Genomic DNA, 72,089 nt, shown 5'->3' with positions numbered 1-72,089 from the left:
TGGTCTCAGAGTCCTGGGTTGGAGCCCCGCATCGGGCTCTCTGCTCAGCAGGGAGCCTGGTTCCCCCCCACTCTCTGCCTGCCTCTCTACCTACTTGTGATCTCTGTCAAATAAATAAATAAAATCTTTTGAAAAAAAATTACATAAGATAATATAGAGAGTGCAAAACATGATCTTAGGATACTGTTAAATTAAAGGTTAAGAAGAGAGCAGAAGCACCTGGCTAGCTCAGTTGACAAAGTGTGAGACTCTTGATCTTGGGGTTGTAAGTTCCAGCCTTCATGTTGGATACAGAAATTACTGAAAAATAAAAATCTTCAAAAATAAAAGAATTCTTTTAAAGAATAGAGTAATAAAAATGTTCATCTGTGAGTCTGAAAGGGTTTATAGGGTGCCTGGGTGGCTCAGTTGTTGGCCATCTGCCTTCAGCTCAGGTCATGATCCCAGGGTCCTGGGACGGAACCCCACATCGGGCTACCTGCTCAGTGGGAAGCTTGCTTCTCTCTCTCCCACTCCCCCTGCTTGTGTTCCCTCTCTCGCTATCTCTCTCTCTGTCAAATAAAGGAATAAAATCTTAAAAAAAAAAAAAAAAAAAGAAAGAAACTGGATTTATAGTTTGTAATGTTTAAATGTTAATCCTGTTTGATACATAAAATAGTACATCTTAAATATCTACATTGTTTTATTTTTTTTAAGTCCTTATCAAAGATATACATCAAAGTAGTTAGAAAGTGAAATGGAAAAAAAAAAAAAGAAAGCAAGTGAAATGACATGTGTCTGGGACTTGCTTTAAAATATGCCAGTCTCCCAAGTCCTATGCCAAATGAACAAAAAAATATAGAGGCAGCTGAAGCTGGGTGATACATACAGAGAGAATCACCATACTATTTGACTTCTGTGCATACTTGAAATTTTCCATATTAGAAAGTTTTATGTTTTAAAACCCAACAAGAACAGGGGCACCTGGCTGGCTCAGTCATTAAGCATCTGCCTTTGGCTCAGGTCATGATCCTAGGGTCCCAGGATCAAGCCTCTGCAAGGAGCTCCCTGCTCAATGGGGAGCCTGCTTCTCCCTCTCTTCCCCACTCTTGCTCTCTCTCGCTATCTGTCTCCCTCTCAAATAAATAAAATCTTAAGTAAATATGTTAAAAAAAATAAAATCTAGCAAAAACAGATTTTTTAAAAAGCCCTAAGAAAAACTGCACATCATTAATAAATTCCTCCCAAGAAAACAATGTCTCCATCCAAACTTCTAAACACATGATAATACCAGTCATTTCAGTCAAAAATACGTAAGTATTTTAAAATTACTCTCAACATAAAACGTGTTTTATTCTGGGGTGCCTGGGTGGCTCAGTCATTAAGGGTCTACCTTCAGGTCAGGTCATGATCTCAGCGTCCTGAGATCGAGCCCTGCATCAGGCTCCCTGCTTGGTGGGAAGCCTGCTTCTCTCTCCCACTCCTCCTGCTTGTGTTCCCTCTCTTGCTGTCTCTGTGTCAATAAATAAATCTTTAAAAAAAAAAAAAAAAAAAGGCATGTCTTATCTCTTAATACATTAACTACTAACTACATAGCAGTACTTTCTCTTTCTTTGGTATTATTATTCCTCCACCTGCTAAAATAGCCCAGGATATATTTTTCCTTTTTCCCCTTTATGGATTCTATTTATTTATTTTTAAAGATTTTATTTATTTGACAGTGAGAGAGCATGAGCAGGGTGAGCAGCTGGCAGAGGGAGAAGCAGGCTCCCTGGTGAGCAGGGAGCCCTACGAAGGGCTCCATCCCAGGACCCTGGAATCATGACCTGAGCCGCTTAACCGAGTGAGCCACTCGGGTGCCCAGACCTTTATACATTCTTGTTATATTTTTTATGACTAGCACTACTTCTAGTTTTCTATGTATATACATGTGTGTAACCTGACATACATGTACACATGTATATACACAACACATGTAACACGCACATGTAACCAGGTCTACTATCCCATCATTACTACTATTATATCTACTATTTAACAGTGGACCCACTGGGTATACTTGACCTTTTAAAAAGCATGACTCATCTGAAAGGGTTCAAAAAAAAAATCCCTCTCATGACACACAACCTCCAAAATAGCACCCAAAGTGTCTGAGGGAAAGCTGTGAACTATAGTCCATGTTCAGGTTTACTGTAGTTACAGATTTTAATTTGTTGGCATATGATATGATACGTCAGACAAACTGAAATTATCAGTTGTAATTATTTAAAGGTAGCCATAAATACCTTCAAATAAAGTTTCTAAGTGAACTACTACATAACTTTGAGCACTACAGTAGAGACAATCTTAAAATATTTGAGCTCAAGACTTAATCTAGGGGCGCCTGGGTGGCTCAGTGGGTTAAGCCACTGCCTTCAGCTCAGGTCATGATCTCGGGGTCCTGGGATGGAGCCCCGCATCGGGCTCTCTGCTCAGCAGGGAGCCTGCTTCTCTCTCTCTCTCTATCTCTCTGCCTTCCTCTCCATCTACTTGTGATCTCTCTCTGTCAAATAAATAAATAAAATCTTAAAAAAAAAAAAAAGAAGTGTGTAAAAAAAAAAAAAAAAAAGACTTAATCTAACACGGGGAACCTGGGTGGCTCAGTTGCCTCAGCATCTGCCTTAGGCTCGGATTGTGATCCTGGGGTCCTGGGATCGAGCCCTGAATGGGGCTCTCTGCTCGGCGGGGAGCCTGCTTCTCCCTCTCCCACTGTCTGCTGCTCACTCTTCTCGTGCTCTCTCTCTCTGTGTCAAATAAACAAAATCTTTAAAACAAAACAAAAAAAATAAATAAACCTTAAAAAAAAAAAGACTTAACCTAACACTATATACCCCACGTTGTTTCAAAATAAAGATGTTTACTACCATTTAAACACTCACATGCTTTGCCTCTCCATAATTCTAATAGCAAGTACACAGAGAACAGCCTTCTCCAAATTAGTATCCAAAGGGATAAAGAAGGAAACAAAAAAACAAAGAAAACCCAAAGGGATATAGAAGCAGATTATATCAAAGTCCCTATCAAACAGTACTACTTACCAAAAAACAAATGCAAAACATGTTCCATAATTTCACTTTAAATGTGCTGAGGCAGTTTCTTTCTTTAATTCAGGTATGTTCTTTCAAACACATAAATCAGATTTAACTAATTCTCAAACTAAGTGGATTTAAATGTTCTTTTGCTGTCTTTAGAGAAAAAAAAGTTTAAAAACAGCTCCACTTGGGGCACCTGGGTGACTCAGATGGTTAAGCATCTGCCTTAGCTCAGGTCATGATCCCAGGGTCCTGAGATCAAGCCCCGCATAGGGCTCCCTGCTCAGCGTGAAGCCTGCTTCTCCTTCTTCCACTCCCCCTGCTTGTGTTCCCTCTCTCACTGTATCTCTCTCTGTATATATCAAATAAATAAATAAAATATTAAAAAACAAACAAACAAACAAAAACAGCTCCACCTCCAGAAGCTTGGTAGGCTCAGTCCCTACAGCATGCAACTCTTGACTTGAGGGTTGCGAGTTCAAGCCCCCATTGGGTATGGAGCCCACTTACAAATTTAAAAAAAAAGAAAGAAAATAAAATAGTTCCACCTCCCGAAGACTATACACAGTAGTTCATGGTACTCTTTTTTCAACTTTTATGTATATAAAATTAGAGGAAAATTAACTAAACTGTAAATTTGGAAAGCTCTGGTCCCCAAAATACCCCCCACCTCCAATTTACATAATACGTTTTCTTCCTGTGGAGTATAAAACTGACTTCATTAGTATATTTATCCTCAATCTGTTGGCAATATTTATTGAGTCTCAGTACTCAATTAGGTACTCTGGAAAGTTACAAAGGAAATATAGGACCTAGTAACTATGTTCAAAGAATTTAAACACCCATCTCCATAAAGGAGAAAAAAATGTAGTTACTGAAACAGTATCCTTGCTGAGAATCTTACAATCAAATGTGGAGCAGGGACTCCATTTTCAAGCCAGTTTCCTTGCACTAAGTAATCCAAGACAGTACCCACAAAATTAAACAGACTCCAAAAGTGATCAAATCTGTTATTTATGGATTACATATGCTGCTACACACTTCTACTGCATGACAAAGGAAGCCTGCTTCTGTAAGTGGAGGTTTCCAAATGTTCCTAAGCACACAAAGAGACATGTACTCCGAGCATGGGCCACTTTTTGCCACTTTGCCTAATAACATCCTACTTCTGCCACAAACCACTAACAAAGTGTTTGATCACCAATATTAGGGTCTTACTCTGAGGGAACATCGATTATATATCCTCAAATACCAAATAGAAAATTCCAAAAAGCCTGACAGTTAAGAATCTCAGCTGTATCTACTAGAGAAGTAGCTGAAAAATAAAGAGTAACAGTGAATCCTCCTAGTCTCTCAAACTGTAGATGAGAAGTCATCTGCGGTCCCACATTTCTGTTGGCTCAGGAAATTTCCTTTCTGTCTTCAGATTCTGTATGTCTCTTCCCCTTGTGAATTCTCTGTATAGAATACTAGAGCAGGCATCACAGTGGATGGGAGGGCGAGTGGAGTGGGGGAAATATTGCCAAGACTAGCAATTTTCTACAAACCAGTGATCTTCCCATGGTCATGAACATCTTAGGCAATCCTGATGATACAATTTCCCAAACAAAACTGTATCAAGCAGCAGTTTCATTCTATTTGTTAACCTTTAGGTCTAATTCTATACACCTAACCTTAAACAAACAAACAAAACAAACAAAAAAACCCCACAACCCTACCAGAGTTGCTCCCAAACTTTGAGAATTGTCAATTAAGTCCGCAGCATTAAATCTAGAGAAGACATGTCAGTTAACTGACTCACATTATAGAATATCAAATCTAGATTTCATTAAAAGGTACTACTAAAATCATATTCAGACGTCAGAAAGGCAAGATCCCACAACCCAATCACAAATACTGTATAGGTATTACAGCTTCGACTGCTGTCCCAACTTTTCAAGCTTTGGGACTCTATTTACTTGGGGTAATAGCTTGAGATTCACTACGAACTGATCAAAATAAATGAAGGGGGGGGAGGACATATATCAGTTTCAACACCGTATTTGATAATAGGAATTTGCTAAATTACAAAAGAACGGGGTAGAGACGGTGAATTCGGTATTGACTACAATACACATCAGAACAGAACCTGAGTTACCTAAACAAACGTTATCTACTGCCAATAAACAGATCATTTCTTAACAGCTTAAGTACGCCAACCATTTTTTCATGTTTAAAAGGGCTGCTACGAACTGTCCAAGTCGAAACAAATAACCAAATTCTAAGCAGGTCTTCGGCGAGGAGCCACTGTGCTTAGAGCATCACACAAAAGACCGGAGCAAACATAAACACGCTCTGGGCCTTCGCAGACAGCGGCCAGGAGCCAGGGTCTGAATCCCAGACCCCCGCACCAAGGAGGGAAGGAGGGGGGTGGGGTGGGGTCCTCTTCTCGGAATGCGCTGGGGAGCTAGTTAGAAACGGGGAGGGAACGAGCGAGCGCAGTACAGAGGAAGAGAGAGAAGCAGCGGACCGGCGTCAGCGGCTTCCAAGGCCGGCAACACCCTCCGGCCCGCACCAGGCCTGGCCCTCCCGGCCCCGTCCCGCCTCCTCACCTCCCTCACGTCCTGCAGGCACTCGAGCACCGCCAGGTTGTTGCTCCAGGTGTGCTTGGGGCACACACGGGTCACGTCCTCCCTGCACGACTCTTCCTCTGCCAGCTTCCAGCCCCCGCCAGCCCCGCCGGGCCCCGCTCCGCCCCGCCGGGCCGGAGGCCCACCCGCCGGGAAAGGCGGCTGCGGCGGCTGAGGCGGTTGCTGCGGCTGCTGCTGCTGGTGCTGGAGCTGAGATGACTGAGGCAGCTGGAGCAGCGGCTGACCTGCCGGCCCGCCGCCTCCATTCTGCCCTACAAAGGACGGAAAGTTGGCCCCGGGGCCCTGGCCCTGGCTGTGGCCGCCCTGGCCCGGGACTTTCTGGGCCCCGGCCGCCGCGAGCAGCAGCAGCTGCAGCGCCGCCGACAAGCGGAACATCCTCCGTACACGTCCACACGCCGCCATCTTGGGTCCGCGGCGAGCTCGACGCACCCGCCGGCGCCGCGTATTTAAATGAGGGGGTGGGGCCCGGTAGGGCCCGGCCCGAGCCCCTCCCCGGCCGGCGCAGACCGGCCAGCCGGGAGCGGAGCCCTGGAGGAGGCTGCGCTTGAAGCGGCCCACGCCCTGGGTCCCGGAGGCTCTTTGCCGGGGGAATTGCTGGAGCTCCTTAAAAAGCCTGGGCTGGACGGCTTTACCTCATTCCCCTGGTTGTCGTCACAGAAAAATAAAGAGGAATCGGTATTGCCACAACCAAGATGGCTGGTAGAGTATGTCGCCTGTTCAGTGACTGGGGGGAAAAAATAAAAACAAAAAACTTTGTAGAGGTGAACTGTACACGACCAGGGTATTCCGAAATCTAAGAGCCTCTTCTTGCATCTCTTCCTGCTGCTTTCTACCTGCCTCAGAATCTTTCTTATCCAGGGAAGAAGGCAGTCTTGAAAAATGGTTAGAAGCAAAGGTTCCGGGATAAGAAGGGACCTGGTTATAATCTTTGTTCCCCTGCAGACTGGGCAAGTCCTTTAACTCTCTGAGCCTCATTCTTCTCGTCCCATGAAGACGAGGAGGAGCTTTAATGTGAAATATAGTTGTGAGGACCAGAAAAAATATTAAGGGAAAGTGCCTGGCCAACAATATAGAGCTCAAAAAGTTGTAGCCGATATTATTACTAAGTTGGGAAGCCTTTTGTGCCGCAATCCTGATTGTAAATCAGAACTTAACCCCGTGTTTAAAGGAGGAGAAGAAAAATAGCAAAACAGGTCTTTAGGTGTCAGGTCAAGTCTCTGCCTTGGGGAACTTTCTGCTGACCTGGGCGCAGAATCTTCAGCACATTAGGCGGGGATTGGTTGGTTGACCTCACACCCCTGTCCCCTCCCTCTCCTTAGGAGAGATGATACCTTCTCCAAGGTCTTCACATCCATTGTCATTTGAGTTTTGTATCAGGCCTGGGTTGGACTCTAATTCAACTGAGGAACGGCACAGTGATGGTAACAAGTTCTGCACAGCAGGGTTAAAAGACCTGCCCAGAGTAAACTCGACCAGTCTGGTACTAGGATCTGTGCGGCTTCCCACTGCCCTGGTGCAGTTTTATTCCACTCTATCAATACAGCATTTTGAGGAATGAGGACAGCTAGGGGTATAGGATCCCAACTGGTGATCCATGTTCAAAAATGCAACTTCTATGCTGACCCACAAATGGGCAGTGAAGATCAGACATAACTAGAGTCTAAGAAGTCCTGGATGGGGGGTCAGGGTGCTGGGTGGCTCAGTAGGTTAAGTGTCAGACTCATTTATTTCATCTCAGATCATGAATGATCTCATGGGTTGTGAGATCAAGCCCCACCTCAGGTTGGTGCTCAGCCCGGAGTCGGCTTGAAGAGTCTCTCCTTCTGCCCCTCCTCTCACTTGCACACTCTGACAGGCTAAGGTCAATCATGTTGGGTTTTTTTTCTTTAAGACTTTATTTACGGGGATGCCTGGGTGGCTCAGTGGGTTAAAGCCTCTGCCTTTGGCTCGGGTCATGAGGATCAGGACCCTGCATCAGGCTCTCTGCTCAGCAGGGAGCCTGCTTCCTCCTCTCTCTCTGCTGGCTGCTCTGCCTACTTGTGATCTCTGTCAAATAATAAATAAAATCTTAAAAAAAAAAGATTTTATTTACTTATTTAAGAGAGAGACAGACCACAAGTGGGGGAGAGGGGCTGAGAGAGAGGGCAAAGCAGAAAAAGTAGATCTCTCGCTCAGAAGGGAGCCAGAGGCTGGGCTGGATCATGACCTGAGCCGAAGGCAGATGCTTAACTGACTGAAACACCCAGGCTCCCCTAAAATAAATAAATCTTTAAAAAAAAAGAAGTTAGATGGGGACTCAGAGACCACATAAGGAACCCCTGAGACCAAGAATATTGTGAGGGTACAGACCCCTCACTATGGCTGACAGCAGGTCTCTATCTCTGGGCATGAAGGTATGTTGGCATCTCTGCCAACCCTCTCCCCACCCCGCTACTGCCATAAAATGGTCCTGAGGCTGCTGCGAAACTTTAGCATTGACTAAGGCAGCCCAGGATAGACCAGATAAACGTCCATGTTCGTTAACAGATATGTGGGATAGGGACGTCGTCAGCAGGCTGGAGACATCACCAGAAGTTCTTGAAAAGTCACTAGGAGCCATTAATTTTCAGTAATAAGTCTGCATGTGCTCAGACAACAAGTGGGAGATTATTTTAAAGTAGTTTAAGGGGGTGCCTGGGTGGCTCAGTTGCTTGAGCCGCCGGCTTTTGGTTTTGGCTCAGGTCACTATCTCAGGGTCCTGGGATCGGGCTCCGTGCTCAGCATGCAGTGTGCTGGAGATTATCTCCCTCTCCCTCTGCTCCTCCCCTGTCCTCTCTCTCTCGCTCTCGCTCTCTCTCTCTAAGATAAACAAATAAAATCTTAAAAAAAATAAACTAGTTTAAGGCTAAGAGGGCCTGGCTGTTTGGTGGGAAGAGCATGCATCTCTTGATCTCAGGGTCATGAGTTCGAGCCCCACATTGCATGTAGAGATTACTTAAATAAATAAAACTTTTTTTTTTAAAGGATGGGGTTTTTTTGTTTGTTTGTTTGTTTTTAGAGTTTATTTATTTATTTGACAGACAGAGATCACAAGTAGGCAGAGAGGCAGGCAGAGAGAGAGGAGGAAGCAGGCTCCCTGCTGAGCAGAGAGCCCGGATGCGGGGCTTGATCCCATGACCCAAGCCGAAGGCAGAGGCTTTAACCCACTGAGCCACGCAGGCGCCCCTAAATAAAACTTTTTAAAAAAGGTTTAAATAAACTAGTTTAAGGCTAGAAATTGACAGTCTATTAAGAGATGCCAGCAGTTGCCTCTCAGCCTGCACTGAGGAAACACTAGACCAGCCACAGATTGCCTCTGGAGATAGGGAGGAGTATCTGTGCCTATCTTAAAATCACAATGACCAGGAAGCAAGAGACCCAGAGAAATCTGGGAAACTTGCCAGTTCAGGCTGTGTCAGGCAAGTCTAGACTTTATATAAGGTACAAACGCCTAAGCCAGCAGGAAGACGGTTGACCTATCTTGGTTCTCCCAACTTCAATGAATTTTCAGTATAAAATGGACTCTCTCTGGGGCATCTGGGGGCTCAGTCAGTTAAGCAACTGAATCTTGGTTTCCGCTCAGGGCAGGATCTCAGGGCAGTGGGGGGCCCCCTCCGGATGGGCTTGCACTCAGTGCAGGTTCTGCTTGTCCCTCTCCTTCCCCCTCTGCTCCTCCCCCAGCTCACACTGCTTCTCTCAAATAAACAAAATCTTAAAAAAAAAAAAAAAGATTTTATTTGTTTGAGAGAGAGACAGAGAGAGGGAATGAGTGGGGTAAGGGGCAGAGGGAGAAGCAGGCTCCCCGCTGAGCAGGGAGCCGGACGCGGGGCTCCATCCCAAGACCCTGAGACCATGACCAGAGCCAAACACAGATGCCCAACCGGCTGAGCCACCCTGGAGCCCCGGCCAAATAAATAAAATCTTAAAAAAAAAAAAGATTACCTCTATTGCAAACTACGATTTCATTTTACCCTTTATTGTTCCTTTTGTTTTTTGATCCTGACTTCCTTGATTCACTCAGTAGATACCTGTTGAGGTTTTTGGGTTTTTTTAAATGCCAGGCATTGCTCAAAAACCATCTTATATGCATGATAAACAATAAGACAGTAAACAAAGAGTAAAATCATTTCAGACCATACAAAGTGCTATGAAGAAAATAAAAGATATAGGGGGTGACTGGGGTAGGGAGGGGCTTTTTTTGGGGGGAGAGGCTTTTATATAAAGGCAGCTGGGGAGAGGCTTTCTGAGTGATAATTGAACAAAGAGCCAATCAGAATGAAGTTACCAGCCATGGAAAAAAAATCTGGATCTGAAGCTGTCTTAGCCTGTTCAGGCTGGTATAACAAAATACCACAGACTTGGGGGGCTTATAAACAAAAGACATTTGTTTCTCAGAGTTCTAGAGGTTGGAAGTCCAAGATCACAGTGCTAGCATGGCCAGGTTTTGGTGAAGCCTCTTTCAGATTGCAGATTTCCAACTTCTTGCTGTATTCTCTTACGGGGGAAGGGGCTAGAGAGCTCTATAGGGTTCTTTATAGAAACACTCATCCCATCCTCTCATGACCTAAGTGCCTCCAAAAGGCTATCTCCTCATACACTCACACTGGCTGTGAGGATTTCAAAATATAAATGTAGGGGTGGACACAAACAGACCATAGCAAAAATGTTCCAAAAGCTGAGATTAACAAGTTCGAGACCCTGATGTGGGAATAAGCATGCAAAATAAAGGCCTATATGCCTGAATTAGAATGAAGAAAGAAGAGAACAGAAAAAGGAATCAGAGAATTGGTCAGGGACAGATCATCGAGGGCCCTTTAGGCCCTATATATCCATGTAACTGGGGGAGAATTCTGACTCCAAACAAAGAGTTTGTATTTCCAGTGAAAGAAAGACATAAAAGCTAGACAAAATTACATAAAATATCTTTGAAAGGAATTAGAGAGTAACCAATGCAATCAGGAAATGAAGGGCAACAATCTTTGAGAAAAAGGAATTAATTACACAGCCCAGATTTTTTTCTGAGTTGTACTTTCTAAATTGTAGCTCAAAAGAATTGAGTCTATGCCGAAGGCAACAATCTCATTGGGCCGAAAATACACAGGTAGAAATTCAGAGCCTCCCAGATGGTTGGGACGTAAGGGTAAAAAGACTGGAGAGAAGAGAATTGCAGAGAAAGAGCCAAAAATCTGTGACTACATTTCTCCAAGTCTCTGGCTATTTCCTAAGCTGGGCTCCACAAACCCAGAAGAAAACGAGAGCTGAGAGAGTGATAAATCAAGAGTTCCCAGCAGCCTCATGCGTGCTAGGGAATTAGAAGTTAGAGCTTACACCCTGCTGAGGTATAGAGGTCTTGGTCAACACCCCAGGCTTTAAACTGAGGCCTCAGAAGGGTTACCCTCTAGGCACAGAAGCCACACCCCAGGAGAAAGGATACCACATGAGGAGTGAGGGTACTGCCCTAGAAGAAAAAGCAAAACTACAAGAGTCCAACCCTAATAAAGCCTAAACATACCTCAGTGGGGTCAACATGACCCACTGTACTCTGTCTACAGGAAGAAAACACCATCTTTCTGAAGACAGGTAACATCATGGAAAGCCTCTACAATTTTTAATTTGCATGTCCCAGGATTGGACAAAAAATTATGAAGCATGCTAAAACCAAACCAAAACTGAACTAAATAACCCAAACCAAAAGAAACAAAAAAGTCAGGGCCCCTCGCTGGCTCAGCTGGTAGAGCATGTGACTCTTGATCTCAGGGTTGTGAGTTTAAGCCCCATATTGGGTATGAAGCCTACTTTTTAAATTAAAAAAAAAAAAGGTAGAAAAAAAAAGTCAACAAAAACAAACTCTCTATGATTCCAATATTGGATTTAATCAGATATGGACTTTAAAAGAGCAGTGACTAGTATGTTATAGAAAATAAAAGATAATGGGGTGCCTGGGTGGCTCAGTCGTTGGGCGTCTGCCTTCAGCTCAGGTCGTGATCCTGGGGTCCTGGGATCAAGCTCAGCATTGGGCTCCCTGCTCGGCAGGAAGCCTGCTTCTCCCTCTCTCACTGCCCCTGGTTGTGTTCCCTCTCTCGCTGTGTCTCTGTCAAATAAATAAAATCTTTTAAAAGAGGAAAAAAAAAAAAAAAAGAAAAAGAAAAGATAGAATTGGGGCACTTCGTGTGCTCCGTCAGTGGAATGTGTGACTCTTGATCTCAGGGTTGTAAGTTTGAGCCCCAAACTGGGTGTAGTAATCTTAAAAACAAAACAAAACTTTAAAAAATAGGTGAAGAATAGAGTGTTTCTGGGGTGCCTGGGTGGCTCAGTGGGTTAAAGCCTCTGCCTTCCGCTCAGGTCATGATCTCAGAGTCCTGGGATCGAGCCCTGCATCGGGCTCTCCGCTCTGTGGGGAGCCTGCTTCCTCCTCTCTCTCTGCCTGCCTCTCTGCCTACTTGTGGTCTCTGTCTGTCAAATAAATAAATAAAATCTTTAAAAAAAAAAAAAAAAGAAAAATAGAGTGTTTCAACAGAAAATTGGATTCTTCACAAATAACAAAATGGACATTCTAGAACTGAATTAAAATTCATTAGATGATTTTTTTGAAGATTTTATTTATTTATTTGAGAGAGAGAGAGAGCCCACACAATTGGGGGAGGGTCAGAGGAAGAAAGAGAAGCAGACTCTCCTGCAGAGTAGGGAGCTCAACTTGAGGCTTGATCCTGGGACCAAAGGATCATGACCTGAGCCCAAGGCAAACACTTAACCAACTGAGCCACCCAGGCACCCCTAAAATTAATTCAATGACTTTAATAGCAGATTGGATGTCTTAGTCTGTTTGGGTGCTATAGCAGAATATCATAGACTCGGTGGCTTAAAACAATACAAATTTATTTCTCACAGTTCTGGAGGCTGGGAAGTCCATGATGGACTGCCAGATGCTGGCAGATTCCCTATCTGGTGACTTCCACTTCCTGGTTCATAGCCCCATCTTCTTGCTATAACCTCACAGGGTATAAAGGCATTAGGGAGCTCTCTGAGGTCTCTTCTAGAAGGACACTATTCCCATTCTTGTGAGCTCCACCCTCACGAAAATCAAAGAGAAAGAAAAAAATCTTAGAAACAAAGACATTATTTTCAAAGGAGCAATAACACTAATATCTGACTTTTCAGTAGAAACTATGGGGTTAGGATTTCAACATCAATTTGGCAGGGGGCGGGGACACAAGCATTCAATCTATGGCACTGGTTATGGCAGAAGACAGAATTATTGAAGGGAAACAGATGAACAGAAAATATACAAAGGAGGGGTGCCTGGGTGACTCAGTCAACTGGGCATCCTGGCTCTTGATTTGGGCCCAGGGGCTGATCTTGGAGTTGTGGGATTGAGCCCTCCATTGGGCTCCATGCTTGGTAGGGAGACTTCTTGGGGTTCTTTCTTTCTCTCCCTGTCCCTCTGCTGCTACCCCTGCTTGCTCAATCTCTCTAAATAGATAAATAAAAATGTATTTTTAAAAGATTTTACTTATTTACTTGTCAGAGAGAGAGAGAACGCGCACGAGCATGCATGTGTGAGCGCACAAGCACAATGTGGGACTTGATCCCAGCGCTCTAAGATCATGACCTGAGCTGAAGGCAGACACTTAAGCAACTGAGCCAGCCAGACATCCCAAATAAAATCCTTAAAAATAAATAGATAAATAAAATAAAATTAGAAAAAAGGAAAATATCCAAAAGCAAGCACAGACAGAAAAAAGATTTCAAAAAAGAACAGAGCATTAAGATATACGTGGGGCATAGTCAAAAGTTCTAACATATATATAACTAGAACCCCAAAGGGAGAGGAGAAAGACAATTGAAGAGACATGCTTTGAATTTCCCCCAGCTGATGAAAGATACCAACCTAGAGATTCAAGAAGTTCCTGGAACCCTTAGTGGATAAACACAAAGAGTACTACATCACCATGGAACTGCTGAAAATCAAAAAGAAAGATAAAATCTTAAAAGCAGACAAAGACATATTATCTTCAAAGGCGCACTAACACCAATATCTGATTTTTCAGTAGAAACTATGGAAGCCAGGTGCACCTGTGTGATTGCATTTATATGAAATACCCAGTATAGGCAAATACATAGAGACTAAAAGTAGATTAATGGTTTCCAGGAGATGAGGGAAGAGAATTGAAAAGCACGGAGTTTCTTTTTTTTTAAAGATTTTATTTATTTATTTGACAGACAGAGGTCACAAGTAGGCAGAGAGGCAGGCAGAGAGAGAGGGGGAAGCAGGCTCCTTGCGGAGCAGAGAGCCTGATGCGGGGCTTGATTCCAGGACCCTGGGAATCATGACCTGAGCCGAAGGCAGAGGCCTTAACCCACCGAGTCACTCAGGCACCCCGAAAAGTACGGAGTTTCTTTTGGGAATCAGATAGTGGTGATGGTTGCATGACATTGTGGATATACTAAAAACAAACAAACAAACAAACACTGAATGGTACGCTGAAAAATGGTTAAAGTAGTGAATTTTATGTTATGTGTATTTTACCCCAATAAAAGCTAATGCTAAATACAATTGGACCCATTTTTTAAAAGTTTAAAGACATTTTCAGGCAAGCTGAAGCTGAGATAGATAACTCATTGCCAGACAGACCTGCCCTACTCGAGGCTGAGGGAAAATGACCCAACGGAAGCAATAAAGAGTTCGGGAAGGAATAAAAAGTGCTGACAGAGTCTGTATGTGGACAATTATTGTTGCTTTAAGCACAATAATTGAGGGATTCATACCAGATGTAACAGTGAACTATATGACTCCCATAGTATATAATCAAGGACGTGAACTGTACTCTCTAGGCCCAAGAGTCTAGGGTGAACAGTAAAAGAACACAAGAATGGGTATGTGTAAAGCTAATAGAAGAAACAAACAAACAAAAAACCCACTGGAATAAAAAGTCTTCCAAAAGAAGACTGAAAGGGTGGGAATAAAGTAACGAAGAACACATGGGATACACAGAAAACAATTGCGTGAAGTTTAAGTCCAGTTAAATTTAAGTACCATGGGAGGCTCTTGGAGGGTTTTCTGTGGGGCTATTATTTAATCGCCAAGTAAGAGTTATGAAAGGTGGAGCCTTGACCCCCTCACAACTATCCGCAAAGTACTGAGCATGGTGTTGAGCACACAGAGGGCGATCCGTGAAGACTTACTGACATGGACAAGCTGCTTCTCCCATTGCTGAATGGCTGAAAGGTCCCTACCTCCAAGAAGCCCTCCAGTGACTCTCTCACCCACTGTTTGGGCAAGCAAGGTGAAAGGAGGTGACTGGGCAGGGCAGGCCCCCTGCCCCTTCTTACTCTGATTTAAGGACTATGGCAGCTTCCAGAGTTCAGGAATACTTTCCCAAACTTGACTGTGCAGCTGAATCACCTGGAGTAGTTTTCAAACATTTCTAATTATGGTATCCAGGAATATGCTGTTCCCAAAAACTAAGCCGGCACTGATCCCCGCGGGTCTCTGGCAACAGCTGCTGTCGTGTAAGACGGCACGGGTGGTCTCCCTCTCCCCAGGCAACTTCCTGACCTCTGCCAGTATCCAAGATTTCAAGATCAAATAGAAGGAACATTGACCCGTGAAGTTCTAACACTTTCATCCTAAAACTTTTTTTTTTTTTCTTATCCCTCAATGCTCATTTCAAAAGTCTCAATGTTTTTAAAGCCTTCCTGGGAAAATTAACCCCTTGTCCACATATCACTTTTATATTCATTTGTTTATGCAGCAATTATTATGTCTGAACGCCTCCTATTTCGTGCCTTAGGGATAGAACTATGGGTTAAGAGAGCTGAACTAGGCTGTCTGGGTTTCTATTCCTACTATTTCTAATGTATTTGCCTACTGCTGGGTTATTCTGGGTTCTAGGAGAGGCAATCTCCAGGGATGCCCGACTGGCTCAGTTGGAAGAACATGTGATTCTTGATCTTGGGATCGTGAGTTCTAAGCCCCACATTGGACATCAAGATTACTTAAACAAATAAAACTTAAAAAAAAACAACAAACCAACATTCTCTGTACAGGATTAGCCACGGAAGAGACTTACTAGGATGAAAGCTTCCCGGGAATGAGTCCGCTTTAGCCTCTCTGACACACAGTCATTGGCTGGGAGTAACCCTTGGGGAATGTGGTTTCAGAGTGAACACAGTGGATTTCCGAGCACAGCAACTGGGAAAACGGGTCACTTGCACTCCCACAGTTGGAGACCTGAGAGGCAAATTTTCATGACCACCATATTTCACACTCTGGGTCCCAGACATTCATTTCTCTCTGGTTTTGGTGAACAGCTACTCTATAGTTTCAAAGGATCTCTCTCTCGGAGGAAAAAGCTCCAATGAGGGAGATTAGTGGGATGCGCTAATATCTATCTTCGCAAATGATCTCAGGGCTGCAACTAGTATCCCCCCTCTTCTTCCTCCATTCTGAATTTCTTTTGCCCTCAGCTAGCATCTCTGGAGTCTTGGTACATTACCTGGTAATGTGACCCAACCCTTCATTCCTGGGTGGTGGTGGTTGGTGGTAGTGGTGGTGTCTGAACTTGGTCTTCATACCCTTGCCAGTCTGGTGTAGTATTGTTGCACATGTGTGTTTATAGTCACAGAGGGTCAAAGGGGAACCAGTAGGCACCCAACTGAACCACTTGGGTATTTCCTTCCTCCCCAACTTCCTCCTGTTGATCAGGGTTAGTTTCCACTGCCAGTATGGTGATTCCTCTTCTCGCCTGTGTTCCTGAGCACAAGGTCCTGAAGTAGCAGTCACAACTTGTAGTTCAGGAGGACCCTTGCTGTGTCCTCTGGCAAGGTGTACCCCCTGGAGGGACACAGGAACTTCAACCACATGGAGCCCAAAGTTGTTGGGATAGGAAGCACAGAATTACCCAAGTCGTTGACTGATGGTGAGTGGGGGTCACTCCTGTTTCCCCATGTATTCCCTCTATTAGGGTTACAGTACCATATAGATGTCTCTTATTTAATACTGCATCCTGAAGAATGGCACCCTATTCTTTGTTTCCTCTCAGCTAGTGCTTCAGCTGTGCCTTTAGAAGGTCATTACTAGTATTCCATTAGCTGGCTGCTTCCGGATGGTGGAGTCCCATGGTCATGGCTCACTTCTGCAAATCATTCCCTGTAAAAGGGGTCCTCTGGGTGAGATGTTACGCCATGTGGCAGTCTGTGCTTCAATCAGGCATTCTGCTGGCTGAAGCTAAGAGCAAGAAAGGCAAATCCAAACCCAGAATAGGTATCTAGCCCTGTAAGGAAGAATTTGCTGGCCTTTTCGGAAGGAGGGAGCACATTGTAGCTGACTTAACAGCACAAAGCTGCTTGATCTCCTCTAGAAATAGAGCCTCTCAGAGACCCAGTGTTGGTCTCTATTCCTGACGCGGTGGACATTCAGAGGCAGTTTTGGTAAGTGGGAGTCCATTCTTCCATATGGACTTTGGGTCCATATGTTGCCTCCATCTCTGTCACCGTGGCCGCTCTGTTCGTGTGCCCGCTGCAGGCGCTGAAGACTGCCTGATGTGAACTGACCGAGTCATTTCGCCTGGTTGATTGTTCAGTGCTTCTTCCATGGTGGAGGCTTTCTGGTGGGCGTTGTCAGCTGATAACAATTACGTGTTATGCCTTCTTCCATATAAGTCATCCACATCCACCAGGCCACTGAACCCTGCCCAGGAACCTGTATATCGTCTCACCTTAGACCACCTGTCCCTTCCATACGAAGTGGAAAGCCAAGGGCACAGTTTGCAGCTACTCTCCTTGGGAATATCTTTCACACTGCCTCTTCCAGGGTCACACTTGCATCCTTCTGGTCTTTAATGGTGGCACTAATTGCCACCATCCTCCATCCCCCAATAAGACATTGGCCAGTGATAAGAGCAGTTTCCAAGGTTCACATTTAGCTTTTACTGTTATGTCTTTTTTTTTTTTTAAGATCTTATCCATTTATTTATTTATTTATTTATTTATTTAAAAGATTTTATTTATTTATTTGACAGACAGAGATCACAAGTAGGCAGAGAGGCAGGCAGAGAGAGAGGAGGGGAAGCAGGCTCCCCGCTGAGCAGAGAGCCCGATGCGGGGCTTGATCCCAGCACCCCGGGATCATGACCTGAGCTGAAGGCAGAGGCATTAACCCACTGAGCCACCCAGGCGCCCCAAGATCTTATCCATTTATTTGACAGGGACAGAGAGAAAGAGTGACCACAAGCAAGGGGAATGGCAGGCTGAGGCAGAGGGAGAAGCAGGCTTCCCGCCGAGCAAGGAGCTCAGGGCTCATGGGGCTCAATCTCAGGACCCCAGGATCATGACCTAAGCCAAAGGCAGAGGCTTAACCCTCTGAGCCACCCAGGCACCCCTCCTGTCACAATTCTTACCGCACAGGCCAGAAACACAATGTGGTATTACTCATTTCCATTTATATATTTGGGGACTGGGAAAATGATCACCAGATATGCCCACATATCCAGTGTGGGCCATGCCCACATATCCACGAGCCATACCTTAGCCAGGACTCCACTTATTACTGACCCCCCGAGGCCAGAGGGCTGACAATGCTTTCGGTCTCTTGAGTGTCAGTGTCAACTCAGACCAAGTATCCAGTAGTCCTCAACATGTTTGGCTATTTCCCTTTTGTCAGTAAATGGTCACCCAGGTAGATGGCCATGAATCTTTGAGGGAAAGACAGAGGGAATCATTGCAGGGGTATATTATCTGTCATGGTGTTGCAGGGTCTCTGTTCCTAGGCTTCTAGCTCCTTACTCATCAATGGGTTCTGGATCTGAAAATTGGCTCAGGTCTAGAAACTGAGCATGGGAGCATGAATTACTGGGGACAGCCACCCTTAGCCTCCTGCTCCTCCATTCTTCGGGGTTTTTTGTTTGTTTGGATGTTAAAAATGGATGTTAAAAATCACCTTTGATGGCTGAGTCTATTTTGCCCCTAAGGATGTTATCTTTTATTAACCCTCTCTGCAACTCCCTGCTGATTAGCTCCTTGGTTACCTCTTCAGTCTTCCTGGAAATAATGATAATTACGGTCTCCTGGCTTCTGGCAGATAAGTACGGTGACCCAATTTTTATTATTCTGGGGTCCCATCATACCCATCTTACTACCTGTTTTCTGGAACACTCCCAAAACTACTTCTATTAGTCTAGGTTTGCTGGGAAGCAGACAATAAAAGGGAATTGACCATCAACAAAAAATCCAAATAATCCAATTTTTTAAATGGGCAAAGGGTATGAATAAACATTTCTCCAAACAAGATACACTAAGAGTCAATAAGCACATGAAAATGTGCCCAATATTATCTAAGAAATGCTCAGAATTAATAATAAGGGAAATGCAAATCAAAACTACAATGAGATACCACCTCACACCCAGCAGGATGGTTATCATACAAAAAAACCCAGAAAATAGGGGAGCCTGGGTGACTCAGTTGGAAAAGCATGCTTCTCTTGATCTCAGGGTTGTGGGTTAAGCCCCATACTGGGATGGAAAGATTACTTAAACAAAAAATAAACTTTACAAAACCCAGAAAATAACAAAAAAAGGTGGGAGAGGATGTGGAGAAATCAAAACCCTCGGGCACTGGTGGTGGAAATGCAAAGTGGAACAGCAGGTATGGAAAAACAGTACGGCAGTTCCTCAAAAAGTTAAAAACAGAATTACGGCAATCCAGCAATTCTACTTCTGGGTGAAAAAACCCGAAAGCAGCGTCTCAGAGAGGTATCTGTACACACATGTTCATAGCAACATTACTCCTGATAGCTTAAATATGTAAGCAGCCCAAGCACCCACTGACAGAAGAATGGATAAGCAAAAGGTGGTCTACTCCAACAATAGAGTATCATTCAGTCTTAAAAAGGAAATTCTGGCATATTCTACCACGTGCGTGAACCTTGAGGAAACTGTACTCAGTGAAATAAGGCACTCACAAAAAGACAAATATTGTATGATTCCACTTATATGAGGTGCTTAGAGCAAATACACAAGAGACAGAAAGTAGAATGGTGGTTGCCAGGGGCTGGGAGGAGGGAAGAATGAGGTGTTATTATTATTTAATGGGTATAGAGTTTCGGTTTTACAAGATGAAAAATTACGGACACAGATGTACAAGAATATGAACTTAATACATACAGCTATACTTAAAAATGTCTAAGAGGGTGGGACGCCTGGCTGGCACAGTCAGAAGAGCACGCAACTCTTGATCTCGGGGTTGTGAGTTCAAGCTCCACGCTGGGTGCAGAGTTTACTTTAAATAAATAAGTGTGCATTTTACCACAATAAAAAAATTGGCCAAAAGGAAGGGGAATTAGTCATGCCAATAATTTATTAGGGGTGACACTTGTGGGAAAAACTGGGTGAGTCAAAGAGCCATTAAACACAACACAGGTCTGGTCCTGTGTGAAACAGAGAGGTCAGGACCAATGGATGGGCGGAAACAACTTAGATAGAACTTAAACTGCACTTAGCTCTCAAGGTTTGGCTAACGTGGCACCTGGGTGATTCGGTCGGTTAAGCATCTGACTCTTGATTTCGGCTCAGTTCATGGTCTCAGGGTCATGGGAAGGAGCCCAATGTAGGCTCTACACTCAGTGGGGACTCTGCTTCTCTCTTTCCCTCTCCCCTTGCCCCCAACTCAAACTTGCATTCTCTCTTGTGCGTGCGAGTGCACGCTCTCTCTTTTTCATGCACACGTGCCCTCTCTCAAATAAATGAATCTTAGAGATTTTATTTATTTTTCAGAGAGAGAGAGAGAGAATGCACAAGCAGGCAGAGTCGGAGAGAGAAGCAGGCTCCCCGCTGAGCAAAGAGCCTGATGCAGGACTCGATCCCAGGACGCCGGGATCATGACCTGAGCCCAAGGCAGCAGCCCAACTGACTGAGCCACCCAGGCGTCCCAATGAAGCTTTAAAAAAAAAAAAAAAAAAAGGTTTGGCTAAGGCCATGCAGACTCCTCAAGCTAAAGTTGCCTGTTGCCTGTCAGGAGTTGAGCCTCCCCTAGAAATGGGCCTGCCTCGGTATCCCTGCTGTCATCAGTCACTGGCTAGAGCAAGCCTCGGGAAGGAGGGCTCCTGCTGCGGTGGCACTAATGGATTTTAGGGCTTAGCAGCTGGACCCGTAGTAGCAGTCAGATATGCTTCCCATTGTTGCAAGTTCTGAGGGGCTCATTTTCAAGGCCACCACACCTGGCAAATTCTCTAACTTGTCTGAGCGTTCCTTTCATATAAATGGTGTACCACACCATTAGGACTGAGGGGATGATAAATGTACTAACACGCTTACGGGTACCCCCAAATTATGCAGCCAAAGGCCCTGAACATGTCTGTCACAGAAACATCAGTGATTATCTAGGCTGAAAATCTAAGACCCAGAGAGGAGCCCAGCATTCTAGAGTTGGGATGGCCCACCTCCCTTGCAACTTGCCATGTTGCACAAGATGTGGTCCCTTACTGTTAAGGAATTTCATGCCTTTTTTGGGGACAGTGGGGATCTTAATGAGAGACATGAATGTTAGCATTTGATAACGTAGGTTTCCCTTCCCTGGCTCAGGTTGCAAGTAACTCAGGTGAGCTGAGGGAAAGGGGCGTATTGTCTGCATAGTGCAGGACTGTCACTGTCTCAACGGCCAGGTTACCATCCTCATGAGGGGGCCTGATGTCAGGTCCAATTCTAGAGCTTCCTCTGGGGTACAAGTCAGGTGTCAGCACCTCAAAGGGCTTAAGCTGCCAGAATGGTTTCTCCTCTCCTGACCTCAACACCCTTTCTTAGGTTAGGCCTTCAGTCCTTTCTATCTGCTGCTGGCTAATCTAACAATCTTTTTGTTTGTTTGTTTGTTTTTGGTCTTTTTGAGGGGGCATGGGACACACGGATATGAACCATGGACCTCTTAACAACTAATTTTCAACACCATGTTTTAGAGAAACAACTGAGCTGCACCAACATGCCCCCCCCCCCCCCCCACTATAGCTCAAGCCTAGGAATTTACCAGACTTTTCTGGAAGGACTGCTTTAACCTGGTGGTGGCATTTTATTTTATTTTTCCCCCTAGTGGTGGTTATTTTAAGCAGATAGCAGGGTATTTACCCAGAGGCATATATTCCCTCCTTCATTACAGGAACAAGTGATCTACCATGCCCCCACTTTCATTAACCCACAGTCCATCCGACCGTTGGCAGCTCACACACAGAGCTGAGCTTATGTAACAGAACCTCCAGGTCTTTTTACCCAATCATCTGTTAAGTGAAGTTCTGAACTTTGTTTTCCTCTCATAGGATAACATTTCCTTTGAACCAAATCCAGATATTGTTACTTTTGGCCCATGTCCAGCTTCTAGGTGAGCCCTTCTGCTAAGTGTAGCTGTATTTGGATAAAGTTGTTACTTTTCAGGGGCAAACGAGGGTTCATGGCATCCTTTCTCACATCCCATCTCCACAGCAGGCTCCTGATTCAGCCAGCCCTGCACCTGGCTTTCTAGAGCAGAAAGAGCAGCAGCTCCACACTTCCTTTCCCTCTTCAGTAGACCTGTCCTGAGAGCAGAGCTGAGCAGTTCTAGCCATGTGACGTGGGCTCTTACACTGGGCAGTGGTGTTCCCAGCCTCAGCATCCACCGGTGTAAAAGTATCACGATAATATTCACGACTGTGTGCTTTATTTTCATTTTAAATGTAGTTGAAATAAGTTGTGCGGAATCAGCCTAGGCTGTTCTGGAAATGGAGACGTCAAGAGTGAAAATGAGTTTCTACCTGTTTCCCAACTGCTTAGTGGTCAGTAATGGAAAGTCTAGGATGTAAACATGAGGATATTTTTTTAAAAATATGTGTTTTAAAATAAAAATTAAGCGAAATGCTGTCTAATGTCACTTTCCTTTAAAAGGATCGCTGTTTCTTTCCCTGTAAATTGGAATAACAATACTTATTCCATAACATTGTTTAAAAATTAAGCAATAGGGGCGCCTGGGTGGCTCAGTGGGTTAAAGCCTCTGCCTTCGGCTCAGGTCATGATCCCAGGGTCCTGGAATCGAGCCCTGCATCGGGCTCTCTGCTCGGCAGGGAGCCTGCTCCCCTCTCCCCACCGCCTGCTTCTCTGCCCATGTGTGATCTGTCAAATGAATAAACAAAATCTTTTTAAAAAATAATAAAAATTAAGCAATAGATCAGGAAGGGACTTCGTAAACTCTAAAGGGATAAATAGAAGCAATTGTTACCAACACAGTGAAGCTGACTCATCGAAAGACAAGGACACACAAATGTCTGCTTCCAGAATTTCACTTGACAGCCAAGTGGAGACAGGAAATGAGTACTGTGAAAGAGAAAAAAATGGCGTTGAGTTTCTTAGTAATATGGAGGTTCCTTCCACCCAGGACCTCTGTCATCTACTGTTGGGAGCACCGGGCTCCGTGACAATAGCAAGCTTCTACCTAGGGATCCAGTCCTCCTGGGATCCAGTAAAATCCCTTTGCTGTTCAGCTAGAAAACATTTTCAGCCTTTCCAATCTAATCCCAGAACCATGATTTATGGCAACAGAAATTCCTGAACTAAACAGAACAAAGACACTGAGGCAAGAGGCCAGAACTGTGCTGAGCAGGAACCCTGAGTCCATGCTTGCCCAGGGCTGCTGTTGCTGTCCCAGGGCTGCCAAAGATTAAGAGAAATAAAAGGATAAGTCTTCTCTTCCACTCCCTTCCTCCCACATTATGGTTTTCTGGATTCAAAGAAAATACCAAAGAAGCCAGTGGGCAAAGGGAGTCTGGGAAGTGTAGTTTCCGAGATTAGGCCCTTTGGATCTGAGCGCAAACAAATAACCAGGGTAGGCAAGCTCTTATGAAGCAAACACACAGCTTCCCTTTAAGCAACAGTAGAACAGAATTGCCGGTTAAATCCCTCATCTATTTAAATGTTTACCTGAGATCCAGGCCCATCCAGTGTAATTCAGACCCAGTACTGCATGAAATATAGAGATCCACCAGGCTGAGAATGAACCACTTTCCCAAGAGGCAGACATGCTCTTGCCTCCGGCAGTCAAAGAAACAAAAGACACCGGGAGCTGGTACACATGGCCAACGCTTTATTTCCATATTAACATTAACACAAACATTAAAACAAAGAACATGAACAGAGATCCCACTGCCCTGTTTGTCAAAGCAAGTACAAGGATATATACATCAACAAGATATTTTGAGTATGCTTAACTCCAAGCCCTCAAATGGGATAAATACCTTAGAGACAGGGGTTGAGGGGACATGGAGGGGCAGAGCCTGGTGCTGACAAGAGCCCGGAGCCTGGGTCCCACAGACAACCTCTCCTCCGTGCTGAGGGGGGGCTGGGGAAGGGTGGCTGGGGGGAGGGGGCAAAGTCTTTTTCTTGGGAGCAACCAGTTGAAGTTACAAATTTGTTTCTGAAGCATTCAAATTTACTGGAGGAATGCAAGAACTGGCAAGACCTGAGAATCACCCAATCTCCGTGGTAATAAGTCCCTTGGTTCCTATGCTTGGCCTGGAGCAGGGCGGTGGGGGGTGGGTGGGGGGTGGCGGTGGTGTGTGTGTGTGTGTGTGTGTGTGTGTGTGTGCGCGCGCGCGGAATCAGCATCAGCTGAGTATACTTCCAGCCCTAGTCAAATCCTAACCCTGCTCCAGGTTTGTCCCTGCCAAAGACAAAGGCAGCCAGGGCCTGCCCAACTGTATCCTCTCCAGGAATCTGCTGAAACCAGGTGTTCTTTTCAATTCGAATCCCTTCCTGCCGCTGATGCTCTAGGCCCAGGCAGTCCTTCTGAATCATCAACAACGTGAAAGGAGTATCTCCTCTGAGAAAAAGGGGCTCTTTCCCAGGCTCTGGAAACTGGCTTTTTTGTAAGATGTACTAAAATAGAAAGAGGCCACTCTTTAAAAGGCACAACTAGAACTTGGAACACTGGGGAATCTACTGCAATAACCCCTTGCTGGTGAGAAATGCTGGAAACAGCTCAGGACTTGTCAGGCCAGAACTGTTTTAAAATAAAAATAATAACATTTCCAGAACACTTAATGTCAGAAAGTCACACTGCTGGCCATTCTGCTTCTAAGAACAGAGTCTGGGCCACCCAGGCCCGAGGCACATTCTGTCATGGACCGTGGTTCAGCAGCGCAGCCTTAGGCAGAGCAGGCACGAACCGAACCCTCTACTGGAGAGAAGAGAGCTCGCCATTCTGGACAACCCACGGCCGGAGCGAAAGCTGGTGGGCTTCTCCCTGCAATCCACACAGGTCTCCAACCACTATTACCTTCCTGAGAGTAACTGTTTTTCTAATAACTTTTTTTAAAGGTTAGGAAGGGAGGCCTATCAGGGGAAGTTGAAGCCAAACACCAGTTTCACGTGAGGAAGGCTTTTCCTGGGAACTCTAAACACGCCCAAGAAAAGCCCCCCACTCTGAGAGCTTGGCTTTATTCAGACAGGAATGCTTTCAAAATGGAAAAGACAAGCCTTTTTTCTGTTTTCACCAGTGGTCTGAGGAGCTTCTCTTTTGTAAGCCTCTCTCAGTTGGCCCTTTGGTCCGGATCTTACCAGGAGACTCAAGTAAGTGTCTTTTCCTAGTGTGAGGGAAAAGGAGTGGTTTTCAGAGCACTGGCTTATATACAACCAAGCCTGAAATCCCATGCTAGCTAGAAAAAAAACGAGGCTTGCCCACTGCTCAAACTGGTCTCCTTCCTTGGCTCCCACAATGTGAACTTAACACGCTCAGCGTTAGGAAGGGGCCAACAGCTCATCAGCCGCCTCATTCGCTGGGCTTGTCAATATCCCAGCCCCGCACACCTGGAATGTTCTGGTGCTGCCACAAAGCAGACCAGATGCGCTCTACCAGACATTTCTGTGGGGATGAGCCTGAGCTACTGAGAGGCTGTCAACACTCAAGGTCAGAAGTAGATCAAATCCTTCAGCAGTTGTACAGTGCCCTCTTGTGTTCAACTTAAGACTACTGCATCCACGCGACGTGAAGATCGTTAGGCCCTTCTGGGATAGAAGCATTCGTCCCCAAGTCACAGAGCTCAAGTGACAAGACCGCTTAGGTGGGGTCACATCCTTCAGAAAATGCGTGGTGCACACTCATAGCCTAAATGACTGCTTGGAGGATATTCTCTGAGGTCCAGCAGAATGTCTGATCAGAAATAGAGTTTCTCGACAGATTCCTTAAGAATTTTAATCCAAGACATGAATAACGTAGATGGGAGTACCAGTCACTTACTCTTTTGATGGACACTGCAAAAACAGTCTGTAGTGTTTCAGTGACCCGGAGTTGTCCAGTCACATCAACCCAAAGGAATCACGATCCCAGAAGTTCTAGGCCACAGACAGTAAGCAGGGACCTTGCTCAGGGCTGCCAGCAAACATTTAATGTAAACCAGCAGCAGGCCTGCCAATTTCCAGACACAGTCACTCCCACCTATAGACGTGGACCATCTTCTCGGTTAAGGTAGCCAAGTAGCTGTTGTGGTTCACCTCAAATGGGCAGATGTCCAAGACAGGCTGATCAGCTGGCAGTTCCTGCAGCAATGAGCCACTGCCAGCATCCCAAAGCTACAGAAGGACAGAGAGGAGGGTCAGGGGTCATTCAGTTCAGCTGGGGGACCTGCTTGCTTGATCATCAGACAACTTTGTGGGTTTTTAAAAAAAAGATTTTATTTATTTATTTATGGGGGGGTGGAATAGAGAGGGAGAGGGAGAAGCAGGCTCACTGCTCAGAAGGGAGCATGATGTGGGGCTTGATCCCAGGACCCTGGGATCATGACCTGAGCTGAAGGCAGACGCTTAACTGCCTGAGCCACAAGGTGCCCTTTTGTTAAGTTTTTATTTAAACTCCAGTTAGTTAACATACACTGTTATATTAGCTTTTTGTATTCAATAAAGTGATTCAACAGTTCTGTACAACACCAGGTGCTCATCACAAGCACCCTCCTTAAGGCAATGGACAAGTTTGAAAGAGCTGCAGAGAGGGCACTGCCTGGGGAGCAAAACAGACTGTCCCTAACCTTCACAAAGCCAGGACACACAACACAGTTTAGGTGTGGCCTCTGCTACCTTCATAAGCAATTAGTCTTCCTATTGGGACGCCTGGGTGGCTGAGTTGGTTAGGCGGCTGCCTTCGGCTCAGGTCATGATCCCGGTGTCCTGGAATCGAGTCCCGCATCGGGCTCCTTGCTCCGCGGGGAGCCTGCTTCTCCCTCTGCCTCTGCCTGCCTCTCTGCCTGTGCTCGCTCACTCTCTCTCCCTCTGTCTCTGACAAATAAATAAATAAAATCTTTAAAAAAAAAAAAGAAGTAGGGTAGTACAACCATCTGCCTATCTCCCAGATTATCAACTTTTTACCGTATCTGCTTTACTAATTCTATTTTGATTTTTTTCTTCTTACTTCATGTCATTTTACCCTTACTCTATAGTGGTGCTACCTAATATGGTGACCACTAGCCACATAAGGCTATTTAAATTAAAATTAAATAAAAACTTAAAAATTAAGTTCTTCACTCACACTAATCACGTTTCAACTGCTTGTGTGGCTGGTGCAACCCTACTGGTCAGCCACACTTCAAAGCTTCATTAGATTTAGGTTCAAGGGCGTCTCACTGAAGGCGCCATGTGCTTCATATTGTCTTACACTAAGAGGCAAATTAGTTCTTGTAAACCCACTTACAGCGATGTTAAGGTTAATCAATGCGTCCAGATCATGACAGACTGACCCTCCATTGTACAATTCCCCATCAACCATTCATTTGTTGGTTTCACCCTGAATTCATGAAACTGTTGCCTGAATCAATTATTCTATCTATCTATTTATTTTAAAACATTTTATTTATTCATTTGAAAGAGAGTACAAGCAGGGGGAGAGGGAGAAGCAGAATCCCCACTGAGCAGGGAGCCCGATGTATGGCTTGATCCCAGGACCCTGAGATTGTGACTCAAGCAGAAAGCAGATGTTTAACTGACTGAGCCCCTGAGCCCCCCAGGCACCCCTGAATCAATTATTTTATAGGGGTTTCAGTAGTTCCTTTTTTTTTTCTTTTTAAGAATCACAAGATGGCCCACAGGATACTCAGCTCAAATAAAAAAGAATGAGGTGACTCCACAGATATTGAAATGGAAAGATATCCAAGCGAGGAAGTTAAAGGAGAGAGGAGCAAATTACAGAGCAGGATGTAAAGTGTGACTTGTATAAAAATAAACAATGCTACACACACACATACACAGAGATGTGCAATCATGGAGAACTTCGGCTTTTTGCTCTACACACTTCAGTATAAAAAAAAAAAAAATAGGCTCTCACCAGGGCAGAATTTGATGCTTCATCCCCAGTAGACACCAGGATGCTGCCATCATTCCCTGGGTTTTGGAAAATGGCACTTTTGGTCAGTAGTTTGCAAGTGGGTCCCCCGAGGAACGTTTGTACAGGATGGCAGGAACAGACCGGCTCTCCAGCATCATCCAGCTTGTAGGACATCTCCATCAACACACTTCGTAAAGTGTTGTGATTTTTATCTACAGGACAGAGAACAAATCTGGCTTCATGAGGATGACCCAAAGAAATGAAGGAAGTACCTCAGCTGCTTACAGACCCCCTAAGTGGGAGAGCCACAATTCATCAAGCTGTTAAGGACAGCAACAAAGCAACCGTAATAACAAGAACAAAATGAAACACAGCATAAGTGAAATTCAGAACCCCAGGCTAAGATAAAGCAAGTTATCTACAACAGATTTTTTTTTTCAAGATTTTATTTATTTGACAGACAGAGATCACAAGTAGGCAGAGAGGCAGGCAGAGAGAGAGGAGGAAGCAGGCTCCCCGCCGAGCAGAGAGCCCGATGTGGGGCTCGATCCCAGGACCCTGGGATCATGACCTAAGCCGAAGGCAGAGGCTTTAACCCACTGAGCCACCCAGGCGCCCCTCTACAACAGATTTTTGCCTATAAGGGCAATGATTTTGAGCGCAAGCTATCCTTTTTAGTGAAATCCCTGTATTCTGCCAGACCCCGGCTCAGGTTTTTATCTTCCTTAAGGGCAAGCAGAAGAAGATACGGAACTGCACTGAGGGTGGCTCACTGGCCTCAATTCCAGGCCTCCTCATTCCAGTACTGCCTAAATCACAGGAGCCCCTCAAGTAGCTGACTCACACCAAGGAGTACCTAGAAGAATCCGCAGACAAGTGAGAAGCAGAGGCAGGCTCCAAAGAGCAATGTGGGGACACCAGCCCCCGTGTAGTAGCATGAGCCATTAGTCTGTGAGGGGCTTCCCAGTGCCACCGGAAGGGTAGGGCAAGACCTCCTGTCCTCCCCTGAAATGATCCGCTCCCAGACAAACCACAGGAGGTCCCACAAGGACATCCCAACACTCACCAGGCCTGTAGGTCACAAGACAATGCCGGGTACTGCTCTCCGTCTGAAAGTCTACGCAGCCCCCTGGCTCCATGGGCAGCACATGAGGCCAATGAGAGAAGCCCATTCTGAGTTCCCAGAAGGAAGCATTCTCCAAGGTTCCAGCCAACACCCCACCATATGGAAATGCAGCTGAGGCAGCTCTGGGTATGTATGACAGGGATACCAGCGGGCATCTGAAGGGGAAGAAATGAAACCATGTTTCACATTCCAGTACCTGTACTGCTCCGGACCCCACTGCCAGGAGCCCAAGCACAGTCCTACCTCTATAGAAGAGGTTAAAGACCTTCTGTGGGTCACTGTCCTTTGACATTTGATAAAAACTACCAACCCCCTCTGTAGAAATAAGAGTATACCTATAATCTCTGCAGCCAATTTCAGAGATATCACACATTTGAAAAACAGTGTAAAAAAAAAATGTAATAAAAAAAGGACTAGGAAATTTAGTAGTACAAGATCACAAATACAAGGAAGAAGAAAGATTGACTGTTGTTGAAGTTTCTAGTAAGGGGGCTGGCCACATACACGAGTAAAGTCCGAAAGGAAATCCAGCTTACACATCGGATAAAGCTTCCAAGCTGGATCGGACAGACCCTTCAATTCAAATACTGCCTGAAGCAACTGCCTTTTTTTTTTTATTTAAGTCATCTCTCCACCCAACGTGGAGTTCTAACTCGTGACCCTGAGATCAAGAGTCACATGTTCTTCCAACGAAGCCAGCCAGGGGCCCCTGAAGCAACTACATTTTAATTCAAAAACAACTGTTTCTTTAGAAATTTTCTAAATCTCTTTCTGCAAGCACATGACCAGAACTGTGTGCCAACAAGTCTCTCAGAAGTATCAGCCCGCCAACTCTGTTCCGATGAACTTTGTTTCTGCTGCACTTGCCGAAGTGGTCGCTTTGCCTGCTTTCTTTCACTGCCCTGTCACAGTGAAGCAAATGGAAGCAGCAGTGAGCACTCCATACAAATACTTTCCTGGCTGTTTGCTCTACTTTATTTATTGCCTGCTCTGCCTGCATCTGCTGACATCAAGGGCAGGCCCCATGTCAGCTGGGAGTTCACATCTGTCACCTTCAGGTCCACAGACCACATACCGGAAGCATGAGTCTGCCCCACCCCGATGAGAGGATGCCAGAGTGCTGACCTAGGTTCAGTAACCATTACTCTATCACTGCTATGGTGATATCTTTCTGTTTAGATCCCTATGCCCCCTTTTTAATATATGTTCACAATGGAAATGGAAATTCTCTTTTAAGATATTTCTCATTTTGGTCTAGGTCAGATTCCACTTCTCGTTTTGAGAATTTTATGCCTTCAGGAGCGTATTATGCCCAAATGGGACCAAACACATTCTGCAGAGTCACAGTGGTGTTACCACCACTCACCCTCAGAACCCCGGCTGACTCTGAAAACCTGCGAACTCTGTAAAGGGATTATAAAGGATTCATTGTCGTAACATGACATCTTCCGACCAACTTGGTCTAGCTGGAGGTTAGGGAAATTTTCAATCATCTTTTTTCAGGCCCACTCTTTACTGATCTCTTCCTGTGCATCTGACATGTGGCTATTAAAGCAAGTCTCTGTAACAGGCCAAGAACTGTGACCAAGCTCACATAGTTCCTATGCAGTGGAGCCGGGTCTGGAACACAGATCTGACTTCATTTTGCCACGCTGGGTGATGAGTGACTATATGAACCTGGCTATACTTGGCGTCAGGGCTTTCTACCATGCAGAAATAGCATGAACACACAGAAAGGATCTTACTGAGTCCTAAGCGAGAATGCATCACCATACACAGAGAACTGTCCTCTGTGAGGAATTCTGACCAAACATCAAACATTGTCAAAAGACAGGACTCATATGACAGTCCAAGAGAAAGTTGCTACCTACAGGGAAAACCTAAGTGGTCCCCTACCTGGCTTTTTGAGGTACTAACTCCTCGATATGACAGCTTGTGTTTCGAAGGTCATACACCAGGATCGAACCATTGACCAGTCCAGCATAGATGTGATTGCTTTCATCAAGACACCAGCAGCAGCTCCAGACAGGGCGTCCAGCATTGTAAGTCTGGACTACTGTGTTTGTCTCCAGGCTGTGGAGATACAAGACTTTTACAACGATGTATTAAGAAAATCAAATATATAACAAAGATGTAAAGATTATCATTTTAGTGATAATCTTTTAAGAACACACCCACACACCCAAACTATTTGGGATTCCCAATTTCCTGCAGGGACTGCCCACATAACCCCTTTCAATTCCAAAATATTTGTTTTGAGGGCCACAGGCTTTCCTCTTGAAATGTAAGGAAAATAAAAGAATAAGTTAAAGAGGTATTTAAACAGTACATTCCCCGTTCTACCCCAATTCTCTGTAATTATCTATTACATAGGTAATCAATATTCAAGGCTGAAAAATTAGAATATACCTATGAGAGAAACAAAAACTAACACTCCAACCACCCAGAGGGAGTAATCAATAACTTTGGTCTTTAACTGGCTCTTCTTTCACCTATTTTTTTTAACACAACTAGGAAAAAATATCATTTTATATATACGTATAAAACATAATGCTACATTGAGTTTCAGGGCTAATTAAGCCAGAGCATTCTTGAAAAATGAAAGGCTTATCAGGCCTGATGGTGATATCTTGATGTCCTTCAGATTTAACCGTGGAACAGGAAGCCAACTATCAGATGTCTGATCAGAACTACTTTCTAAAGATGAAGGCCCTGAGACCCGTTCAGATCGGGTTCACAGCAATTGCAGGGCATGTGAAAGATAAAATGAAGTTAACCGAGGGTTACTGATAAAAGAAGTCAGGACACCCCAGGAGAATGAGTTCCTGGAGAGCACTTTTGTTCCATAGGATGATCCCGGAAATAGACCAGCAATAAGCAGGTCCAAGATGGTACGGCAACTCCACGGTGCCCACTATGACAGCTTCCTCCATACCGTCATTCGACCATCGAGGGTGTTCCTCTCATCTGTCTGGCTTAAGATGTATTTTGTAACACAGATAATTAAAAAAAAAAACAAAAACCAAAAAACAGGGCATTGCACATACTGTTGTGGAACCTGTCTTATCTACTTTGAAAAGCAATACATTTTAAATTCAATGAACTGGATCTCAGAAGACAATGCCACACACACACACACACACACACACACACGAAGCTAAGGCCGTCCTAACATGGATATTAATTTCCACACTCAATGTTCAACGCTAACCAGACCAGGCCCCAACCTCCTCCCCGAAGCACCCACCTGGTCAGTTTAACAGTGCTGTCTAGGGATGCTGAGAGCAGTAAGCCTTTGGACCTACTGCTGAAAGCCAGTCCACGGATCTGTTTGCCATGCATGGCAATGTACTGACTGCTTTTCATGTTGGCAGTACTCAACATCTTAACACCAAAGCCTGCCAAAGACAAGAGAGCGTGAAATCACTGGAAGTCAATTTAAGGCAAAGCAAACCACCTTTTCAAGTAGCTCTTTTGTTCAGCTTTCCTGGCATATAAATCCCTGGAAAACAGCCAGTCAAAGAAAATAAAAATTCCCCAGGGTTATAATTATTTTAAAAAGTATATTCCACTCCAAATGTCCAACTACAGGTGTACAGATAAACCACTACATACACATATACACAGAATACTAGCCAGCAATACAGGGACATAAACTACTGATAAATACAATAGTATGGATGAATCTCTGTAACTTTATGCTGAAAGAAGCCAGACAAAAAAGCTAATACTGTATGAGTACAATTATGTAAAATTCTAGAAAATGCAAACTGATGTATATTGACAGAAAGTAGATGAGTGGCTGCCTGGGGATGAGGAAAGGAGGGAGGGGCAGATAGGAGATGGATTATAAAGGGCATGAGAAAACTCTGGGGGAAAAGATGGGTTCATTATCTCGATCATGGGGATGGTTTCAGGGCTGTACACATATATCAAAATTCATCCAACTATACTTTCAATATGTGCAATTTAGTATATGTCAGTCAAATTTCAATAAAGCTATTAATATAGATATCCACAGAGAGTGAAGATGAAGAAAAAGTGAACAATAAAGAATGGAGATGGGTGATTTCTGTGTCAGGTGGTCAAGATGTACTATATTTGTCTGAATGGAATAAAAACAGATGACACTTCAAGTATTCTAATCAATTTGCATCATTTCAGAAGAAGAAAAAAATCCCCCACCAAAATTTGTCCTTTTTAATTTATTGATACTCTGTTCTATTCCTAGACTCTTGACAATATACAATTATCTATTATTATCCAAGTTATCCATAAGCAGAATTTCTCAAATCCTAGAATCAATACACCCTTGAGTCACACTTTAGCTTTTCTGGGGAAACAAGTGGGAAAAGTTCATTGTGTTTTCTCCTGAAACAGAATTAGGAGAGCCAGAAGACAAAGAGGGAAACTACAGGCTTTAAATCAACAGGGAACACGAATACTGGCCTAATTCATGATCAAGGGAAACAAAGAGAAATTAGCATCAACAGGCTATCAAGAGCTGGCTGTGCTGTGTGGGATAGATGCATTAAGGAAAAAGGAACAGATCACCCCCATTCCATTGCTGGGGGAACAATTCAAATAAATATCTTCCCAGTTGTAGGGAAGGCTTTTATGATAAATACTTTATTAAAGATGTGGATGGGCTATAAACGTTATAAATAATCCTTTTATGTTCCCCTTAACTGGAGCTACTCTCAACTCCCAGCTATCAGTGAACGGAAAAATATGCAATAATGAAGGAATGCTACTTCTAATCCTATATATACCTAAGTTTAGGAGGACACAGTTGTGAAGCATTTGAATGAAACTTGTTAAGTGGGTAAACAGGAAATCAGGTTGAAGCAAAAGGACCCGACAGCTGGGAGAAATCACATGCTAAAAATTATGTAAAGAAACATCTACTACAATTAGGAATGATTTAACTGGGCACGTGAGGAGATTTGGTTTTCAACATTACGACAACCTAAAATTAAGCTTTTAAAAAAGCACAAAATATGAGACTATTTAATATTTACTATATTATTATCAATATTAATCAATATATTTCCAAATTCTTTTATTCAAAATTTATCCGTTTGAATACTACTGAAAATCAGTATTAAATCTTGTTTCAACTTGAATTAGCCCTTGGGATAGTTTTGTGGTTTTTTTTAAAGATTTATTTATTTATTTTAGAGAGACAGTGAGTGAGAGAGACAGCAGGAACAAGCAAGGGGTAGAGTAAAGGAATAGGGAGAGAAACTCAAGCAGATTCCCTGCTGAGCACAGAGTCCAACTGGGGGCTGGATCCCATTACCCTGAGATTGCGACCTGAGCCAAAATCAAGAGTAGGATGCTATACTGACTGAGCCACCCAGGCACCCCTAGGATAGCGTTTTTAAAATTATTTCCAGGGGCGCCTGGGTGGCTCAGTGGGTTAGAGTTTCTGTCTTCGGCTCGGTCATGATCCCAGGGTCCTGGGATCGAGCCCTACATCGGGCTCTCTGCTCAGCGGGGAGCCTGCTTCCTCCTCTCTCTCTGCCTGCCTCTCTGCCTACTTATGATCTCTGTCTGTCAAATAAATAAATAAAATCTTACAAAAAAAAAATTTCCAGGGATGCCTGGGTGGCTCAGTGGGTCATAGTGCCTTCAGCTTGGGTCATAGTCTCGGGGTCCTGGGATTAAGCCCCACATAGGCTCTCTGGTCAGCAAGGAGCCTGCTCCCCCACCCCCCACCTGCCTTTCTGGCTGCTTGTGATCTCTCTGTCAAATAAATAAATAAAATCTTAAAAAAAAAAATTTCCAGTCTCGGGGCACCCGTCTGGCTCAGTCGGTAGAGCATGTGACTCCTGATGTCAGGGTCCTAAGTCTGAGCCCCACATTGGGTGGAGAAATTATTTAAAAAACAAGTAAACAAACAAACAAACTTAATTTCAAGTCTCATACTCTCCCGACTAAGCCTGTTGGGTGCCCCCATGAATCTGTACCTTTAACAGGACAGAAAGGGGGTGTTGTTCTTCTCCTTGGACTACACCAGTAACCCATGCTTCCAAGTACCCTCCCTGCTCTTACTTTATCACAGGTGTTAATTCGCATTTCTGAGCTCTAGGTGAATACATGTACAGAATGAAGCCAACAGACAGGTATCTCTGCAGCCCCTGCAGAGAATCGGCATTAAAGGACTAGGGAAGGTGGTCTGGCGGGCTGTAGTCAGTGTTCACCCGCTAGCGAGTCCTGGATTCTGCAAACAGGGAGCAGAGAAGCAAATGAAGTCCAATAATGAACATGAAGGCCGAGGTGCTTGACCGCTCACCTGGCAGGAAGGAGGCCTGAGGAGAAGGCTGTGACACCACCAGGCAGCTCAGAGCATCACAGTATGCCATGATGCGGCAGTTTCCTGTCTGAGACACTGTGAAGGTCTTCTGGAAATGGTACTTGTGCTGGTTCTGGCTGGAGGGCAGGCAGTTCAGGGAACGTGCTTGGGAGCCCCTGGGGGGCTGTGAAATCTGATCCCGATGCTGCACAATAAGTTTCTGCAAGTCCTAAAATGAAAACCATGTTGTAAGTGTGAAGCCTTTTTGTTTGATGCTCCCCTCCTGCACAATCCCTTCATCTGACATGGGGACATTTTTTATCCGCTACATGGAAATGCTGACATGAGTCTGAGAGAGAGCCCCGCAGCCGTTCTCCCCTATTTCAACCAGCAACTGAGCCAACAAGAGCCCAGATCAGAAAATATGAGGGCTGGAAGTCTTCAGTGGTCATCTTGGCTACACCCCTCATTTTCTTGGTAGGTTCAGGGAGGTAAAATGACTGAGAATTTGAATTATCAGCCTGCTGTTTAATTGGTTCGAAGTTCAAACTGCTGAATTCATCCCAAAGTGTGTATACTTCCGATAAATGCCCTAATCAAAAATAGAATAAAGAGGTGGTCTTGTTTCCTCCTTGAAAAGCTTGGTAAATCCTTCTTTGTATCTGAGATGAACCGAAGTTCTGTTTAGATTCCTTCTCCACTCCTATCCCCGAAGTTCTCTGGATGAGGACGGGAGAACCTACCTGGACACGACTATGAAGCTTACTGCACTCGTCAGTGAGGACTTGAAGTTGGAGCCGGCACTGCGCCGATTCTAACTCGGCCTGCTTCCTCAGCATCTGCTCCTTCAGTAAGGAACTAGAAGGGGAAGCCAGCAACAGGGGAAGATGAGAAGGCCACAGAAGACTTGCCAACAAGACGTCAGATTAAGTTTATGCTATGATAAGTTTTTGCTGTAAATACGTCATGATGGTGAATAAAACACAACAAAAGAAAAAGTCTCACATCCAGAAACACTACAGAAAGTAGCATGCAGGGCTGAACTCACGAGTCACTGGGATTCAGCATTAATGCTGGCAGTGATGAGCAGGAATCTGGCTCTTACGAGGGAATGAGACTAAAAATGCAAAAATGCCAGATGACGGGACAGAGCCAAGCTCACTGCTCGATTTAGAGCCAAATATAAGAGTAAAATGACAATTTTTTAAAAATATTTTATTTATTTATTTGACAGACAGAGATCACAGGTAGGCAGGCAGAGAGAGAGGAAGGGAAGCAGGCTCCCCACTGAGCAGAGAGCCCAATGTGGGGCTCGATCCCAAGACCCTGGGATCATGACCTGAGCCAAAGGCAGAGGCTTTAACCCACTGAGCCACCCAGGCACCCCTATAAGAGTAAAATGACAATGTTAAAAGAGCAAGGTTTCCTGGCGGATTAAAAGAAAATAGTAAGTTACCAGTTCATCAGATACTGAAATTAAATAATACCACAAAAATGAGGCTGAAATTAAAAAGATAGAAGGTATATACTGGGAAAATGCTAAGACCAGTTAGAATTAGAAAGCATGAATAGGCATAAAGAGGAACAATGCATAATGAAAAAAAATACATTCACCAAGAATAAAAATTATAGATCTGCATGTACCTAAAGACACTTTCAAAATATGCAAAAAATAAAAAAAATATTTCCACTCAGAAAACAGGATAGAAAAAAGATGAAAACTTGAAACGAAGAGATAAAGCCACCCTATTTATCTTCATGGAACGTTCAAGAGAGCCCACAAACCATTCAGCAAGGTGTTGGAATTAAGATCAAGAAAATTAGGTTGGGGCCCCTGGCTGGATCAGTCAGAGAAACACATGACTCTTGATCTCAGGGTTACTGAGTTCAAACCCCACAGTAGGTATACAGAATAATGAAAAAATAAATGAACTTAAAAAAAATTAGATCAACAGCATTTCCCATATGCCAGATAACTGGTTAGTAAATGTAATAGAAAAAAAAAAATCACTCACGAGAGCACATCTAACAAGAGCAACCTAGGAATAAAGTTAAAGGGTATGGAAAAGACCTTTATGAAGAAAAGTACACTTGTAAAAGGCATCAGAAGACAGTGAATAGTGGAAGGATATTACATAATGTTCACAGCTGGAATGACTCAAAATCAAGAAGACAGAACTTCTCAAGTTACTCTAAAAATTTAATGCAATTTCCATCAAGATTTCAAAGGGAACTTTTCCTTTTGAAATCTTGATGGAAACTGCATTAAATAGAACTTAGGAAACTAATTTTAAAATTAAGAGCAAAATGCCAAGAATATCAAAGTCAATTTGAAGAACAAGGTGGGAGGAAGTATTTTAAAGTTACAATAAATTATAACTTCAGAATACTGGGGCAAGAATTAACAAAGAGACCATGGAACCTAAAACTCAAAAACTTAATCTAGGATACAGGCAGCAATGAAGACTTATACAGGAAGAACATATTACTTAATAATTACACTGCAACACCTGGTTATCCATAAAACTAGGTTTAAAGAAATATTTAAAACCTACATAAAAAGCAATTTTTTTTAAAAGATTTTATTTGACACAGAGAGCGAGAGAGATCACAAGTAGGCAGAGCAGCAGGCAGAGAAAGAGGGGGAAGCAGGCTCTCTGCTGAGCAGAGAGCCCGATACGGGGGTCAATCTCAGGACCCTGAGATCATGATCTGAGCCGAAGGCAGAAGCTTAACCCACTGAGCTACCCAGGCACCCAAAAAAATCAAAAATTTTGAAGAACCTTTAGAAGAAGTCGTCTTTATAGCCTTGAAGCAGTGCACAAACCCCACCCACCACAAATCAAGAGATAAATAACTGTATTAAAATTAAAAACTCATGTTCAACAAAAGATAACATAAACATGTTAAAGAGACAAGCCACAGACTGGGATATGCTATTTGCAACCTGCAAAGAATCAGTACATGTAACCCCTGAACAACATGGGTTTGAGCTGCACTGGCCCACTTACTGTGGATTTTTTTTTTTTTTCAATAAATACACTGGAAAATTTTTTGGAGATTTGCAACAATTTGAAAAAACTCATAGATAAACCTAGAAAGGTGTAGTCACATATCCTAGAAATGTGGAAAAAATTAAGAAACAGGTATTACTGTAAAGATCGAGTACATAATACATATAACATATAAATTATATGTTAATCAACTGTTTATATTACCAGTAAGGTTTCTAGTCAACAGCAGGCTCTTAAGGTTAAGGTTTTGGGGACTTACAAGTTATATGTGGATTTCTAACTGTGTGAGAGGTTGGTGCCTCTACCCTGGGTCAACTGTATAAGGAAAACATAATGAACTATAAATCAGTAAGAAATAATGTATTTTGCTCAATATAGATGAACAAAAGATATAAACAAAATTGAGAGAAGAGTATGTCCAACCTCATTAATAATTGAGGATACACAAATTAAGTAACTACTACTGACTCCATGAGACTGTCAAAATTAAGTCTGATAATATAAAATGGACAAGAGTATGAAAACAAAGAGAAATTTTGCTGATGGGAGTACAAATTGGAAAGAGCTTCTTGGAAGAGCAATTTGACAGTAGCTAGTAAAGCTGAAATTCCATGTGACCTAGGATAAAGTATTTCCACTTCTAGGCCTAAGGACACTCTTGCCCATCTCTCTGCACCATGGCTTATATTAACAAAAACTAAAAAACCACCTTAAGTGTCCACCAATACAAAACACATATAGGGAAATTTTATTATATTTTATTTTTTTAAAGATTTTTATTTATTTGACAGACAGAGATCACAGGTAGGCAGAGAGGAAGGGAAGCAGGCTCCCTGCTGAGCAGAGAGCCTGATGCAGGGCTCAATCCCACCCTGGGATCATGACCTGAGCCGAAGGCAGAGGCTTTAACCCACTGAGCCACCCAGGCGCCCCCGTATAGGGAAATTTTAAATTAGAGAACTAGAACACTCTACAGAACTAAGAATCAATAAGCTAGATGTATCCCAACCGGGATAAGTTCTCCAAACGTAATTCTAAACAAACAAACAAACAAAAAAAAACAAGTTACAGAGGAAAATTATAATCTAATAACATTTACATAGTGTAAAAACTCTGTAAATCATACTATACATGATTTATGGTTATAGGTCCTCTGAGGAAAGGGATGAAATTAAGGAGAATGTAGTTCTCAAGGAAGCTTCCGGTTTACCTATAATGATTTATTTTTTTAAGGCCTACAGCAAATACAGCAATTTGTTAAGATCTGGTAAAGTCAAGCACAAGGGTGTTCATTTTATTAAATCTCTGTATTTATTGGCATTTTCAAAAGATTCATATTTTCTAAAGAGGATAGGGAGCATACTGATTGATTATAGTAATCAGCAGTTTATTTTTAACTTTAATTTCCATGTAGTTAACATAGTGTTTTATTAGTTCCGGGTGTACAACACAGTGATTCAACACTTCCATGTGTTACAGTGCTCATCAAGGTAAGGGCACTCCTAATCCCCTTCACCTATTTCACCCATCCCCACACCCACCTCTGGTAACCATCTGTTTGCTCCCTATACTTAAGAGTCTACTTTTTGATTTGTTTCTCTTTTTCCCCCCCTTTGCTCATTTTTTTTTTTTTTTTTTTTTTTTTAATTCCACATAGGCATGAAATCATTTGGTATATGTCTTTCTCTGACTGGCTTATTTCACTTAGTATTACACACTCTAGCTCCATCCATGTTGTCAGAAAAGGTAAGATTTCATTCTTTTCTGTGGCCAAATAAGATTCTATATTATGTATGCATGTATGTATGTGTGTATACCACCTCTTCTTTACCCAACCATCTATACCTAGGGTGCTTCCATAGTCTGGCTATGGTAAAATGCTATTTATAACAGAGGGGTACATACATCCCTTTGAATTAGTGTTTCTGTATTCTATCGGTAAACAGTAGTGTGACTAATAGATCATTGGGTAATTCCATTTTTAGTATTTTGAGGAACCTCCACACCATCTTCCACAGTGGCTGTTTCGGGTGTACATTCCTATGAATAGTGCAGGAGGGTTCCTTTTCCCCCACATCCTTGACAACACTTGTTGTTTCTTGTGTTTTTGATTTTTAGACATTCTGACAGCTGTGGGGGTATAGCTTGGATTTGCATTTCTCCAATCATGAGTGACAATGAACATCTTTTCATTTGTTTCTTGGCCATCTGGATGTCTTCTCTGGAGAAATTTGTTCACATTGTCTGCCCTTTTTTTTTTTTTAATTTTATTTATTTATTTGACATACAGAGATCACAAGTAGGCAGAGAGGCAGGCAGAGAGAGAGGAAGGGAAGCAGGCTCCCTGCTGAGAGAGCCCGATGCGGGGCTCAATCCCAGTGCCCTGGGATCATGACCTGAGTGGAAGGCAGAGGCTTTTAACCCACTGAGCCACCCAGGTGCCCCTACCCATTTTTTTTAAATTGGATTATTTGTTTTTAGGGTGTTGAGTTGTATAAGTTCTTTATATATTTTGGATACTGACCCTTTATCGGATATTTCATTTGCAAATTATTTTCTCCCATTCCATAGGCTGATTTTTAGTTTTGTTACTGTTCCCTTTGCTGTCCAGAAGCTATTTATTTTGATGTTGTTCCAATAGTTTATTTTTGCTTTTGTTTCCCTTGCCTCAGGAGACCTATCTAGAGAGATGTTGCTACTGCTGATGGCAGAATAATTACTGCCTGCGCTCTTCTAGGCTTTCTATGGTTTCAGGTCTCACATTTAGGTCCTCAATCCATTTTGAGTTTCTTTTTTTTTTTTTTAAAGGTTTTATTTACTTGACACACACACACACACACAAAGAGAGAGATCACAAGTAGGCAGAGAGAGAGGAGGAAGCAGGCTCCCCGCTGGGCAGAGAGCCCGATGCGGGGCTCGATCCCAGAACCCAGAGATTATAACAGGAGCCTAAGGCAGAGGCTTAACCCACTGAGCCACCCAGATGCCCCCATTTTGAGTTTATTTTTGTGTCTGGTGTAAGAAAGTGATCCAGTTTCATTTTTTTGTATGTTACTGTCTGGTTTTCCCAACACCATTTGTTGTTGGAAGAGACGGTCTCTTTCCCCATTGCATATTCTTTCCTGCTACATCAAAGATATATTGATCATGTAACTGTGGATTCATTTCTGGGTTTTCTATTCTGTTCCATTGAACTATGTGTCTATTTTTATGCCAGGACCATACTGTTTTGGTATGTTTTGGACCATACAGCTTTGTAGTATCACTTGAAGTCTGGAATCGTGATACCTCCAGTTTTTTTTTTTTTTTTTTCTTCTTCTTTTATGATTCCATACAAATCTTAGCAGGATTGTTTGTTCTGGTTTTGTGAAAAATGCTGTGGTACTTTAATAGGGATTGCATTAACTGTGTAGATTACTCTGGGTAGCACAGACATTTTAACAGTATTTGTTCTTCCAATCCATGAGCATGGAATGTCTTCATTTGTGTCATCCTCAGTTTCTTTCATCAATATTTTATAGTTTTCCACGTACAGGTCTTTCTCGTAAGTTTATTCCTAGGTATTCTGTTTTTGGTGCAAATGTAAATGGGTTTTCTTAATTTCTCTTTCCGCTGCTTCATTATTAGTGTATAGAAATGGAATGAATTTCTGTATATTGACTTTTCATTCTGCAAATTTACTACATTCATTTATCAGTTCTAGCAGTTTTTTGGTGGAGTCTTTGGGTTCTCTACATACAATATCATACCATCAGCAAATAGTGAAAGTTTTACTTCTTCCTTACCAATCTGGATGCCTTTCATTTTACTTATTTCTCTCATCTGATCGCTGTGGTGAGAGTGGACATCCTTGTCTTGTTCCTGACTTTGGGTGAAAAGCTCCCACTTTTCCCCCACGAAGGATGATTTAGCTGTGGGGTTTTTCATATAAGGGCTTTATTATATTGAGTATATTCCCTTTAAACATACTTTGTTGAGATCTTATCATGAATGGATGTTGTACTTTGTCAAATGCTTTTTCTCATCTATTGAAATGATTATATGGTTTTTAACCTTTCTCTTATTGAGATGATATATCACATTAATTTACTAATAATGAACCACCCTTGTATCCTGGGAATAAATCCCATTTGATCATGGTGAATGATTTTTTTTTAATGTATTGTTGGATTTGGTTTGCCAACACTTTGGTGAGGATTTCTAAACCTATATTCATCAGTGGTATTGGCCTGTAGTTCTCTTTTTCTGTGTTGTCTTTATCTGGTATTGGTATTAGGGTGACACTTGACTCACGGAATTAATTTATAAGTTTCCCTTCCTCTTCTGTTTTTTGAAAAAGTTTGAGAAAAATTAGGTATTGGGGAGCCTGGGTAGCTTTGTCGGTTAAGCAGTCGAACCATGACTTGGGCTCAGGTCATGACCTTGGGGTCCTAGGGTCAAGCCTTGTGATGGGCAACACACTCAGCAGGGAGTTTGCTTCAGGATTCTCTCTCCCTCTGCCCGCCCCCCGCTAAAATAAATAAATAAGTCTTAAAAAGATGGGGGGGCGGGGGTGCCTGGGTGGCTCAGTGGGTTAAAGCCTCTGCCTTCAGCTCAGGTCATGATCCCAGGGTGCTGGGATCGAGCCCCGCATTGGGCTCTCTGCTCAGTGGGAAGCCTGCTTCCCTTCCTCTCTCTCTCTGCCTGCCTCTTTGCCTACTTGTGATCTCCGTCTGTCAAATAAAATCTTAAAAAAAAATAAGGTATTAACTCTTCTTTAAATGTTTGATAGAATTCATCTGTAAAGCCAACTGGTCCTAGACTTGTTTGTTGGCAGTTTTTTGAGTAATCAGCAAAGTTTTAAATATAATCATACATTAACAAACACGCCTACAAAGTTAGCTTTTTCAACAAAATTACCCTCTTCACACACCTGCCATGTAAAAACACTAAACATTTACTGGACCAAGTAAGTTATTTGTTGGACGAAACAGAAAAAAAAAAAAGAAGGAAATTAAAATCATCTGTAATTCCACTACTCAGTGACTACCTGCAGTATTTTTTACTTCGCAAAAAACATAATCACCATATGTGCTTTTCACATGACAAAATATTACGTGCACTTTAAACGTTAGTTTAAATAAATGTGTAGTATCCCATCACATGGATATGCCAGAGTTTACTCAACCAATTAATTCTCTCAGTTTGGATTAGCGGTGTGCTTAAATGAAAAGTCTCATGAAGTAAATCTTTTTGTTTAGAAAAATGATTCCATTTATTTACCTATTTTTAAAGATTTTATTTTTCTATTTATTAATCTGAGAGTGAGCGAGAGAAGAAAGAACGAGGCAGGGGAGGGGCAGAGAGAGAGGCAGACCCCCTGCCGAGCAGCAAGCCTGACTCGAGGCTCTATCCCAGGACTCCAGGATCATGACCTGAGCCAAAGGCAGAAAACTGAGCCACCCGGACACCCCTATTTATTTTTTAAAAGACTTATTTATTCATTTAAGAGATAGAGAGCTCACATGAGTGGGGGATGGGGCAGAGGGAGAGAATCTCAAGCAGACTCTCGCTGAGTGTAGAACCTGACGTAGGTCTTGATCTCTCGACCCATGAGATCATGACCTGAGCTGAAGCCAAGAGTCAGACACCTAATCGACTGAGCCACTCATGTGTCCCTAAGGATTACTTTTAAGTAATGTCTACACCCAGTGTGGGGCTTGAACTTACAATCCTGAGATCAAGAGCTGCATGTTCTACCAACTGAGCCAGCCAGGCACCACCCCCCCATTAGTAAATCCTTGCACACATTTCTTTATAAATCATTTCTTTAGAATAAATGCCTGAAGTAGAATTACTTTTAAATGCTTCTGAAGCATAAGGCCAAGGGTCTCCTAAATAAACAATTGTGTCAGTGTACATTCTTACCAGCACTATTATGAGAAAACCCGTTATCTCTGCGATCTCTTGGTGGGTATTTTTATTTTTTTTTAATGTTCTTAAAGTTTATTTTAAGCAGTGTTATTAACAATTGTTCTTGGTCTTCCAAAATCCTGATAATTTCTTACATTGCACAACACGTGCAAAGATCCACTTAAGAATTTTCTGTGTAAGACATCCAGATGGCCAACAGACACATGAAAAAGTGCTCCACAATACTTGGCATCAGGGAAATGCAAATCAAAATCACAATGAGATACCACCTCACACCAGTGAGAATGGCTGAAATTAACAAGTCAGGAAACGACAGATGCTGGCGAGGATGCAGAGAAAAGGGAACCCTCCTACACTGTTGGTGGGAACAAAAGCTGGTGCAGCCACTCTGAAAACAGCACGGAGGTTCCTCAAAAAGTTGAAAATAGAGCTACCCTATGACCCAGCAATCGCACTACTGGGTATTTACTCTAAAGATTCAAATGTAGTGATCCAAAGGGGCACATGCACTTGAATGTTCATAGCAGCAATGTCCACAATAGCCAAACTATGGAAAGAACCTAGATGTCCATCAACAGATGAATGGATAAAGAAGATGTGGTATTATATATACAATGAAATACTACGCAGCCATCAAAAGAAATGAAATCTTGCCATTTGCAATGACGTGGATGGAGAGGGTATTATGCTGAGAGAAATAAGTCAATCAGAAAAAGATAATTATCATATGTTCTCCCTGATATGAGGAATTTGAGAGGCAACATGGGGGGGTCTGGGGAGTAGGGAAGGAAAAAATGAAGCAAGACAGGATTGAGAGAGAAACAAACTGTAAGAAACTCTTAATCGCATAAAACAAACTGAGGGTTGCTGGGGGAGGGGGGTAGGGAGAAGGTGATGGGGTTATGGACGTTGGGGAGGGTATGTGCTATGGTGAGTGCTGTGAAGTGTGTAAGCCTGAAGATGCACAGACCTGTATCCCTGGGGCTAATAATACATTATATGTTAATAATATTAATAATAATAAAGAATCTTCTGTTGCTGTTGTGGGAGGGCTTAGGGACATGAGCAGCAAAATATGGCAACAGTTGAGTAATGTGTCAGATCTTCTTTTTTGTTGTTTTGTTTAAGGTATCATTAAGCCTATTATAGGGAAGAGGAGACTAAGACATGGAAAAATGTTCCAAGTGGTTATAAATTATCTACAAAGAGTAAGACAAGGAATCTCTGATTAAATGTTCATGGTATTTAGAAGCAGAGGCAGGCAGTAAATGTAAACCTTAGAGAAGAACTGGAATAAGCTCCAAAAGTTCCAGGGAACCTCTCTGCCCACACCAGGTGTGAGGTATTACTGGAGGGCTGTAGGTTTCTCTATGACTTTGGATTTGGTGGGGGGGGAGCTTAAGGCACCATGGTCTTGGCTTCCCTGGGTCATGTTACTGCTGGCTTAACTAGCAGAGGTGATTGTGAGTTTGTGGGGGATAGCTAAGTGCTCCTGCAGAAGGAAGAACTGCTCTACTCCTTCTGAATCTGCCTGCTCCAATCAGCACACAGCACTCAGGCTCGGAAAACAGAGGTTTATACGAGGCACAGAAGACAAAAAGGAGTAACTGGCATGGTCCGCCACCCGTCATCCTTCTTTTATCTTCCCCTTCTTTTAAGGGATTAGTTTTTCATGACCCAGGTGTCAGTCTTCCCAGAATGAAAATGTTGTATGATGATACATGGGTCAACGCTCCCTAGATTATATGACAGAAACTTTATTTAAGCTGGCAAACTAAAATTGAAAACCAATGTATTGACTTATATAACCAAGAAATCCACTGAAGCCTAACTTCAGGCATGGTGGAATCAAGGGCCAGGAACCTCTCTTTCTCTACTTATCAGCTCTGCTTTCTTGTGCATCCAATTCATTGTCAGGTAGGCTCCCCCATTCTACAGCTGAGAAAGTATACATTCAATAAGCCTGGGGCCCACAATCAGTGAGTTAGCTAAAGTCACAATTACTCGATACTCCAAAACCTCATTTGTAATGCTATATGGAGAGGAAACCATGTAGACCTCCTTCAGAAGATATCAGACATGTATTATAAATCACGATGTGAGACAAATTGCCAGTGATCCCCCAGAGATCACCCCCCGCCCCCGTCACAGTCCAGGTAAAGCCTTAGAACCATATAAAGAGTGATTCATACCTCCTTTTTCAGATCTGTCAAGTAGGTAGATTCTTGCCACCTACCTTTTCATGCGCTCCTGTTCACTGGTGTCCAGAGCTCTCAGGGTTCGGGCATAAAGAACAACAATGTCACTGTGCTTGGCTTTCTTGTTGCACTAAAGAGCCCAACAAGATATAATCAGCGTGGTTCTAGGAATCCTCCTGACTTAACATGTTGACTGTGCACACGCTCATTCCTTATCTATGGTTCTTACCTGGGGACATTTTCGTGCCTGGCCCTTGAGCCACTTAGAAATGCACTTATACCCAAAGAGGTGCCCACAGCGTAATGCTGAGAGTCGATGATCCCCAGCATTGGTCCAATGTTCAAAACATATTGTGCAAGTGTCCCCATCTTCATCATCCATAGAAACAGAAGGTAGAAGAGGGCTGGTCTTCTGGGGAGACTGAATGGAAACCAGAATACAATTAAATTAGAGAAAATACAGAATCAGTCTCAAAGAGGATGTGCAACTCTATCAAAGCAAAACCACACAAAAACAATACAAACCCAACTGAAAACACTGTGGAAAAACTGCAACATCTCTGAATCACCTGTCATTCTTTGTAAAGTGCAATCTGGCCAAATGTTTCGTATAAGCCATGAAATGAAAATATTATTTCTCTTGGATCTTATGAAATTCTTGGGATTTTTTTTTTTCCATTCAAATGAAGAAAAGGAGCTATCTTTACAAAGACATAAAAAAAAAAATGAAACAAATCTAGTAGTTACCTGGATAACCAACAAAGGGAAGAGTAGGTTGTTATACATTCAAAGTTAGGTTCATAATCAAGTCAAATAGTTATAAAATACTTGAATAGAAAATACATAAAAGAAACCCAGAAAAACAAAGAAAGGATATAAAGAGCTTACAAAAAGAATACAAATGGTTCAGAAGTGTTCATTTATAATTAAAAAATGCAAATTAAGATAAGAAACCATTTTTTCACTTATTAGATGGTATAAACTGATGTCTGATGATACCAAGCAATGTTGAGGGTTAAGGAAGAAATAGCCATGCTTCCCACTGTTGCTGCGGGTAGAAAGTGACACAAATTTTCCAGAGGGCAATTTGGCATTATCTATCAAAAGTATCTTTCCTTTCACAGAGCAATGTCTCTGGTAAAAATACATCCACAAATAGTCACAAATACTTCCAAGACATCTATACAAAGATGCTTATGCAGCATCATTTTACCAGTAGGAAGGAGAGAAGTTAGGAAGGAAGGAAGGAAGGAAGGGAGGGAGGGAGGGAGGGAGGACGGGAGGACAGGAACAACTACAGTGTACAAAACAAGAGTTAACTAAAAATTTATTTATGATTGAACACTATGCAGTAATGAGTAAGAATGAGATCCCCTTTTGTGTAAATGTAAAAAACAGAACATTTATGTACATAAATAAATTTACATGGATACAAAATTCTTCTAGAAGAGAAAAATAAAAACATGAGGTCATATAGAACTGTGGAAAAAGTAAGCCAATGATATTTTGAGATTTGAAGAGTCCACGGTTGATGTAAATAACTCGTATTAAGGACTATGTGTTACCTTTGTAAATAAAAATTGTTTAACATGTAGCAATCATATTCTACCAGATATTTCATAAACTTCATTCATATCCACTATTTTAATAAAAACTTAACTTTGTTACGTAGGCAAGACAAGTCATCCTCACCTCTATCCCTGCTTTTCTAAACCTGTGAGGAAGTAGTTACATAACTGAGTAAGATGGGTTGGACTCACACCCTGACCTCCTGCCTACCACGTCTGCAAGCTTTCAACTTTAGTCCATAGCCTCTTCTCTAAAGGCAAATCCAAACATTTCATTTAAAAGGATATTCAAATTACCTGTTTGGGGAGGGTCTTTCCTCCACTGATACATGTAACTTCTTGCTCTGCTGAGGTACCTCCTACTTGCTCTGCACCAAGTCATTTCCAGGAACAGTAAGAGAAGTAATGCACAAAAGAACACAGAAGTCAGGTATGAGAGGCAAGCAGGAGAGCCTAACTCACCATAGCTTTCCATTTCTAATTGGTAATAATGCTGGAAATTTCCCCAAGTAGTAAAAGTGAATTTATTTTTAAACTTATTTTGGATACTTTCAATATACATGAAAAGTAGACAGAACATTATAATTAACATGCAAGTACTCTCATCCAATTTCAAAACAAATCAGTATTTTGCCCATTTTGTTCTAAGCCCCCATCCACATTATTTTCTTTTATAATGCTTAATAACTCTCTAAAATGTCACTTCACTTGTAAAAATTTTTGTAATACTAGCTGATAAGGATTTTTTTACATAGATACTATCATTACCATATTAACGGAAGTAACAATGATCCCTTCATACTGTCTAATATCCACGCAGTTCATACTCAGCATTTCCCAGTTGGTTTCAAGTTGCTCTTTACAGCACATTTACTGCAATTGGAATCTAAGCAAGACCTCCACAAACTTGACTACTGAACCTGATAGATTTTTTTTTTCACTCTATTCTCCTTCATTTTTTTTTTTCTTAAAGATTGTATTTAATTTGTCAGAGAAAGATCACAAACGTAGGGAGCAGCAGGCAGAGGGAGAAGCAGGCTCCCCACTGAGCAGGGAGCCCAATGTGGGACTTGATCCCAGGACCCTTGGGTCATGACCTGAGCCAAAGACAGACACTAAACTGACTGAGCCACCCAGGCATCCCTCCTTCATTCGTTTTTATCCCGTCCTTGTCACTGATTTGTTGGAGGATATCTGGTCATTTGTCTTATGAAATATCCTACATCCCATATCTGATGGACTGCTTCCTTACTTGTTCTATGTTTCCTATAAACTGGAGGTTAAATCTGGAGGCTTCAGTAGACTCAATTTTGTCATTTGGCAAGAAGAGGGGCAGCAGGATTATGTCTTTGGTTGTTTGCTTCTGACTGCAGCACACGAGGCTCCTACAGGGTTTGGGTGGGATCAGCCTGACTCCTAGACCAATTATTAAGTTCCTCATCAACCTTTCAAAACCTCCATTTAATGGTCAAGGAGGTGACTTTTATTTAGTCATTTTGCTTTTTGAGGCTCAAATGATCCCATCATAGCTTGTGGGAGCTCCTTTAAACTGATTCTTTAAAAAAACAAAAACAAAAAACCCCACAAACTTTTATTGAAGTGGAATATAAATACAGAAAAGTATAACCTCAGTATTCCACTCAGTGAATTCTCACAAACTGAACTATACAACAGAACATCACCCAAAATCCCAAGAGTGCCTTTTATACCTTATGCCCTCCTTACTTCTTGGGGGTAGAGGGGAGATGATTTGCCCCCACCAAAGGTAACCACCTTAATAAATTCTAGGACCATTTAATGACTTTTGCCCGTTTCTCTATATAAATAGCATGTCAGAGTTATTCAACTTTTCTGTGTCTACTAATTTTACTCTACATTGTTCATAACATTCTTCTAGACTAACATGTCCAGTTGTGGTTCATTTATCTTCACCGCTGTATACTGTTTCATTGTGTAAAAATATCACATTTATCTGTTCTATTGCTGATGGGTATTTGGGTGGTTTCCAGGTTTTTGCCATTACAATGCCATTACAGTCTTGCACATTTCTACTGAACAGTATTCCTTTCTTTGGTTACATATATAGAAGTAGAAATGCTGGACCCTAGGCTTTATACATACAGATGAGTTTGTAAAGATACCACCTAAATGACTGTACCAATGTATACTCCCACCAGCAGTGCAAGAGTGGTCTGGCTGCTTTATATTCTCTCCAAAATTTAATACTGTCAGTCTTAAATTTTAGCTCTAGTGGTGGATGCCTATTAGTTACCACACTGTGGTTTTAATTTCCATTTCCCTGATGACTAATGAAGTCTTTTTTATATATTTAGTGGCCATTTGGCTACCCTCCTTTGGCAGTACCTTTTAAAAACTTCTGCCCATTTTTCTGTTAGCCTGTAGAAATTATTTCTATAAACTAGATACAAGCCCTATTCCAAATACACGCATCATGAATGTCTTCTCCAGTCAAGAGGTTCCCATTTCATTCTTCTAATGATGTCTGTTGATGAACACAAGCTCTAAATTAAAATTCACCACCTCTGTCCTTGATCTGTTTGAGAAATCTGGTCATCTGTCCTGTAAAATGTCTACCTCCTGGATTTGACGGATTGCCTCCTCATACTAACTTTTATGTACAGTAAATTTACAGAGTTGTACAACTATCATCACAATCCAATTTTAAAACATTTCTATCATGCCCTAAACATTTCTCAAGCCAATTTAGAATCATTTCCCATCTGTACCAGCAGCCACAGGCAAGCACTAATCTACTTTTTCTCTATAGATTTGCCTTTCCTAGCCATTGTATATAAGTGATATCATAAAGCAGCTACGCTGGCTCACTGTCATAAACTGAAAAAGAATTTTCTAATGGAATTTTCTTGTATTGCCTCTAAATTTCAAAGTACTCCTTACTTCTGGGTTTTATCGCATACCTATTCTCCTTATACTAGTGTGGTTTCTTTTTTTACACAAGGTCTCTGATCCACTAATACCTTATTTTTTAGTATGAGGCATGAATCTAGTTTTACTGTTTTCCAGTTAGCAATCCAGTTTTTACAACAGTACTAATTTAGAAGTCTATCTTTTCCCCACTGATCTGAGATATCCCCTTTACAATGTACTAAATTTTCTTTTCTAAGATTTTATTTGAGAGAGAGAGAAAGAGGGTGCATGAATGGGGTGAGAGGCCGAGGGAGAAGCAGACTCCCCACTGAGCAGGGAGCCAGACGTGTGGCTCGACCCCAGAACCCTAGGATCAGGACCTGAGCCGAAGACAGATGCTTAACCGACCGAGCCACCCAGGCATCCCCTATACTAAATTCCCATGTATGTTTAGATCTTTTTCTAGATGTTCCGTTATAGAATGTCCCACATTTTAGATTTGAATTGCTGCATCTTTCAAGTAATATTTACCTTGTTCCTCTACTTCCCATACACTGTACAACCTGGTTATTGTATCCAGTCTTAAGTAAATTCAGGCTTTTTGGGGGGCAGCAACAGTACTTCCTTAGGGCTATGGATATTTTTCTTTCTTTTTTAAATTTTATCTTGAAGTCTTCTCTACATCCAACATGGGGCTCGAACTTACAACCTTGAGGTCAGGAGCTGCATGCTCACGTGACTGAGCCAGTCAGGCGCCCCTCCGGGTATTTCTGATTGCAAAACATCAAAATGTGCATAAGGTCTGGTGCTGCTAGCCTGGTCCCTCTATTAAAAGGAATGTCATTAACTTTTCAACCTAATGGTTTTTAGGATCCCGCTGATCTTTGCCTAGTTACGTAATTTCATTAGGAGTCAGGAAATCATGACTTTTTCTTATCATTCCTGCTCTGATATTAGCTGGAATTTTTCATTTAAAAAAACTTACCTAATGATAGATGGGAGGAATGAGAGCCAGAGCAAAGAGAATTTTTAGGTCAGTGAAAACATGTATAACCCAGAGGTGAACAGTAAGGTGGACTATGGACTTGGAGTGATTATGCTGAGTAACAAATCACCATTCTGGTGACGGGTGCTGACATGAGGAGGCAATGCATGGTGGAGACATGCCCCTGGGAAACCTATGAACCTTCTCCATTTTATTGTGAACCCTAAACTACTCTTAAAAAAAAAAAAAAAGTCTTAACAACAACAACAAAAAACCAACAAACCTCGTTCATCAACTATTGGGTTTTCCTGAATATAGTTCACATAGGAAAATACAGGATAAATGCTTAATCCTTCACTTAGCAGTTTTCAGAGTAATGAGTCAGGGCTCTAGTAACTTAGGATGCTGATAAATGAGGTTTTAAAAAGTACCTAATTATGAATTTATAGGTTTTTCACAAATTTGATTTTAACCTACATATCAATCCATAATCCAAGAATACATATCCATTATTCATTTTGATGTTTATATCATCCCATCTTATGCCACAAGAGGTCCTTTTTAAGGCTGCTCCCATGCCTACAGACACGATGAATCCGTGAGAGATGGCTTCCTTACTTTCTGGCACCATCAAATGACCTGGGTTCACCTTGTTTATCTCCTATCCCGGGTTTGGAAAGCCATTTCTCCAAGAAGCCCTGGTTCCTTTAACTGGGAAAAGACCACAGTCTGGGGTATCAGAGGGTAAGCAGGACATATGCTCTAGTGGTCTCTGCCCCTGCTGCTAAACAAAGTCCTACTTGCACAATATATAACACTATGCTAGGATGTCAAAAGTGGCAGACTAGACAGGGTACCGAATTTACAAAGCTTTTCTTTTAAATAATAGAGGCTATTTCCTTCTCAGATGTCAAACAAAATATAAGAGGATATAAAATGCTATTATAAAGTGACCAACTTACTGGGTCACAAACCACATTAAATTTCAAGTTCGAGCAAATCCTCTATAAAGGCTTGTGGCCCATGAATGCTCTGTACTAAATAAAGTAGGAATCTCTGGCATCTTGGGCAGGGAAAGGGACAGTAGCAAAACACAAATGGAGAGTTCCTCGCTTTCTGGAGGCTAAGCTTCCTGGGTGTCAGCCTCGTGAATCCAAAACTGAATAAAATACCTTCTAAAATGACAGCTCTAGTTTCCTCCGCCTGGACAACACCATCTTCGGCCTCTGTGGAGCTCTCACTGTCAGAACTGGAACTGCTTGAGACTTGCAAGTCTTCAGAGACAGGATTCCTGGTCTCTGAGTCCTGAGAGGTCCTTGGCAAAGGAGGCTGGGTCCGACTCACTTGAAAGTAAGCATCCAATGGTGCTCTCAACCTATGTATGCAGAAAGACAACAGAAGTACAGTACAAGCACAGTCAAATGCCCCACCATCACAAGAAAACTACACAGTAGTCTGAAGGTAAATCCTAGTCAATTCAACCCATCCATAGGCCGTTAAATGCTGCTTTGACCACTGAAGCAGAAATAGTAGTTTTAGGCAGTTGCTGGCTGGCCTGGATAGTCTCTTTTCCACTCAGTTATTACATTAGCCACACTGGAGGCTGACTCTTGCTAAAAGCAAATTCTACTTTACTGGCTTTCGGCCATGTGTCAGTATCTTTTAAAGGTCGCAGTGCAGCAATTTCTCCACTGGTATTAGGGGGCTGAAAGACAGTGGACAAGAAGAAAAAGGGCTCTGTTGATCAAAATAGCCTCACAGGGTTCTGCTGCCGCAACAGTGCAGACCACCATGTTTTGGGGTAAAAATGAAGTCTGGCTTCAGTCACCACTGCTTTACCTTACTTTAAAACGTTTTCCTTTTAAAGTTTAAAAAATGTCACGTTAAGGTTAAAAACACAGCATGATATCCAAAAATAAACTCAGAATGAGAAGACCTGGGAGCAGATTTTAACACTTTAGTTGCGGCCGGCTGGTAGAGTTAGCCAAACCCACAACCCTTTTGCGGCCACCCTCACATCTAAGCCAACCGACCATACCCTCCATCCAGCACAGAATGACCTCCAATATTAAAAACCAAAAAAGGGTCCTGTACTTTAGAACATACTACCTAGCTACTAATTACAAAGTACTACTGAAAGGTGATCTACTTCTAAGTTTTAATAATTGTCTTTATAGGGGCACCTGGGTGGCTCAGTGGACTCAGGTCATGATCTCAGGGTCCTGGGATGGAGCCCCACGTTGGGCTCTCTGCTCAGCAGGGAGCCTGCTTCCCCTCTCTCTCTGCCTGCCTCTCTGCCTACTTGTAACCTCTCTGTCAAATAAATTAAAAAAAAATCTTTAAAAAAAATAATTGTCTTTATAACATTATATTATGCCCCCCGAGACATCCCTAGAGACTGCTCACACAGAAAAAAATTGATTTCTCGTAGTTTGGCAGCAATTTATGGCAAACCAGTGCTTTCAATTAAAAAATGATGACAGAGCAAAGTAAATGTTATCTGGTATCCAATTCAACAGTTGGAGGATTCATATTTGTTTAAAAAAGAAAAAGAAAGAAAGAAATGTGAATAAATTGCAATGAAAAGCAGCAATTGTGAATCCTTTTTTTTTTTTTTTAAAGGATTTATTTATTTATTTATTTGACACACAGAGATCACAAGCAGGCAGAGAGGCAGGCAGAGAGAGAGGGGGAAGCAGGCTCCCCGATGAGCAGAAAGCCCAATGTGGGGCTCAATCCCAGGACCTGGGATCATGACCTGAGCCGAAGGCAGAGGCTTAACCCACTGAGCCACCCAGGTGCCTCTCTTTCTCTCTTTTTTTTTTTTTTTAAAGATTTTATTTATTTATTTTACAGAGAGAGATCACAAGCAGGCAGAGAGGCAGGCAGAGAGAGAGGAGGAAGCAGGCTCCCCGCTGAGCAGAGAGCCCGATGCGGGGCTCGATCCCAGGACCCTGAGATCATGACCTGAGCCAAAGGCAGCGGCTTAACCCACTGAGCCACCCAGGCGCCCCTCTCTTTCTCTTCTTGAAGGAATACTGATAACTAGTGTCTTAGAAATTTCTCAGTTTAGGGGCATGAGGTGAGTGTTTGCCTTCAACTCAGGTCATGATGGAGACCCGTGTCAGGCTTCTTGCTCAGCAGAGAGCCTGCTTCTCTCACTGCCTCTCAGCGGGTTTATGCTCGCTCTCTCTCAAATAAATAAATCTTTAAAAACATGTTTTTCTTTGTCAATTTCACCTAGGTCATCTAATTTCTTGTATAAAACTGTTCACAGTATTTCCTTATAATATTGCTTTCTTCTGTAAGACGGACAGTAATGTTCTTTCATTCCTGATTTTATTACTTTGAGTCTTCTCTCTATATCTTGGTCAGTCTACTTAGAAGTTTATCAATTTCGTTGATTTTTCAGAAAAATCAACTTTTGGATTAGTTGGGTTTTCTCTCTTGCTTTTCTAGGTTGTATTTATTTCTGCTCTAACAGTCATTATTTCCTTCTTTCCGCTTGCTTTGAATTTTGGATTTTGGGGCTTTTTTCGTTTCTTTTTCTAGTTCCTTAAGCTAGGTTACTGATTTGAGTACTTTCTTCTTCTATTTAAAAGTTTTATTTTTTTATGTGATCTCTATACCCAGTGAGGGGCTCAAACTCATGACCCTGAGATAAAGAGTCAGGTGCTCTAATGACTGAGCCAGCCAGGTGTCGCTACTTTCTTTTTTAGTTGGTGTTGAACAACTATTAATTTCCCTTTAAGCACTGTTTTAGCTGCATCCTGTAAGTTTTGGTATGTTTTCCTTTTCATTCATCTCAAAGCATTTCCTAATTTTTCTTGGGATTTCTTCTTTGGTCTACTGGTTATTTAGGAGTTGTGACTTGTGAATTTCCCCAAATTCTTTCTGTTACTTAAGTCCAGAACAGACTTCGTATGATTTCAATACTTTAAATTTAATGAGCCTTGTTCTGTACCTATATGTTAGCCCTAACATTGATCTGTCCTGGAAAATGTTCCATATGCACTTGAGAAATAGGTATGTTCTGCTATTGAGTGGAATGTCCCTCAGATATCTATTAGGCCTAGTAGGTTTATAGTGTTTTCAAGTTTTCTGGTTCCTGACATTCTGTCTATCCCATTGAAAATGGGATACTGATATCTCCTACTATTACTGATGAATTGTCTGTTTCTCCCATCAATTATGACAGTTTTTGCTTCATGTATTTGGGGGCACTGCTGCAGGTATATATAGGTTTATAATTATCACATCTTCTAGATGGATTAGGTTAACCCTTTTGTAATTATAAAATGTCCTTCTTTGACTCTTATAACAATCTTTGTCTGAAAGTCTATTTTGTCTGATATTACTATAGCAACTCCTGCTCTCCTGTGGTTACTGTATGCATGGCCTATTTTATTCCATCCTTTTACTTTCAAACTATTAATGCCTTTGAAACTAAATTGTGTATCATGCAGACAGTATATAGTTGGATAAAAAAAATCTGTGCTGCTGACCTATCCTTTTGATTAGAGTGTTTAAACTACTTGCATTTAATTTAAGGCAGGATTTCTACCTACCATTTTGCTGTTTTCCATATGCCTATGTCTTTTTTGTTCACATAGAAAGGTCTATTCCAAATTCTCATTATAGAAATGTTTAGGGGTGCCTGGCTGGCTCAGTCGGTAAAGTATAATCTCTGCACCTCAAAGAGGGTGCAGAGATTACTTAAAAAAATCTTTTAAAAAATGTTTATTTCTCCATTATTGCCTTCTTTTGTGTTATTTTCAAGTGCACCATTTTAATTCCCTCGTTTCTTTTTACCACATCTTCTTAGAGTTATACTTCTATTCCCTCCCCACTTTTTCTGATGATTTTATGTCCATCAACTCAGACCCATAGTTATTTCTTTATGCTGCTTTTTCTAAATGAGAAAGAAAAAATTCTAATAAAAAATACGTGTGGGGGTACCTAGGTGGCTCAGTGGGTTAAAGCCTCTGCCTTCGCCTCAGAGGTCATGATCCCACGGTCCTGGGATCAAACCCCGCATAGGGCTCTCTGCTCAGCAGGGAGCCTGCTTCCTCCTCTCTCTCTGCCTGACTCTCTGCATACTTGTGATCTCTGTCAAAAAAATAAATAAAATCTTAAAAAAAAATACATGTGTATTTTCTATTATATTTGCCTATGTAGTTATCTTTGCTAGTGCTCTTTATTCCTCCTTATGGATTCAATTTATTTATGTCTGGTGTTTTTTTGGGGGGGGTGTTTCTTTAATTTTGGCCTGAAGGACCCTCTTTAGTAATTCTTATAGGACAGGTATCCTCTAAAGAAATTTTGTTCCTTTTTTTTTTTTTAAATCCTAGAATGCCTCGTTGTTCCTTCATTTTTGAGGGATAGTTCTGCTTGACATGGAATTGTTAGCTGAGTTTTTTCCTTTTAATACTCTGAATATGCCAGGGGTGCCTGGGTGGCTCAGTCAGTTAAGCATCTGACTCTTGATTTTCGCTCAGGTTGTGATCTCAAGCCCTCTATCTGGCTCCATGCTGGATGTATAAAGTATAAATTATACTGTCTTCACGTGCACTCTCTCTAAACAAACAAAAAACCCCAATCAAACCAACCTCTGAACAGGTCATTCAACTGCATTCTGGCCCCATTGTTTGTGATGATAAATCAGCTGTCAACTTTATTGAATATCCTTTGTACATGGTGAGTCAGTCACTTCTTTATTGCTGATTTTCAAGATTCTCTCTTTTTCTATGGTGTTAGCAGTATGATTATGATCCACGTAGCTGTGGATCTCTTTGAATTTATTTTTTAGAGTTTGTTAGGCTTCCTATAGATTAATGTTTTTCATCAAATTTGGCAAGTTTTTGTCATTTCTTCAAATATCCTTTGTCTCTCTCCCCTCCCCTGCAAGGACTTCCATTATGCATATGTTGGCATATACTTGATGTTCTACACGTCCTGAGGCTCTGTTCATTACTCTTCATTTTTCCCCATTATCTAGACCAGATAGCCTCAATTCACCTATCATCATTTTTGCTTCTTGACTCTTCAAAGCCAATTCTTTCTTTTGCCTGTTCAAACTTGATGAGCCCTCTAGTGATTTTTTTTCATTTATTGTACTTGTCAACTCAACCATTTCTATTTTGTATATTTTTATAACTTCAATCTCTTTACTGAAACTGTCTATTTGGTGACACACTGTTTTATTTATTTATTTTTTTAAGCTTTTATTTATTTATTTGACAGAAAAATCACAAGTAGGCAGAGAGGCAGGCAGAGGGAGAGAGGGGGAAGCAGGCTCCCTGCTAAGCAGAGAGCCAATGTGGGGCTGGATCCCAGGACCCTGGGATTATGACCTGAGCCGAAGGCAGACGCTTTAACCCACTGAGCCACCCAGGCGCCCCGACACAGTTTTATACTTTTAGTTCTCTGAATATATTTTAAAAAGTAGATTTAGTCTGTCTGGTAAGTTCAACATCTCGGCTTCTTCATGTAGTTTCTATTTTTTCTTTTTTTCCTATGTGTGGGCCATATTTTCTTTCTACATCTTGTAATTTTTTCTTGAAAACTGGACGTTTCAAATCCTACAATGTAGTTAACTCTGGAAATCAGATTTTTCCCCTTTTCAGGGTTTGTTGTTATTGCTATTTCTTATACTTGTTACTTTTTGTTTAGTGACTTTTCTGAAGTGATTCTGTAAGCTCTGCGCTCTTTGTTACATGTAGCCATTAAGTCTACGTGGTTAGCTTAGGGGCTAGTTCATGCCCGGACAGAGATTTGCTTAAAAGCCCAAGATCGGTAAGTCTCCTAGTCTTTGCAGTGTGTGTGACTACATGTGTATATTGAGGGGACACCTTCAGGAATCAGCCAGGTAAGTGACAATTCTTCCTGATTGTGCAGAGCCTCAAGGTCAGCCAGAGTTGAGAAATTAGTGCCTTCTTAGGTCTTTCCTGGGCATGAGCACAGCCGTACACAGCCTTAGGCATGTCTGTCACCTTCTAGATTTCCAAGGATATGTCAGACCTTTTCAAAACCCCTATGAAGATCTCATTCCTCAGCTTTTCCTTTTAAGCTTTTTAGTTAGTTTAGTTTGCCCCCATATCAAAGGCTTTCAGCTCCTCCCAGGAAACCACCAAACAGAAGAAGGAGAATTCTCTGGGAATGAAGCTTTGAAGGAGTGCCAATCCCAGTATACTCCCTCTACTGGCTATCAGGCCGCTGGTTTTCACGGTGACTGCAGGCACTCGATTAAACCATTACGCTGAGCCGAAGAGGGATATGGAACAGGGAATGCCATGAAGCTTACTACTCTTCTGATATTCAGCTATTTTTTAAATACTTACTCCCTGAATCGCTTTAAGCATGTGCTTAATTTCCACAGTCCTGAAAGTTAGTTCTGATCAATTTTGCCAGTTCTTTTAGAGGTCCTCACTCCGCCATTTTTTATGTCACTCAGGTTTTCTTTTTTAAAAATGCTAACATGCAAGTTTACCAACTAATTTTGGCAAATGTGTGCTAACAGCAGCTATAGCCACCATGAGAATAGACACAGAAGAACAGTATCTCCTAAGACCACTTTAATCAAATGAAATCCACACTAAAGTTAGGCTAATAGTTGGCTACTGACATGCATATTGAGCATTCTGCATAGAAACTGGTAAAAAATTAAGTGATTTTCAAAAAACCCCATTCATTAACATTGCTTTAATATAGCAAAAGGCATTTCCAAGGTCAGATGGGGACAAAGAAAAGGGGAGCTACCATCATCAGAAGGCAGTGCTGGGGTTTCTCTTTGAAGTACAACCTTGAAACCCAAGAAATCTTCCTCTTTCCCTGCACGTATCGTCTCTGAATTAAATACCAGTGTAATAAGCTCTTGATCCTTGCTTACCCTCTGTAGTCCTAGATTCCATAAGTTCCATGAGAACAGGAACCTGATCTGTCCTGTTCACAATGTATCTCCAAGGCAAAGTTCAGTCTCTCACACAGCGGAGTATTAGAAATATTTGATGGGGGCACCTGGGTGGCTCAGTGGGTTAAGCTTCTGCCTTTGGCTCAGGTCGTGATCCCAGAATTCTGGAATAAAGCCCCACATGGGGCTCTCTGCTCAGCTGGGAGCCTGCTTCCCCCTCCCTCTCTGCCTGCTTCTCTGCCTACATGTGCTCTCTGTCAAATAAATAAATAAAATCTTTAAAAAAAAATTTTTTTTGATGAATAAGTAACAACACTAACAGCCAGAGTCAAGCAGCCTCAAACAAAGAAACAGGAAAGGAGTTTGTGACCTTGGCTTCTCAGTGGAGTCTGAGGCAAAAGCTGCTCATCCTCGCCCAGGCTCTCGACACCTGATCCAGAGATAGCCTGTCAGGTGAGTAAATGCCAAACACCATAATGACAAATTCATGTTAAGAAATTCAGAAGGTATATGGGATGCCTGGGTGGCTCAGTCAGTTAAGCCTCTGCCTTCAGCTCAGGTCATGATGCCAGGGTCCTGGAATCGAGTCCCACATCGGGCTCCTTGCTTACTAGGGAGCCTGCTTCTCTCTCTGCCTCTGCCTGCCACTTTGCCTGCCTGTGCTTTCACTCCCTGACAAATAAATAAATAAATAAATAAAATCTCACCAAAAAAAGAAAAGAAATTCAGAAGGTATAATAAGCAATCAGTCCTAGAAAAGCTCCTATTTTTATGTGAATTTAGTGTGGTATTTGCTTCTAACCGTATTTAGGGGGAAAAGTTTTTTTTTTTTCTTTTTAAAGATTTTGTTTATTTGACACAGAGATCACAAGTAGGCAGAGAGGCAGGCAGAGAGAGAGGGGGAAGCAGGCTCCCTGCCGAGCAGAGGGCCTGATGTGGGGCTCGATCCCCGGACCCTGAGATCATGACGTGAACCGAAGTCAGAGGCTTAAACCACTAAGCCACCCAGGCACCGTCAGGGGGGAAAAAGTTTTAAATACCACATTTATTTGTGTCCAGAATCCATGCTTTCTCTGCTAAATTGCACAATTCCTGGCCCTTTAGGTTTATTCTATCAAAGAGCTCAGGTGAAATCCTTTCCCATCTATATTCCATAACAGTCCCTGAGCACAGATTCTACATATATCCAGCAGTTTTCTGATTAGAGTTTAGCTTCTGTGTGTAAATTTCTTTTAGGAGAGTCATGCTGACTGTGCCAGCAAGAGACTTTGGTCTCTGTGGCATTTCTTTTCTTTTCTTTTTTTTTTAAGATTTTATTTATTCACTTGACAGAGATCACAAGTAGGCGCTGAGGCAGGCAGAGAGAGAAAGAGAGAGAGGAGGAGCAGAGAGCCCGACATGGGGCTTGCTCCCAGGACCCTGAGATCATGACTTGGGCTGAAGGAAGAGGCCTAAACCACTGAGCCACCCAGATGCCCCTCTGTGGCATTTCTATTTCTCTCTGTAAACTGGCATCTGGTTTTTAAGTGTTACTCTCCTGTGAGTTGGGTTAACACAAGAGTCTCCCATGGAAAGCAATTAAATCTGCCTCAACTGCCCTCCCCCGAATAAGTATATGAACAACCAAGGCTGAGGAATACTATGAAGTCTCCTGGCAGTCGGCCAGTTCCTGGGGACATCACTTTCAACCCAGTCCACAGACTCTGAAAAAGGGTTCCCAAACCGCACTACACGCTGCCTTCGCCTCTGACACAAACAGATGAAAATTACTCAGCTTTCATAATCAGAGGGAATGACACCTTAAAATAAGGCTAACATGCATCTGAAAACTCTTGTCAACACAAAACTAAGCACATCATCCCTGACAGGTCACATCCAGAAATGGCCAGACTAGAGACTAGATCCATAGGAACAGCAGCACCCTCCCCTCGCCCCCGGACCAACACCCTCACCACCAATACAGTAATCAGCAGAATCCACGGAAAAGGATGCTGAGTCCAGGATCAGAATTCCAGGATCTGGAATCCCATTCCAGAGCTACCCTAGTCAGAACGCAAATTACTGCATCAGCTTCCTCATTTGTAAAATATAGTCAACAGATGGCCTAGCTGTGGCTTTTTCTATCATCTCATTATTTTCATAATGTTAAGGAAACATGTGACTGAAGCTTCCTCTATCTGCCTGGATAGAAATGAGTCAGATCCAGGCTTCACTATCAACTCAACCTTGTCCCCCACTGTAGCTATGAGACCCTGAACAAAACCCTTTCTTAGGGTCCAACTTTCCTTCATATATAAAATGAAGATGATGTATTCAATCTGTTAAAACATTTAGAAGGCCAATGTGAAATAAAATATTTCAAATAAAGCAGGAGGAAGTTAAAAAACAGGCAAGGCATAACCAGTGGTTATTTTTCATCGTAATTTTGTCAAGGCTTGACAGCTAAGCACTTGAAAAGGCAAGTTCAAATGAAAAACTATGAAAGAAAATTATTTTCAACTCTGCAACACATTCTCAGGTGAGGAGGGGTGGAATGTTTAACCATTATTTGACCCAGAGTCAGACAAGCTCTAAATTAATTCACATTTTACTTTTCACAAGGCTTCTCTAAATCCAGCCTGCTTGTCTTCCAAAAGTCTACTGCACCATTACATGGGGTACCAATTAACGATGGATACTGGGTACATGGAGTATGGACTTTTAAGTTAAAAGAATATATATACTTTTTTGATATGCAAATGATTTAAAGAAGAGCCAGCCTCTACAGAAACCACTGCCAACAAACTACCACCTAGTTTTCAAGGCACATCAGTGTAACATACTCCTTCAGTGACTCTGAAGTAAGACAAGCACTTTTATTTTCATCTGACTTGTGAGGAATTAGGGGTGCAGAAAGGCTACCCAACTTGCCAAAAGTCAGGAGTGCCAAGCCACAGCATCATTAAGGGCATAACCAGGGTTCATAATTCCCCACCTGGCACCAACCCCAAGATTTTAACATATTTTTACCTGGCACTGTCTGTCCTCTGAGACCCTGTGGTTCTTGACCTGCGTGAGGCAGATCCCCTACTCCTCCTTGATCTCACTGGTCCCACACTGTGGTCTGAAGGGGGTCTCAGGAATTCCAGCATGCCATGAAGTCTCTGCAGCCCACTGATGAAGCTGTTCATTGAATCCAATGATGACACCGGGATGCGCTGGTTAACACGAGATTGCTGCCTATGTTCCTCTGAAGCCCCCGGATTAACGTTCCCTACACGATCTTCTCCCAACAGCTCTACTTCCTCTGTCAGGTCAACAGACATCTGTGTAGCAGGTGGGAGCAGGTGCAGTCCCACTTGGCTGCTGGTCCCTCCATCAGGAGCAGGCTGGTGCAGGGGTGGCTCCCTTTGGCTGCTGGCCACTTGGGTAGGTAGAGGCTGGAGCAAGGGTAGTCCCCCTTCGCTGCTGACCACTTGGGTAGGTAGAGGCTGGAGCCGGGGTGGTCCCCCTTGGCTACTGACCACTTCAGCAGGAACAGGCTGTTCTACTATGTGAAGCTCTAATTGCCCATCAAGATGATATTCCATTGCTTCCTGAGCCATCTCTGGAGAAGTAAGATTTGTAAAAAGTATCAATAAAAATAGATAAAACATGCCACATAGCTGATACAATCATATCTAAGTCTTCCAGAACTTCTGTTTAAGATCATTTTTGGCAAAACTGAGAATCTTAAAATAAGTAACTAAAATCTTCTCTTTAAGTCAGAAGTGTTTGGTAATCAGTAACTTTTTTCTCCATAACAGTACTTAAAACTAGTTTTTCAGTTTGTACTTTGAAAACATGACAGCCTGCGATCATAGTACTATCTTCTAAAACAGAAAGACCTATGAAGCAAGGGGATTGATCTTTTTTGTGTCTGAAAGTGATTTCCCAGACCTCTAGCAGTTCTTTGTCGTGACCCAAATACAGGTATTTACCAAAATATATGCTGTACTTGACTTTAGCAGGTGCAGACAACATTCATCTTTCACAGCACCAAGTTACAAAGGATAAACAAAGAGAGGACATTTTAACGCTTGCAGAATTAACTCAATACTAACCCAAAATGGAAATTTACCTAATTTCTCCAAAAAAGGCTGATCAAACTTTATTTGCTCTGTCCCTTCTGGTATTTTTGTTTCCCATCTCTAATGCTACTGGTTAGGCCACTTAACAGACATTTATCATGCACCTGGCATGTCCCCTTCATAGTTTCTTGTCTCTAATTCCACAATGTTAATCCATTCAAGAAATATTTATTAAGCACCTGTGAAGCAGATACCCCACAGAGGTAATGACAGGATAACCGTGTAACAGATTTTACATTCTAGCATATGGGAAAATAAATAAATGTGGAAATTATACATTATGACATTTGATCTTGGGAGTAGGAGTCAAGGAGCACCATTTTAGGAGCACATGGGTGGCTCAGTGGGTTAAGCCTCTGCCTTCGGCTCAGGTCATCATCTCAGGGTCCTGGGATCGAACCCCTCAACAGGCTCTCTGCTCGGGGGAGCATGCTTCCCCCGCTCTCTCTGCCTGCCTCTCTGCCTACTTGTGATCTCTCGCTCTCTGTCAAATAAATAAATAAATAAATAATCTTTAAAAACAATTTTAAAAAAGGAGCACCATTTTATTTTATTTTAAAGATTTATTTATTTGAGAGACAGGAAGAGTGAGAGAGTGTGCACAGAGAGAGAAGCAGACTCCCCGCTGGGGAGGGTGCTCGGATCACGACCTGAGCTGAAAGCAGATGCTTAACCGACTGATCCACCCAGGTGTCCCAAAGAAAGCACTACTTTAGATACTCTTTCAAAAAGAGTGAAAAATGGGGCACCTGGGTGGCTCAGTGGGTTGGGCCTCTGCCTTCAGCTCAGGTCATGATCTCAGGGTCCTGGGATCAAGCCCCGAATCGGGCTCTCTGCTCAGTGGGGAGCCTGCTTCCCTCTCTCTCAGCCTGCCTCTCTGCCAAATAAATAAAATCTTTAAAAAAAAAAAAAAAAAAAGGAGTGAAAATTGAGCCCAGGCAATGAAGGATTAAAAGAAGGCGGCCATATGAAGAGCCAAGGAAGAGTTTCAGAAGGAAATCGGTACAGAGGTCCCCTGATGAGCATGGGTTTGGTGCGACTGAGAAACAGGGTGGATGCCAGGAGCACAGGAAGAGCGGAAGTATGGGACAAGGCTGAGGAGGCAGAACGCTAACACGAAAGGCTTCAGGAAGGATTTTCTTTTCTTTTTTTTTTTTTTTTTAAGATTTTTATTTATTTGACAGAGATCACAAGTAGGCAGAGAGACAGGCGGGCGGGGCGGGGGGGAAGCAGGCTCCCTTCTGAGCAGAGAGCCCATGTGGGGCTTGATCCCAGGACCCTGGGATCATGTCCTGAGCTGAAGGCAGAGGCCTTAACCCACTGAGCCACCCAGGTGCCCCCAGGAAGGAGTTTCTTGTACGTTAGGAATGGAGTACAGGGGCAGCAAGACTATCAGCAAGCCCACCAGTTCACAGGCTCCTTGTGGGGGTATAAACCAGTGGTTAGAGGCTTGGGCCAGAGTAGTAGCAGGAGGTGGAAAGTAGCAGACAACTTTAAGAACCCCAAGCAAAGACATGAGACTCAAAATCACAGGAAAGATTAAACTACTTATGGAACAGAGACAGAAGAAAAGTAGGTCAAGGACTCAAAGCTGAAACATACAGTATAAAAAGCCAAGAGTTAATAGAAGAGTACCCAGAACGAAGACTGTGAAGGAGGTGGAAACCTGGGAGAGCAAGGGGTCTTGGAAGGATGTTTCAAGAATGAAATGGTTGTGTGTCTAGTACAGAAGAGTGATCACTACATTTAACAATATGGAGATGACGCAAAGCCTAGAACAGAGCTGTATCTCCAAAGTGATGGGCGAGGAGGCCAGACTGGAGTGGGCCGAGTCAATACAGGGAATTTGGATGAACATGGTGGGTGAAGCACACTTATCTTTCTCTATTCATTCCTGAAAACCCATGAGCAGGACACATATCCCCAAAGGCATTTAAGAGAAGAAAAATTACAAGACACATTCAAGCAGGGTATGAAATAGGCAATTTTTACTGGAACAGGTAGCTTCTTAGTAGAGCTAAAAAGATCAAACCCAACTGGCTGCAGAGAGAGGGGACCATATGCTCCCGAGAAGCAAGCTGATTCCCACTGAGGGGACTGCAGAAACTGGGCACCAGAGGACAGTGCTGAAAGATGGCGCTCAAAGAGAGGCCTGGTTGAAAGCCTGTCTCAAGCAAACAAAAGCCAGCCAAACAAACACCTCCTCCGTGGATGCTGTAGAAAATTGGTGGTTTGTGCCAGACAGGCTTAACGCCAGCATGGGTATACCACAGCAGCGGAAATAAGGAGTTAAGTGCAAGTCTACACATGGAACAGTGTGAGACCTTCCAGCTCTTCTCCCCAGCTTTTTCCTCTGCACAAATCCAGGACACAATATTCCGGTTTATACACATCCTCTACCTAAGGCAGGAGATCAGAGGACTGTTTACTAGAGAAAACCAGCTCAAGAATAAGAGATCTATAAATACTGATGTTGTGAATCCCCAATAAAATGGCGGGAGTCTCTGTCCAATCTAATTAACAGTAAAAGCCAACTGGCTGATATGGTTCAGTCACTCATACAGAGGTTCCAACCTGCTTTCTGGGGGAAAGAGGGGTCCTCCTTAAGAACAAATAGCCAAGGATCAACTGACACTTGAGCAAACCCTCCAGCATGAGAGACCAAAGCAGACAAGCAGAAGCAACTAGAAGGGAAGAAGGGAAAACAATGCAAGAAAAACTGAAAACAAACAAACAAACAAACAAAACAACAACAAAAAACAACCCCCCACAAACTCCCTCAAACTTATAGGAAAAGAATGCTAGGGGGGAACTGAGGGGGACGAAAAGGACAAATCAGAAAACAAGAAGCCTCTTGGAAATGAAAGATGATAGCCAAAATAAAATATTTAATAGAAGGATTGGAAGAGGGGTGCCCGGGTGCCTCTGTCAGTTTAGCATCTGCCTTCGGCTCAGGTCATGATCTAGGGGAGTCTGCTTCTCCCTCTCCCTCTGCCTGCTGCTGCCCCTGTGTGTGCGGTTGCACGAGCACATTCGCACACTCACACTCTGTCAAATAAATAAAATCTTTAAAAAAAAAGAGTTAGAAGATAAAGTCGAGAAACTCTTCTAGCAAACAGAACTAAAAGACAGTAAAAAATGACAATAATAGGGGCACCTGGGCGGCTCAGTGGGTTAAAGCCTCTGCCTTCGGCTCAGGTCATGATCCCAAGATCCTGGGATCAAGCCCCACATCGGGCTCTCTGCTCAGCAGGGAGCCTGCTTCCTCCTCTCTCTCTCTGCCTGCCTCTGTCTACTTGTGATCTCTAATAAATAAAAATCTTTAGAAAAGAAAAAAAGGACAATAATAAAATTAAAATGTCAAGCCAGGATATTTAACTGAACTACCAGAAAGAAAACTCAAGAAAGTGGAGAAGAAAGTAAAACAAAAAGACTTCACCATAAGCTCACTTCCCACTAAGAACTCCAACACAGTAAACTTTCTTCAAAATTACATCAAACAGAAAAAAGCAGGTTATAAAGGAATCCGCTATAATTCCATTTTCAGGACACTTAACATGCAAAACCGTGTTACTATCTGAACTTCTAAATCATACAATAATAGTACGAAACAAGCCTGGGCATGAAAAATACCAAATTTTTGTAGGAAGAGTTCAGATCCACGTGGGGCTTGAACTACACACACACATACATACACACACACACTTTTATTTTTTTTTTAAGTGCAATTATAATTATAGCAAAAAGTCATGGCCAAGATTTGTTAGATCTAGACGGTGAGTGCATAGGTCTCTCTCTTTTTAAAATCATTCTCTGTACTTTTCATATGGTTAAATACTAGAAAGGAAATTTCTTCCCGTCATGAGTCAGTTCTGATTAGAACAATAAGGCAGACAGCCAAATGCGACCGAATCATCTCGGCATCCTCCACAGCAACAAGTGCACAGCAGATGCTTGAGTACCTACAGAATTATCCATCATACACCCAGAAAAGAAGCCAAAACTAAAACAACCAGCCAACCAACCACCCCCCAACATCTAGGAACATAACAACACCGGATAAAGACAGAGATCCCGGAGAGAGAGAGAGAGAACATTTTCATCCTGGCAGAAAGTTCTGTGCAACAGCGCGGTCTAGAGAGGAGCTTTCGGACCCACCGGGGGAAGTACATATCCTCCAGCCCCTGGGCTAGCCAGGAGTGATCCGAGCTAAAAAAAAAAAAAAAAAAAAAAAAAAGACTGTTGGCTGGGCACCCCAAGCCTGGAGCAGCCTTGTCCTTGACCTCGGCGTGCCATACAAACGCTATCTTCTCCGTGTGACACCAGAGTGGGCGCCTCAAACGTTAACCTCCCCCTTGTCCTCTTTCCAAGCTTTGTTACTTAGATTAAGGTCCGCACCAGGCGGGACGACGGCCGCCAATCACCAGGATGAGGGGCCGCAGCACCGAGTCGAGCCGACGTCGGTTCAAATCCCCTCTCGGTGCAACTAGTTCCCTTCCAAAACCGGGATAATGAAGTATTTACGTCACAGTGCCGCTGCTAGATAAAGCCGGTTAAGAACGTAAACATTAGGTTCCTCCGCGACGGCGCTCAGCGGGAGGGCACTACTATTTGCACTTGGAAGAGCTGGAAGCTCGGCTCTCGGGAGAGTCGCCCCGGGCCTACTCGGCTACCGCCTTAGCCACCGCCCCTCGCCCCCACCTCCGCCGCCGGCTCCCAGCAAGCCCGAAAGAGCCCGGGTTCGGGCGCCTCAGGCCGGACGTTGGGGCAACCCCGTGCGGTCGAACCTCCTCAGGCGGCCGGATTCCGTGCCCGCCCGCAACTCCCCTTGTGGGGTGTCCCCAGGCCCCGCAGCCAGGGATCAAGCCCGGGAAGTTAGTTATCTCCAAGCCAGAGGCCCAAGGGCTGCGCAGAGGAAGCGCCCGCCTTACCTGGGGCCGGGAGGACGCCGTGGGCTCGCAAAGTCGCCACGCTCGCGGCCGTTTTCTGGAAGAACTCTCACAGTCGCGGGCCAACAGTCACTTCCTGAGCAGCTCAAGCGGCCCGCCTGAGTTGCGGGCGCGGCCTGCTCCTATTGGCCAGCGGTCTTAGACAGCGGCCAGTACCCTGGCTTCTTCTTATTTTGGTCTCCCTGATTGAAAAAGCGGCTCTCTCATTGGCTAACCCTTCGTACGCTGACTGGGCGGAACCACGCAAGGAGGCCTCGTACAATTGGTAGAAACCTTCGCCAGTCACCTCGTGCCCAGCCCACAAGGAGAAAAACAGAACCAGCGTTTCACCGCTCTTTATTTGAACTTTCTGGCGGGAGAAAGTTGCACGAAAAAGATCTCTCGGATCATTCCGGAGCCTGAGGCGTGGGACAATTGCGTTCCTATACATCCTCCGCTGAGGTTGAAGAACCTCAAAAGAACTTGCCTACAACATCTCTTCAATCCCAAACTATTGCAATAAATTGCCTGCTACTACTATAACTATCGTCACATTACTTGACAGCAAACATTTTTGAAGAATCTCACTGAAAGTCGACATCTCACTTTTGGAGGAAAACCTAGAAAATCTAAACCTCTGGCAGAGATGGCACATTGCCAACATTTTATTTACTCAGCTGTCAATTTTCAGCGGAACTGATGGCATAAATAATTGAAAGTCCTGGGTAATCCAAATATTTTCTCCTCTGAACCTCTTCCCAAAGTCACTGTTAGCATTTGTACTTTTTCTTTTCCTGCCATCTAAGGGACGTGCTACTGAGCCAAAGCATGGCTAATAGGAGAAACGAAACTTTCTTTTGTAAACAAACAAGTATGTTATGGAATAGAGTGAAAGACATCTGTATTATATAAATCCTGCATGTTCAATACAGAAAAATTGGAGGATGCAGAGAAACAAAAAAGAAAAATTGTCTCTATCCAGAGAAGTCATTATTAACTTTGCTTAATATCTTCATCTACCTAAATACAGTGTTTTAATCTTAAAATATATATTGAATTGCTTTCCATGTCAATGCATGCATAGACACATTATCGAATATTGAGTGACTCTTTGAAAAGAATTTAAATAAAATTAGGTAATATATCACATGGTAAAAAAAAAATGGACTACAGGAAGGGCTACTTGGTGAGAAGTATACAGAATGTTTCTAAATGATTCTGATATTCATTCATGATCAAATCTAATGGCCATGTTTACTAGCTAGGAGAGAAACAGAATACAGACACAGGCCAGAAATTTATAGTCTGGTCTCCAACTTCCAAAATTATATATAGCTAGAGGGAAAGGTGTTGGCTGTGTTTCATTTTAGGGGTAACATTCCCACCTTAATGGGTGATTACTTGAATACCAGTGTGTCTATTGGCTCATTTGTGAACAGACTAAAAAATAAATGCACTAAGAATCACTTCATAGAAAGTTGTTTGATGGATGTCTTTTTCTTTTTCTCCACCAAAAGATATCACTAATTAGTTCTTCTATACTGCATAATAGTAATTAGAAACTGCATGTATAATTTAAAATGCAAAATTTGAAAGAATCATCAAGGTTAAACAAAAGATGCCAAAGAAAATTTTATACTTGCGGAAAGCCGTATCCTCAGACTCTGGGGAAGAAATTAATTTTTCTCTACCATTAGGCATACCATTCATTCATACACTCTCTCATTTAGTCCACAAGTATTCGACAACTACTGCAATCCTGACTGGTCTGTACCAATGTGGTATATAAGACAGAGAAGACCGGGGCGCCTGGGTGGCTCAGTGGGTTAAGCCGCTGCCTTCGGCTCGGGTCATGATCTCAGGGTCCTGGGATCGAGCCCCACATCGGGCTCTCTGCTCTGCAGGGAGCCTGCTTCCTCCTCTCTCTCTGTCTGCTTGTGATCTCTCTCTGTCAAATAAATAAATAAAATCTTAAAAAAAAAAGTGTTTTAAGACAGAGAAGACCTTAGGACACCTGGATGGCTCAGTTGATGAAGCACCTGCCTTCAGCTCAGGTCATGATCCACTCAGCATGGAGCCTGCTTTTCCCTCTCTCTGCCTGTTGCTCTCCCTCCTTGTGCTCTCTCTTTCTCTCTGACAAATAAATAAAATCTTAAAAAAACAAAGAGAGAGAAGAACTTGACCTAATAGAACTTCTATCCTCCACAGGGCGCATGGGTGACTCAGTTGGTTGGTCTTCCAACATAGATTTCGGCTCAGGTCATGATCTCTAGGTTGTGGGATCGAGCCCTGCATCAGGCCCTGTGCTGGGCTTGGAGCCTGCTTAAGATTCTCTCTCACCCTCTCCCTCTGCTCCACCCACACCCCCTCATGGGCACCCTCTCTCTCCAAAAAAGAAAAGAAAAAGAATTAGCATCATAAATGATATTTGGAGATAGGAAGGTAGAAACAAAACAAAAAGGTGGGAGTTTCACCCCTAAAAACAGAATAAAGACACAAGCCAAAAACAAAACAAAACAAAACAAAAAACCCTCTATCTTCCTAAGGAGAGGCAGATCATAAACCAAAACATAAGTAAGGTAATTTCAAGTAGTATCATAAAAAACAGTAAAACAGAGGGATACAAATGGGAAGTGCTTAGGAAAGCTAGTTTCAATTGAGGGGTTCAAGCAAGGACTCTCTGAGGTGCTAGTATTAGAGCTGACACCTGACTACCTTAGAGAAAAGTTTGAGAAATGGTGTATAGTCTATAAATTACCATAATAAAAAATAGAGTAAGTTAAGTGCTGTGATAGGCATGGTGGCGGCCCAGGTAATGCAACTGGATAGCACTTCAGGACAGGTGGATTCTGCCTCTCTTGCCCCAACCACCACTAATATCTACAAGGTGCAGCCCATTTTTTTATCTCACGTATTCCTGTGCTCTCTCTCTTTCTCTAAAACAAAACAAAACAAAACAAGATGGATTAAAGAATAGAAGAATGCATAGATAGATGGGTAAGTATGTGCTAAATATAGTCTTTAATTAATTATTAATATTAATTACATTAATTTAATATCAATTATTAATATTTATTTTATTAATTGCTAGTTGTAGAGTTTAAGTGATGGGTATACAGATGTTCAGAGTATAACAGTA

The 72,089-nt window shown here is 42.6% G+C and overlaps 2 protein-coding genes across 3 annotated transcripts in view; both read right to left on the bottom strand.

Moving 5' to 3' along the window:
- GLG1 (golgi glycoprotein 1) overlaps positions 1-6,094 on the bottom strand; it is a 152,444-nt gene extending 146,350 nt beyond the window's left edge. For both annotated transcript variants that reach the window (XM_032853963.1, XM_032853962.1), the window contains exon 1: positions 5,642-6,094. In XM_032853963.1, coding sequence (XP_032709854.1) covers positions 5,642-6,082 — 441 coding nt within the window. In that variant the 5' untranslated portion in view covers positions 6,083-6,094. The remainder of the gene's footprint in view (positions 1-5,641) is intronic.
- Positions 6,095-24,442: 18,348 nt separating this feature from the next.
- RFWD3 (ring finger and WD repeat domain 3) lies at positions 24,443-69,072 on the bottom strand. Its single transcript, XM_032853961.1, has 13 exons — positions 68,954-69,072; positions 62,923-63,499; positions 53,177-53,379; positions 48,428-48,498; positions 46,792-46,983; positions 46,601-46,692; positions 36,181-36,295; positions 35,438-35,666; positions 32,387-32,537; positions 31,036-31,212; positions 29,080-29,294; positions 28,014-28,225; positions 24,443-26,272 (listed from the first exon to the last, which is right to left on the bottom strand). Exons 2-13 carry the CDS (start codon positions 63,495-63,497, stop codon positions 26,129-26,131), a joined length of 2,376 nt encoding a protein of 791 aa, XP_032709852.1. The 5' UTR covers positions 63,498-63,499; positions 68,954-69,072; the 3' UTR covers positions 24,443-26,128.
- Between the last annotated feature and the right edge of the window lie 3,017 nt (positions 69,073-72,089).

Source organism: Lontra canadensis, unplaced genomic scaffold (genome assembly GCF_010015895.1).
Source record: "Lontra canadensis isolate GAN:19392208 unplaced genomic scaffold, GSC_riverotter_1.0 scaffold8, whole genome shotgun sequence".
NCBI classification, from domain to species: domain Eukaryota; kingdom Metazoa; phylum Chordata; class Mammalia; order Carnivora; family Mustelidae; genus Lontra; species Lontra canadensis.
The sequence above is the reverse complement of the archived record's forward strand: the minus strand, read 5'-3'. Positions and strand labels throughout refer to the sequence as shown.

Excerpts from the sequence above, each read along its gene's own strand:
- RFWD3 (XM_032853961.1), bottom strand. The coding sequence starts at position 63,497 with ATGGCTCAGGAAGCAATGGAATATCATCTTGATGGGCAATTAGAGCTT. Across the intron at positions 48,499-53,176 it reads TAGAGCTGTCATTTTAGAAG|AGCAAGTAGGAGGTACCTCA; the intron begins GTATTTTATTCA and ends GACTTGGTGCAG. Across the intron at positions 28,226-29,079 it reads TCTTGTGACCTACAGGCCTG|ATAAAAATCACAACACTTTA; the intron begins GTGAGTGTTGGG and ends TCTGTCCTGTAG.